Source organism: Nannobrachium achirus (assembly GCF_963921795.1).
Source record: "Nannobrachium achirus genome assembly, chromosome: 18".
NCBI classification, from domain to species: Eukaryota; Metazoa; Chordata; class Actinopteri; order Myctophiformes; family Myctophidae; genus Nannobrachium; species Nannobrachium achirus.
In genome coordinates this window covers 12,166,328-12,238,416 of record NC_137825.1, presented here as the reverse complement: position 1 = coordinate 12,238,416, position 72,089 = coordinate 12,166,328, and the positions used below count along the sequence as shown (strand labels likewise).

Sequence of the window (72,089 nt, the reverse complement as noted above, 5' to 3'; positions counted from 1 at the left end):
TCTTAATGGTTAATATGCATTGTCCCGTCTAAATAAATAAATACATAAATAAATCACTCTCTGATCACCTCAAACCAGGGAAAAGTATACTCTCATGATGCCAATATAGGCCTAAAGACCCCCAGGGTCCTAACACTCAATATGGGGGAACGCCCTTCACAAGTTAATTATGACATTTGTGGACAAATCTTCTCTTATAGAGGCCCCTGGCTTATCTTTTCACATGGGGGTCCGTGGGCTGGTGAGTGTCAATTTGGGGTGTCCTTGACATGAAAAGGTTTAACGTTTGAGAACCACGCTACCACGGATTAGAGAGCGCTCCCCTCTCTCTGCTCCACTAAGACATGGTAGAAATACCCGCTTAATCTCTGCCATCCCACCAACAACAACACTGCCGCTAATCACTCATTGATTAAGATACGATAAGGCCTTAATGAACGCTAAACCAGTGGTTCTCAATTGGGCTAGAGGTTACTAGCCCGCGGACCCCCATTTGAAAAGATAAGCCAGGGGCCTCCATAAGAGAAGATCTTTACGGCTCTAGCAGTGATTCTCTACCATTTCAATTTCAAGGACCCCCAGTTTGCCATGCATTAGGCTACGGACCACCATTTAATGGCATTTCTATCCCTGAGTTAATTTAACTTTGAGAGTGTACAAATGGACCCAAATAAATGGACCCCATGGCATAAGGGTCCATTTGGTTCCCATCTACATTTAGCTGGGGACCCCTAGAACTGAATGGATTGAATGTTTCGATGTTCATATTAACCAGGAAGTATTGTTTTTATAATTGGCACAGTAGTAATAAAACAAAATATTAAATATTAAACAATATTTTTAAGGTGTTTTTAATTTAAATAATTACTTACAGTATACAGGGCAATTATGATGTATAATGTAAACTAGTAGTTCAGCCCAATTACTTGTGTGATCCTTTTAAGTACTGGAGGGGTGATGCAATGCCTTATGGTAGAGCAGGACACAGTCAGGAACACACTGGTGACCTCTAGTGGATCCTGGGGAAAACATAGGGAAAGACTGTACAGGACTGGGAGAGGATCAACTATTTATAGACAATGACACTGGTTCTTACATTTGTGTCAACATGCTTCTTGACAACAATGAAAAAAAGCGTATATGTCTGTGCATTTACATTGACAGCGTTCCAACCAGGGCAGGAATTTCATGGAGGCCATGAAGGCCATGGCCGCCGTTGCCCCTCAGTTTGGCCTTGTGCCCCTCAAACCAATGGCATGACCTGAGGCCACAGTGGCCTTAATGCCCCAGCTGTATCACTTAATCCTCTCTCTCGTTCTTGTCAATATGTAGACTGTAGACACCAGTGTCCTTTGTTGAGATTCTGAAATCTTAACTCCAGTCCCCATCTTTAAACCAATCCAGTGACTTGATTGGTGCAGGGCTGAGCATGGATCAGATTGTAAATACCATAATTTATCTATTTCACTGCAGATTAGGTTATCATCCCTAACAATTGACTAAAATAGTGTTTTATTTGATGGCCTCCCTGCCCTGGCATTTGGCCTTTGTGCCCTCAAAAAATGGACAACACCAAAGGTCTAAAATGACGAAATTCCAGGCCTGGTTCCAACAGTTGCCGAGTCAGTTAACACATGTTTTAACACAGTTTAGTGTTCACCGTTCAACAAGAGACGCAATAAACAACATCTGCAGCTTGTGTTTTTAGTATTCAGGGCTCCATTCATTAAAGATGACGGCCAGAAACACGATGACAGTTGTCACATAGAAAACGATGAAAACGTTGTTGATCCTTGTGGCCATTGTGGTCCAGTAACCAGGCCTGCCTCCATCTTCCTTGGTGCTCTTAAAGAACACGCCCAGGTTCTTCTCCAGATCTCTCAACTCGTCCAGGATCACCTGGAATCCATGAGATTCCCCTTTGAGATCACCGTCCTGAAACACACACACATCTACTTTTTCTTTTGGGCTCCCTAGCATCCCTTCTAACCCAATGTGTGTGTGTCTAAATTACTTTCTGTTTTGTTCTTCTACATTCATGTACACTACACCAGGGGTTTTCAAAGTGGGTGACAGGGAACCTTGGGGTGCCCTGATGCCAGTCCAGGGGTGCCGTGAGATAATTTGATAATATTTGAAATTCATCAATATCACATCATCAATATCAGTTCACCAGTAAAACAGACCTGATTTGCGAGTTTGAGAGTTCATTTTCCATCTATGAAAACTCTCTTCACCAAAAATAGCAGATCTACAAGCTTGTAGATCGGCTATTTCTGGTGAACCTTCCCCCAGAATAGTTATGTTGGTGGTTAAACGTCAAGTTAAACATCAAGGTCAAGTATAACGTTATTTTCTGTCAGTTCTGATGGAAACGGATATTTTACCAATAGGATGTAAGTTTCTTAAAATTAACAGTGTAATTAATTCAGGGGTGCCGTGGATGAAAAGGTTATTTACAGGGGTGCCCGAGTCAAAAAAGTTTGAAAACCCCTGCACTACACATGGTGACATGCACATACTGTACATAATGGTGACGTGCTAACCTCTTTAGCTGCACTCCAAGGCTGATGCGTTGTGTCTTTGTCATCATTATCACCATCATTATCATCAGGGACATTGTAAAAGCATGGAGGACACCACTTGCACCTCTTCTCTGAAATCACACCCAAAGTATATTTGATTATACCACATTGTGAGTCATATGATTCACAATGTTCATGGCCAAGAATTTAGAACACGATTGGAGATTAAGAAATCAAATAAAATGGACAAGAAGACATTATGCTTCAAAACTAAATGAGCCTACTATGGCAGTGTTTCTCAAACGTTTAAATTTCAAGGTCTCCCCTTAACTCTGACAGTGTACAAATGGAACCAAATGAACCCATTAGGGTTCATTTGGTTCCATTTGTACGCTGTGGAGAGTTACAGACTTGTATGGGTCAATTTAGACACCCTTAGAGGAACCCACAGAGTCCGTGTGGACCCTGGAATATTCAGCGATCACACCGCAGCATTGAGTGCCGCGCTGTGAGCTTGTAAATCTGCTATTTTTGAAAAGTCGTGAACATTTGTACAACTCTTTCAATATATGTATTTTTAAAGCTAACATTTGTAACTGAAATTTTGCTTCTGGGGGTCCCTGGAACTAAATATTTTGAGATGGGGTTCCGTGGCCAAATACATATCATTTTGGGGGTCCTTGCATGAAAACGTTTGAGCAACACCACATTTATGGAATCGTGTCAATATATTTAAAGACGCTTTTCCCAAAATAGCAGATCTACAAGCTTGCAGCATGGCACTCGGTGCCGCTCTGTGAGCTTGCATATCTGCTATTTTCTAATAGTTAAAGTAAAATGATGGTTAAAGTAATAATGCGTTCCCGGTCTTAATGGGTTAAGAAGTACTTTTTGGAATACGTCTCACCTCTGTCACTGCTGTAGCCTTTGGTCTTGTCCTCCTTCTCGTTGTGGTCTTTGTCTGTCTCTGTCTTCTGGGGGACAGAAGAGTCTTTCTCCAGCAGATACATCACCAGAAACGTCTCCAACAGACTCAGAAACATCAGAGAAAAGCTTCCCATGCAGTACATGGCTGTTGAGCGGGACAAGCTGATTAATGTGATGTGACGTCTAAATGCTGGACATTATTATCTACTGATAGTGTGTATCTAACTAACATCATATAGTATATACAATCCCTTGTATGACATACATGGAGATCCCTGTCTGTAGAACCAGACTGAAGACAAAAAGTCAAGATATTTTTTTAACTGTATCTTACCATCCACTTGAATGGAGAAAGATATTTGATTTGATTTTTTTTATCTGTTTATCTGGCCCACTGGGAATGGGCCTTAACATTCTGGATGCACTGTAAATCTTGGAGACGAATCTTTGGCAAATTCAATTGAAGGAGCAGTGCTCACAGCTATTATAGAGGCTATGCGCGTGACATCATCATCATACCCGGAAGTTATGCGGGAAAGCCTACTGAGTGGCAAAAAACTACTTTCTGGCCTTGACAGCCATACATCCAAACAGAAAAGTCCTATCTGATTGCATTAAACAACATTAAACTCACTTTGCCAGCCACATTTTCCACTTGATTTGCCATTCACTTTATGCATACCCTCTATAAGAAGTGGTAAACATGGACAAACAAGGATTAGGCTTTGCCGATGTCACTGTACGGTCAACTATTTACATCATGACGGAATATTGACTGTCACAGACCTGATATGTCAAAAATATATATATGTTTGAACTTTTGTCAAAACAAGAAAGAAAGAAAGAAAGAAAGAAAGAAAGAAAGAAAGAAAGAAAGAAAGAAAGAAAGAAAGAAAGAAAAGAAATTAAATGCATCCCCAATCTCCAATAAATATCTTTGTGGGCCAGCCCTAATCCCATGAGTGTTCTACCTATGATGGGCATCCTGTTGGAGGTGGCAGGCAGGATGTCGTTGAGAATGAGTTGTAAAACTGTGACGGCCAGCAACACGGTGACCTTGAAGCCCAGCTTCTCTCCTTCGCCGTCCGAGATCAGGAAAGACGCCATGTCCAGACCCAGGAAGCACAAGACGGGCAACAGGAAGTTGACAATGTAGAGGACGGCCTTCCTCTTCATGGTGATCTAGGAGGAGATGTTAGAACGTATGACAAATGCAACTGTAGCTGTAGTTTAACATTGAAATATAATTAACACCTATATATCGTCGTTGTCGGATGAAAACCTTGTATGTCCAACACCGTTCGTTTTGCATTTACTGACCCTTTTTTTCTCTTCTTTTTTTTACTGACTACTGACTCAGTAGGGGTTCGCACATACTGTAACTTCCGGATACGATAATTTCACGTGCATATAGTACCCTCTATGCCATGGGTTTTCAAAAGTGGGTGACGGGGCACCCTGGGGTGCCGTGATGGCAGTCCAGGGGTGCCGCGAGATAATTTGATAATATTTGGAATTTAATTGACACTTGAAAAAAAGATTTAGTATCATTGTAAACTTGAAGTACAACGTTATTTCCAGTCAGTTCTAACCAAATTGGCTTTTATCTCAACGTTTTCCTTGCAACATAATCACTAAAATATCGTCACTGGCAGAAACCTTGTATCTCCAGGTTTTAAATGTGTACGTCTTTTGGTAAAGCAAAGCCCTGCTTCATTAACGCTGTCACAGCGTTGTGTGCTTGTAGATCGGCTGTTATCGCTACTTTTGTGCGATGACCTTGTATGATGAAGCAGGGCTTTACTTTGCGAAAGAACGTACAAATTTGAAACTTGGAGATACGAGGTTTCCACCCGACAACGACGATGGATCACCTACAGTGTAGACGATCCTATGCTGGTCCTTGTACTCGGTCTTGTTGAGTTTGATGTATGCAAAGTTGTCGAACTCCCACTCGTACTCGGCCCACATCACACTCTGGGTTAAGAATCTGGTGAAGCTTTTGTTAAAGGCTGCTTCGAGCTGCAGTTCCTTGGCTGAGAGAGGGAACGGGAGAAAACACAGAGAGGTAATCCAGATTCCCTGCAGTCATAGGAGTCGCACGCATGCACGCACTCACGCACACACACACACACACACTATTTAAGCTAGAAAAATGATTATAATACATTTAGCCCCATTGTTTCCGGATGAAGACACAAATGTGTCTCCATCAGGAATCAATGGGGCGAAATGTATTGTAATGAAATTATTGTCTAAACAATGCGACAAAACAAATAAAATGTCTTATTGAGCTCAAGTCTCCATGGGCTGAGTAATCGATAGGGAAAAGAAAAAGTCATTTTGGTGGTGAACTACTCCTTTAAACAGGAGTCACTCACCGGGGTAAATGACGGAGGCAAAGGTGAGGTTGCAGGACTGAGAGTCGAAGGGGAACTTGTAGACGTTCATCTTACAGCTGCTGACGACCACTTCATCGTTCTTCACGTAGACCGTCCCGTCATGTTTAATGTGGACATAGGGGCTGACGGCAGACCCACCCTTCTCTAATCTGAAAGACAGGGAGGAATATGTCAGTCCGAGGTCTCATTACTCTGACTAAAGCCCCTATCAGAGTCTGCGGTGAAGAGCCTATCACTGCAAAGTTTAGGTGACAAATGAATCTATCCACCTAAAGTGAGAAAACAAGTGGAGGCCATCATAGTCAGTCACAGTGAAGTCCTAACACTGTGACTGACAGGTCTAGATCGACCAATCAGTGAACGGGGTGATGGGCCGATCTGTCTGATAGTAAAAACAAAGAGATGTGTCGGGGTTCGCGGTGGATAGCTCTTCACCGCGAGTAATGTCGCAATGTTGTAGTTTTATGACTTAAAAAGACTACACCGCGGTGGATAGCTTATCACAGCGGTGCCTATAGTGATAGGGGCTTAAGTGGCTACGCGTGCGGTTAGTGATAGGTTTAGGTTAAGTGAAACACACATGCACCGGACGCGGAGGCGGCGCGTGAAAACATACAGCCCTATTATTTTTAATGAACCAACCCACACCGGCAGCGTTAGACGCGTGCAGGCGCCTCGCCTGGCGCACCGACATGACGCTGTTCTATTTTTCCGGCAGCGCAGCATTCGGCTAGGTCCAGACTACAACTAAACATGATGAACATAATTCAGAGGTTTCGCGGGCCGGGAAGGATCAGAACTTTTTTGTGTTGTAACTTTTTTTCAGTGCCTCAGTGACGTTGGAACACATAAAAAGGTAGACACCTCCTCCGGCTCTTGGACGTCCACATCGCGGGCGCCATTTTGATTGAGGGTAAGCATCCGTGTGACTGTGTGTCATAGAAGGGGACATTTGGTAGGGCCCAACGGGTCTTTTCGTAACCTAGGGTGGTTATAAATAGTAGTTTTGGGAGAGACACAGGAGGTCTTTCTAGTGGTTCTAGGTGTGACAGAGGTGTCGTTTTTGACTCTATACATGACGTCATCTTTTGTGCGTGCGTGCGTGCGTGCAGCATGTCTACAACATCAGGGGTCATCGCCATGCTGGCTTTGTGGTGGCCATCATGTTTGCCATGGACATACAGAATAAGTGCCAAGTGAACAATAACATTTCCAGAAACACCTAAAGAGCTATAGCCTTAAATGACAATTACAGGTCTGTAACTCTGTTTAAAAAAACAAAACGTTTTGTAAAAAACTAAACAATCTAAGATCTGACATGGACACATACATTATTTTTGTCTGTGTAGTGATACGCAGAAGCGGGGATTGAACCCGGGACTCCCACTCGCCAGTCCAACGCACAACCAGTCGTGCTAATAGGGCTGAGCCCGGTTAGCAGGGCTGTTGTCGCTGGTTCATGGCTGGTACTAACTCTGGGGGCTACAATCACCCCCCTGATCTTTGGAGCGCGCCCTCGCGCTTCACACTTCACGCCGTGGACCGCCGCACACGACGTGGACCTGTCCCTCACGCGAGGATACCACGCTCCTCATCCTGCCGACAACGCCAGATTGTAGTGATACGCAGAAGCGGGGATTGAACCCGGGACTCCCACTCGCCAGTCCAACGCACAACCAGTCGTGCTAATAGGGCTGAGCCCGGTTAGCAGGGCTGTTGTCGCTGGTTCATGGCTGGTACTAACTCTGGGGGCTACATCTGCATGTGTGTGTATTCCCACCTCTCATCGATGGTGATGTCAGGTCTCCACAGGTAGTCACTGGGTACAGAAATGTACTCGATTCCACAGAACGAGCAGGGATCCCAGGATATGAACTCATCTGTCCATTTCTGCAGGAAAATGTGTTATATTTAACCTAACAACAGTGGACCCATTTGGAACCCTGTTTTTCTTTTTTCTTTTTTTTCTTTTTTTTTTCTTTTTCACTGAAAAGACATTCACTGCCTGGTATTAATTCATTAATGAATCCTCCTTTGCTAGGGTTTTTCTTCCTCTATTTGAGTAAGTGTTTGCAGCTCTGGATATATCTAATCAGAGAACTCACCATTTCAATCCAGAGGTATGAAATGAATTTCAGGTCTTTCTCAACCTATGAATAAACATACAAGTAACACAGATGAGAACTTCCCAGACAACAATCATAACTCACAAGTGAAAATATCATACACAGATACAGAATGAGCAGATTCAAACAAAAACTCCTGCTACAGGCAACACATAATTCATGTACAAACAAATAAATAGATAATGTCATGGCCTTGGTTACCCGGGCCGGTTGACCACTTTAAAGACTTAATGGCTTTATTGCTATAAGTTTCTCAGAAACAGGGATGTGTTTTTGTTTAACCAATCACAGTGTCAGCCAACGGTCCTGCCCCCTCCGGGCTATGGGATCGATAGAGCTGTCACAATTACAAAATTAAATTGACAATTAATTGTCACACAAATAATTGCGATTGACGATTTAATTGTGTTTCTGGCATTGAAGACTTGGACATGAACATGAATACAAACTTAATTTCTGATGACCATTTAGGCTTCATAATCAAAAACTGCACAGGGCAGATTACTGACATTTAATCATTGTAGGCCTATACTTAAAATGGAAAATAAAATGCGGAAATAGGCTATTTTTCCAAATTTTTCAACATGGAAACAATCATGGAGATTATGCAAAATAGTTGCGATTATCTCAGATAATTGCGATTTGACGATTATGTAATAATTGTGACATGCCAGGTATTTGATGGAACTCTAAGCACTCTTCCACAGATATTAAAAAAAAAACCTCAGGGCTTAATACCCATGCCGGGCTCAATTTAAACCTTTGGCTCTCTCTGCCTCTTTCTTCTGTCTTAAAAACAAAAAGAAAAACAAAACAAAAAATAGAAGAACTGCCTTGAAAACACGCCATTCACTCACCGGGTGTCGCTCTCCATTCCGACATGTCGCCACTCCGAAATTGACTTCTTATTGTCGGAGTGGCGACACTTCCATAGAGGATAGGTTTAGGGTTAGGGATAGGGTTAGTGTCGGAATGGAGACATGTCGGAAAGGAGACATGTCGGAGTGGCGGGGTGTAACCTCACTCGCCAGGTCTAAGATGGCGTTGAGCGCCACATCCAACCACACCACGGTGGGTGTGGTGTGGTCCAGAACGGGCCGGGTTGCTGTGTACAGCTCGTTGTCTTTCTTCATTCCCAGGTGTTGTAGAACATCACGGTAATTACAGGTGTTACGAGCCTGGCCTATAGGGGGTACCAGAGAACATAATAAGCATAATAAGCATTATCAGCATACTGTATACTAATGCCATCATGGATCTCCATGCACACGTATGGGTATAACAGTGACATGGACTACCAGTTACAGATACCGGTATCTCCATAATGGGCATAAAAGGCATAAGGACTGTCCAGGTGCGGGAGACGGCAGTTTAATATAAAACTATACTGTTCCTACGAAACAGTGTGGGCTCGCATGGAACACCATGTATGGGCATAAAGATCTACCCAACAGGCACTCCAACATGGAACACCATATATGGGCATAAAGATCTGCCCGACGGGCACTCCAACATTACCAAGAGTGCTCATCGTAATCGCAGATCCCCTCCTGGCCAAATTGCCATAGCAAATCTCGGAAGGCAGTCATAATAATAATAGCCAATTTGAATGGAATCTGCTAAATCTGACTGATACATCTTGAGCACATGCATGTGACTCCAGAATTTCACCCACTTGTAAAATCTGTGATGTGACAATAAAGCTAATTCTGTTATTCAACACTACTCACCTTCTGGGGGGGCTTGTCTGCGTGGGGATGGTTTGGGTTCTGCTTCTGCAGTCAATGAACACATGAACAACAAATTAAGAGCATTGTAACCACATGCACAATTAGGGAACTTAACATAAGTCCGACATCTCATTACTCCGACATTTGCAGTGCTCAGAACGTGAAGGCACAAGGTTTTTTAAAGTGTACCGTTGGCTGCCTGTGCTTCCTTGCGGAGCTGCTGCTGCACAGCAGCTAAAGCAGAATCACTCTCTTCAATAGTTTGCATCAATGGATTTACACGCTTTTCTTTCTTGCACATGTGATTTATAGGGGAGCATTTAGCAACACGGAGCACAATGGATAAAAACAAAACAAAAACAAAAAAACACATTATGCTCACCTGTCTTATGCCTGTCGATATATGCCAGCAGTGCTGGATGTATACGACATGAGGCCCCTGGGCAAGGGGAAATAAAGAGGAGACTGCACTAAGCTTTCAGAGCAGCTACTTACCATAATAAAACAAAATGTACAGTAACTAAACACAAAATATCACTTTATTTGGATTGAAAATGTCATCATTTATTATTATTATGTATTTATTATTTCTGAGAATGTTGACCTGATTCTATAAGTGTCTTTTGAATCCTTCTAAGGTTTTTGGACAAAACCTATGTTTCTGTGTCAGCAATCTGGCCATGCAGCCATTGTCAAAGAAAAGGTCCTTTTCACATAACTGGAGCTCAGTTAGTCTGTCCTTGAGCGACTACTATGTCAGTGGTTCTCAAACATTTTCATGTGAAGACCCCCAAAATGATATGTGTTTGGCCACGGACCCCCATTTCAAAATATTTAGTTCCAGGGACCCCCCATAAGCAACATTTCTTACATTTGAGTTACAAACGTTCGCTTTAAATATACATAACATTCAAAGGTTTGCACACATTTTCACAACTTAAAAAAAAAATAGCAGATCTACAAGCTCGCAGCGCGGCACTTGGATTTACTCGCTTTTCTTCCTTGCACATGTGATTTATAGGGGAGCATTTAGCAACACAGAGCACAATGGATAAAAAAAACACACACACATTATGCTCACCTGTCTTATGCCTGTCGATATATGCCATTGCGTGGACTTTCCCTGTCTCATTTCTTAGTTTGGGTTCTGCAGTTAATGAACACACAATCAACAAATGAAGAGTGTTGTAACTATGTGCAAAATTAACCAACTGAACCCTAGCGCGTAGCGCGCCTCTTCCGATGAGTATAGTATACATTTGAATAAAATAGCCAATCTGAATTAAGCTTGCACATTGGTTAATTTTCGGCAAAAACATTTCACCCAAAAGATTCGCCCACTTATTTACACCAGTAAACCTGTGATGGGATAATAGTTAATGAACACACGTTAACAACAAATTAAGGGCTGTTGTCTGTTGGTTGGTGCACTGGTAAGATCAGTATGTACTATATGTATGTATGTATGTATGTATGTATGTATGTATGTATGTATGTGTGTGTGTGTGTGTGTGTGTGTGTGTGTGTGTGTGTGTGTGTGTGTGTGTGTAAACATGTAAGTGTAATTATAAGAAGAATAGCATTCATAATTCGAAAGTACCAATATAAAAAAAAAAATCTCCAGAAATGGTAAAGCTCACAACGTGCCACAACGCGACTCCTTTTGGAGATTGTAGATCCTCCAACTTTTGAGCGGTCACACCGTCTCCATAGTATGGCCGTGTGTGTGTGTATGCGCGTGTATCCGTGTATGTGTGTCTGTATGTAGCCTGAGTACCGCCGGGTGACCAGAGAGGTGCTGTTGAGCAGCCTTGAAATGTACAGGCATGCATGCAAGCACGCACGCACGCACGCGCAGTGCATGGTGGCTAATTTTAATTAATGTACTTTTTCTATTCCAGAAATGTAGAGCATTCAAAATAGTAATAATAATAATGTCACATGATGACTCCCGAATTTCAGTTTCACCCACTTACAGCTGTAAACCTGAGATATGGCTGATTCAAAGCTGATGTGCTTATTGAGCGTCTGCTCAATGCCTAAATTGTATGAACTGTTCAACAATTGTACTTACCTTCTACTGGACTGGGTAGTGTCTGGGCCTGGGCTTGCATCCCAGTTGCTTTGGGTTCTGCAGTTAATGAACACACATGAACACCACATGGAGAGTTTAATGCAAAATGAACAACCTGAAGAACCTATGACCCACACACACACACACACACACACACACACACACACACACACACACACACACACACACACACACACACACACACACACACACACACACACACACACACACACACACACACACACACACACACACACACACACACACACACACACACACACACACACACACACTTTAACTCTTTATTTGAATCTACAAATTACAATTCATTAAGAGGGAAACAAATTTAACAGGGTTGATTCATACACACTTAAGGATACACACAATATCTTCTCCTCCACACAGACAAGTTGCCCATAACTGCTGAAACAGAGCTATGTTTAGCCAGTTGTTTGGCCTTGCTCTTTGACATGCCAGCGATTGTTAGGCCACTCGTGGTCAGTTTATGTACATGGCCCAGGCTTCCAAATATGAGTATTGAGAATCTACATCTGTACCCAACAGGGGAAATCTCGCTCTTTCGAACGACCGTCATTTCGACAAAGGAGCGTCGGGAGGGTTAGCGACTCACCCCACGGAGGTTAGGTTTAGGGTAAGGGTTAGAGTTGGGTGTCGAACAGATGACACGTAGTAACAGTGAAGCGCTCCCGTACCCAACAAGGTCTGTAATGATTCTAAGTAATGGTTGGTACTTAGAATGTTTATCTTGGAAAGCCTGGTCCATGTATAGATCAACAACTCAGCCCACCTCCAGAATCAGAACCTCCCGGTGACTGATGTCAACAAAAACATCCAGACAGTGTATTTGGGATGCCAGCAAAGACATCACAACCAAGCCAATCCGGTAACACTCTTGAATGTTTATACATTGCTGCACTAGATGGCATACATTTTCTAACTGCATCGGCCACTACTGTATGTCGACAATGCGGTCGTGGCGAGCAATGTATAAGACACACACGCACGCACGCACAGTCGCACACAAGACAGTTCAAAACAATCCAAACATTTACCTTAACCCATGAAAACAAACACCTCTCCTCCACAGTACTTGGCACCTTCTCAATTAATAGAATTGCCAGCATGTGTGTGTGTGTGTGTGTGTGTGTGTGTGTGTGTGTGTGTGTGTGTGTGTGTGTGTGCGCGCGCGCACGCGCGCGATCTAAAAGCTCACGACATGTCACATTGTGACGCGTAGTGAACTTGTAGATCGGCTATTTTCGTTGAACCTTCCCCCCCAGAATAGGGATGAACTGGGGTTCAAGTGCACGGTTAAACGTCAAGTATAAAAGTTAATTCCAGTCAGTTCTGATGGAAACGGGTATTTCTCTGTGACATAGCCTACCTTATCTCAGGTGGAAAGATGTGCATGTTTACATCGCGTAATATGATGTAAAATTCAAAAAATGTACAGTGTAATTCAGGGGTGCCGTGGATGAAAATGTTTTTTTACAGGGGTGTCAAAAACATAGTTTGAAATCCCCTGATCTATGCTAGAGTTAGCTGAATGGGAGACACGGCCCAGGGCAGGGACGTGCTGGCCATTGGGAAAAGCGGGACAACTCCCGAACGGCCGGTTCATTCCCGGCCGGTCCAGGCCGGCCATTAGGAAAATAAAATAAAATAAAATGCCAGCCTTCGTTCCATTTTGGAGGCTGGGTGGCCAACAAAGTAAATCGTCACTGTCGGGCAGAAACCTCGTATCTCCAAGTTTCAAATGTATAATTTTTTTCACAAAGCAAAGCCCTGCTTCATCATACAAGGCCGTTGCACAAAAGTAGTGAAAACAGCCGATCTACAAGCACACAACGCCTCGCACAGCGAGGCGTTGTGTGCTTGTAGATCGTCTGTTTTCACTAGTTTAAATCATTTTTTAAATGATAAATACAAAAACAAACGGTTTACAAGGTTTCCACCCGACAACGACAAAATATAACTCATGTAATTGGCCCAATGGCTTGTCACTTTTCATGATCTGAAATGGCAAATCTTTGAGTAGCAGCAACGTTTTAGAGAGATCTCTCTCATATAGCACGCAATGAGGGCCTCTCCAACTCTTTTTCCCGGGCTGAATCAGGGGCCCAGCACGTCCCTGGACACGGCCCAGCCCAGGGCTCCTCCTTCTGTATGTTCAGCCTCCTCCTGACAATGTCCTGGCAACCAACACTATCATTAATGGTGACCTTTTCTTTTCCACTGCTGACAGTTCAACATAACACCAGGCTCAATGGTTACAAACAACTATGGCAATCTCCTGCCAACAGTCCCACTTTCCCTCCATGTACGGTTATCCTCTTTGTTTAAAAAAAGAAAAAGGGGAAAAAAAAGAAGGTAAAGACGGACCCACAAAACTTGTGATGGCCTAGAAAATGTCTTTTTAGCTTTTAGTTTCTTGTGCAAAACAAATGTGTGCAATGGATTCTGAATCATGAAAAACGGGAGGCTCTCTCCATTCCGACATGTCGCCACTCCGAAATTGACTTCTTATTGTCGGAGTGGCGACACTCCCATAGGGGTTAGGTTTAGGGTTAGGGTTAGAGATAGGGTTAGTGTCGGAAAGGAGACATGTCGGAGTGGAGAGATGCACCCATGAAAAACAGCTAGTTTGACCCCAGACATGCTACTTAAAGATTACTTTTTTTTCCTTTTCCTTTTTTTTCATGCATTTGGGTCCTTATCCGGAATCAATGGGAGTAAATTCATTCATCATCAAATTATTGTCTTAGGAATATGCGACAGAAAAACCTGTTATTGAAATCAAGTCTCCTTGGCGTGAGTATTGAATAGAGAAAAAAAAAGTAATTTTGTAACTGCATTTCAATCTTTGTGAGCAGGGCCGGACTTACCATTGGGCTAGGGTGGGCACGCGCCCGGGGGCCTCAGGGGAGGGGGGCCTCAAAAAAAAAAAAAAAAAAAAAAAACTTTTTTTTTTTTCAAAAAAAAAAAAACTTTTTAGGACCCCAAAAAATGTAGTAGGCATGATCGCAATCGCGAAATTCCATGTTTAACCCCCATACCAACCCCATCTTTCAAACATGGCAGCCATGTTTGTTTACATTTCAAGAAAACATAATGGCTAGTAGCTCATGAATGCCTGAACGGATTTCCATTCAGATTTTTTTGTTTGAAAGCTGTGAACAGTGTGCACACACGTGGTGCATGATCTAGGCATGGGCGTGCATGATCCGTGCACTATGAATTACATGGAAGTCTATGGAGAGGGAGGCGGTGTGGAACTTGGAAGCCATTTTGAAAAGACCCTGAATGAGTTAATTTAATGATGATATTTTAAAGTATTGCAATCCAAATAAAGTGATATTTGTGTTTAGTTACAGTACATTTTGTTTTATTATTGAGAGCTTCTGCTCTGCTGGCCGCACTGCATATAGCTGCTCTGAAAACTTAGTGCAGTCTAAAGCCCGCCCACTCTATGTATCCGGTACTTTCCACACACATAGGCTACACACATGCACGCAAACTCCAATTCTGTGTGTGTGTGTGTGTGTGTGTGTGTGTGTGTGTGTGTGTGTGTGTGTGTGTGTGTGTGTGTGTGTGTGTGTGTGTGTGTGTGTGTGTGTGTGTGTGTGTGTTTCGCTGCATGCTAAATAAATAGTAACAGCTATCTGCAGCTCCTTGTTAGACTGTTGTGTGGGGAATAAACACCCGAAATTGATATAAAAAGCACCCTAAAACGGGTAAAACCCCCAAAAAATCGCACCCGCCCTATGGGCGGGTGGACACACTTAATTCCTTGCAACACCCTAGATATTGGTCAAATTATGCCTCTGCACACAGTCACATTATGCACGGGCCGGTCCGGAGGTGAGGTCACAGTGTGGTCAGGTGGACCGGAGGTGGAATTTTTGCGCGCACACGAGGGCCTCTTTATTTCCCCTTGCCCAGGGGCCTCATGTCATATAAATCCGGGCCTGTTTGTGAGATGTGATTCTAGACAACTTTACAAACACATTGGTGTCGGTGAAGAAATGTATTAGTAAGGAATGTATACCCAGATGTATTATATATCCCCATGTTGTTTGGACCTTGCTTGCAGCAGCCAGCAGACACATTCTTTCCTACAGTGGTCATGTTCGCATCAGAATCACTGTTCACTTCAGGCATATCAGAATCTCTTATAAGAACACATGTCATCGTTGTCAGGTGGAAACCTCGTATCTCCAAGTTTCATATTTCTATGTTCTTTCGCACAGTAAAGCCCTGCTTCATTGTACAAGGCCGTCGCACAAAAGTAGTGAAAACAGCCGATCTACAAGCAGTGTGCTTAGCAGATCTACAAGCTCACAATGCTTGTAGATTGGCTATTTTCAAACGGCCGAATGTATATTGGCTAGGGCTGAAGTGCGTAATTGCGACCGTCAGGTCGCAGTTACTATCAAAACCTCGACTAGCTGTCCGTCAGTCAGTCCGTCAGTCCGTCAGTCACACGTCACACTTTTCCCCTGCTCATATCTCCGCAACCGTTGCCCTGATCCAAGCCAAATTTTGCACGCACACTCCTTGCCTGCCAAACCACAACCTCACCCATCAATTCTCACATGACCCTCTTCTAGCGCCACCATGAGGCCGGTTCTTGCAAAACACAGCTCCTACAATTTTTGCCCAAAAATCACACAAATCGGTACACAGTATGTCTACACTCATGTCATCAACATGGATCTGTCCCATTTAGCTCCACCTTCAGGCCGATTTTTTAAAACACATTTTTGGACACTGCTCCTACAGATTTTGCCCTAAAATCACGCAAATCGATACACAGTATGTCTACACTCATGTCATCAACATGGATCTGTCCCATTTAGCGCCCCCTTCAGGCCGATTTTTTAAAACACATTTTTGGACACTGCTCCTACCCATTTTGCCCTAAAATCACGCTGCGGCCTGACGGTCGCTTATCTCCCGATTAGGGAGTCTTACTGGTATATGTTTTGTAATAGGGCGGTTTGCACCAAGACCGATTAAATAAAGCTTAGTTTAGGGTTAATCATGGATTTGTTGATCTATAGAGTGATGCAAGTGATGAAAATGCTCTGAAGTCTGTGAAATCAAGATCCAAATAAAGGATTTGGGGTAAACTTGGATATTTTCTAGGTGTTGATTTTAACCAGATTGATAAGGACCTCTAACGTAAACAAGACCGTAAAGGGCTTATTTGGGCTGTTCCTTTTAGGCAGGGTGCCCCAGACGAGATGCGATTTTGCTTGAGATCAGAACTCGGAGCCGGGGGTTTATCGGTGTTCATTTCAAACGACAGCGATCCTCAGTCTTGAATTCGGGCCCGGTATATCCCGCTGTGCCAAGCGAAATATCTGAGACCATTACAAATGAGCCAGATATCCTGGATGACCACCCCTAGCGATCTCGGGCCAGAGTTGATTGGGGAAAAAGTTTTATTTTATTTTTTCTGGCAGTTGATTGAATAAAGAAACAAGGCTCCAGCCTCGGTTCTCAAACTATGTGTCCCGACCCAACGTGGGGTCGCGGAAGGTGCCATGGGCTCGCACATTGACGACCATACTACTGTGTATAACGTCTATTTGCCCTTCAACTATATATATATTGTTTTTTATGAGACACGCATTGTATATGCTCCCAAATCCATTTTATTACCTTCTGTTTGCATATGCAATGAGTCCTGCAGTGCTGCCAATCTGTTGAAGGTGAAAATCATGGAGGTTTTTTAGCGAGGTGAAACGCCATCAAAAGCCACCTCGAAGATGCAGGTTGGAACTCACTTATATGGAGCTCAAATTAATCATTACATCATTGCGCGAAACTAGGCCAGATAAATAATTAGCGCATCAGTTCCAGGTGGTGGTCCGCTCTCAAAGGTGTCCGCTCTCAAAGGGTGTGCATGTTCAATATAGGAAATTGCCCATTACATCAAAGTGAGCCTTTCTCCGCACAAAAAAAGAAAGAGAGGTTTAAACTTGAACTCAGTCTGTGACTGTCCCACCTTAAGCGCCTTCAACCAACACTGTCAGAGTAGCACTTGTATAGGTCGATTTATAGAACCCTTTTAATTTATTAATATATTAGGCTGAGTCGTGAACCTTTTTCATGTAGACTAATATCCATCTTCGCGTTCGTTGATAGCCAAAAAAGCAGATACAAGCTCACAATGCACTGCGTGCCATGGCTGCGTATACAGAGAACAGATCTGTTATTTTGGGAACATAACTATGCTGCGCATTTTGATGACCAAATAATCCTGTGTGCACTGTAATATTACGTGGGAATGATATACCTTTTTGAACAATAGCCTAAATTGCGTGGTGTTAATGAGTTGTGGTCATAGGCTACAACACCAAACAAAACAAGAAAAAAGACCGCACGTAGTAAAAAAGAAAAAAAGAATCCCAAGGAATGTATGTCTCTCTGACTTTGAGTATGATGACATTATATGAATAATAATGTGGCATATAGCATCAACCAGCATTTTAACGGCAACCAGCCAGACATTAAACAGACATGAGCTTAATCAGCTAATAGCAATTATGAATGTCCAAACCTGCGTGCAGTCGCAGAAAAAAAAAAGTTTAACCTCTCGCTTTTTTTTACTGTCCCACCACCTCATCCAAGCATATAGAATAGGGACAGGCCTAGGTTCCTCAATATCATTTAGCTGGGGACCCCCTGGAACTCCCCAAGGACTGGCGGTCCTCTTTGAGGACCAATGAACAAACTGACAGCACGAGAGGCGCAATGATGTGCCCGCAGCCCGCGCGTAAAAGTAAAAAAAAAAAAAGGAATGCAATGGAATGTCTCTGACTTTGAGTATTACATTATATGAATAATGTGGCATAGTAGCATCAACCACCATGATGATAGCCCAATATATTATCTTTTATAAATATAAAAAATATATATTATATATCCCCATGTGTGAAAGGCTTTCGTGAGTTGATAGAATAGGCCTACACTGCATGCCTTGTCGCCAAATGACTGCGCAGAAGAAAAAAAGGGAAAAAAAAGAACGCTATAGGCTATAACGTTTTTGAACAAGTGATTACAACATTTTAGGGAGAAAGTAGGCTAAAGTAAAAAGTAAGTAGGCTAATAATAATAATAAAAGTGTAGGCTATTCTATTGTGAGGTGACAGAATAGCCTACACTCTGCGCAGCATATAATCGCGCTTCATATAATCTGAAGCAATCCCGTGTGCTCATTCAGATGACAATAATTGTAAAGGATTCCTACCCGATGACCCGAGAATATCAAGCTTTTTTGATATTCTCGGGAGAGCTTCCGACGAGTCCCGAGGCCATAAAAATCCCATTAACATAATCCGATCGTGTCGGGGTACCGTACAAACCCAAGACCGAGTCCGGGGCCGACCGAACGATTTTCCCGGGGGATCATCCCGACAATCGGCCCCGGGGAATCGGCCCTGGGCTCGGCCCAGTGTAAAGGGGCCTTAACTGTACTTGTAATGTAGGCCTACTACGTTTTTTTGTTTTGACTATACTTGTACTACTGTTTTTTTTTTTTTTATGAAAATATTCAATCAGTCAATGACATGCAGGATTGTAAGCCCATAGCCCTAGGTCGACACCTTGTGAACAAAAACTAAACTATAGGCCTACTGGTGGTGCTGTCAGAAAATACACAGAGGCAGTCGGTAGCCTCATCTGTTTAACCGTTTGTACGAGACCTGATTTAGGTTTTGCTGTAAGCAAACTGTCACAGTAGTTTACAGAGCCACCTGATGAGCAATGGGTCACAGTTAAGCATGTTCTGAGGTATCTTAAAGGTACACACACAAAGAGCTGCTGCATACATTATGTATATAACTAAATATATTGTATGACTTACCTGTGAAGATGACCAGGAAAATTAAACCAACAAGCATCATAACTGGTGTGACTCAAGACGTGTGTGTGGGGACTGGGTGGGGATGATGAGTAATCAACAGCATCAAGTCCCAGCCCTGCTTCCTCAGAGGAGGGCAGGGCCAAATAGAATAAACATGATTTTATGGATTAATGTTGTATTTCACGGATGATTTATTTTTGACGGCACCTTTTTATTTAGTTTTAGTCATAATCTTTTATTAGTTTTGTTTTAGTTCACCTAATGATTTTATAACCCATTTTTCACCCAGTGCCAATTGCTAAGATGTAATCCTAGGCTCTGCTCTCCCTCTGCCAACCTGGGGAGAACTGAGCTCATGCTTCCTTCCATGCATGAGGAGTGAGCTGGCCGCTTCTAATCACCTGACAGGAGGGAGCTTCCCTGGTTCCTTTCCCCTCCATCAGGCGCCCCGGCTGGCCAGGGGGAGGCATTATAGAGACCAGGATTATTAGGCTGAGTTAAAACAGAGACACCAGTATTACAACATAACAGCCCTCGGCCAGAGGCCTCACAGAATTAAAGATATGGATGCCAAACACATTTCTCAAACTCAACTGCAGTACATTGGAAATCATCATCATCATCATCATCAGTTCAAGAGTTTAACTCAGTCAGACCCCAGAAACAAAAGCCTCCCAGTGCTGCATCTCTCTCCCTCCAAAGATAAGAGATTTTGAAGCTGTCCATCTATATTTTATGTCTACATTTGTTTAACTTATCCGATTATCACATTGAATCAGGGCAACATTGAGTCAAGTCCAACTAAATGTAATAACTGCAATTCCAAGTGCTTGTCAGGGTGGGGGTCCCCAGTTCAAATATGATTCTTTTCAGGGGTCACAGCCTGAAAAGTTTGGTACCATTGAACTAATGAACACTGCTCAGGTGAACTAATTAATGCACAATGCTCAGAGAGACTAATGAACATGCTGAACATTAGTAGCATGTTATACCATTCAATGCTTTATAAACCAACAGTAGTATTTAAACTATGCGATGCTTTATAAACCAACAGAAGTATTTTAAACCACACAAGGTTGAAAGTGCTTAAAGAAAAACTTTGTTTTTTTTTTATGTTGCAATGCAACTTGTAGTTCTGCCATTTTCACTACTTCTTAAACTTTTTTTTATCTATTTATGGAACATTGTTGTAATTGTTTTTAATCAAAAGTGTTTAGGAAACGGAAAAAGGAGATATTTACTCATGACCCAATGTTTGAGAATCAGTGGAAAGGGGTTTTCTGTGTCTTAACATGAAGTGACAAGACAACAATAACGGTTGGATGAGTCATTGCTAAATGCAACAGTTGTGGATGGATGCTACTCAAGAGATTATTCAATCTTTTGTGGCTTCTTTGCTACTCTATAGAGTATGTAACATACTTATACATGTAACAAAACAGCTTACAATCATGTTTTAACGTGGGATGAACAACCATTTGAATGCAATCCATTTGAATGCATTTATTTTTAAATGAGCGTTTGTTAAGAGATTAGGCCTACAGTATACATGCACTCTTGGCATTGGTGCCACACACTCCAGTATGCACTCTTGGCATTGGTGCCACACACTCCTATTGCATCTAGTAGGTGACCTGACTATTTAAATTGTATGATCTTTAAATAAAACTTTAATATTCGTTCTGTTGTAAGACTGAACATGCTGTTTTGGAATGATGAGTCTGAACATATAAAATATACAATTTGGCTAAGAAAGTAAAAGAAACACAGTAAGACACTAATGTTAGTTATACATAGTGGAGACATAAATGCTATTCTGACTGACACATGCATACTGCGTGTGGACCTCAACAGTCAAAAAAGTCTGGAAAAGCCACTTCACAGCACAACTATAGAATCTGATTCGAAGCAGGGTCACAAACGGCAAAAACTCCACACATTACTGTTAGCTTTGGTTATCATTTGAGCGAGTTAGCTTTTTGTTTAGAATACACATCCATGGAAAGGGTTAATTAGGCTCTAAAGGGTGGGTCTAAAGGTCAGCTTAGTGCTGAATTTAAAAGTTGATTGAACAGACGTGCATTTCCTCCTCTCTCCACCTGGGGGCAGCAACGACTAGGCTGCAGCTCTGAAAACACAAGCTTATGGTTAGAATGACAGAGAAAACATTTAGAATCAAGATGTGTAGGTTTAACAGTCTAATAAATGTGTGTATTAGTTTTAACACTCTTATAAATGTGTATTAGTTTTAACAGTCTTATAAATGTGTGTAATATATAGTTATGGTTGAAACATACTAATTCTACCTCTCATAGAACATGACAGACAAGCAGGACGACCAATGAATGAGCCAGGACTGATTGATTGACATTTACAGACTGATGGACAGCAGGACAGGCTACACTAAAGGACTTTGAATGACAGATTGACAGGCAGGAATTATTAGATCAAATGAACATTCAATCTCATCTCATACTGAGGATTTTACATCTCCTTTGCTGAATAGAAATAATGATCTTTTTACACACTTCTCATGTTAGTAAATAAATAACTGCTTCACAACAACAGTGCTGCTGTAACTAAGGCAACGGCTTACGTCCAGTAGATTAACAAGAAATTCCACATTCCATTGATACTTTCATATTTCCTGCTATAGGTTAGGACTTGACTGGCTTGAGTTTTCTGCTGTCTGGAATACTTTCTAGTTCAAGAGGCTGACTTGGACAACAATGCAGTTCATTGTAAAAGTCTTCAAATAGTGAATTTGAATAAGCAGCCGTTTTATAAACATAATAACATGTGTTTGTGGAAGTGTGTGAAGAGTGTAAACATCGTCACCTTAGTTGGTGGTGGTCGGCACCAGGATACGACCTGATAGAAGAAAAACTATATTAAAGGCATATAAAGAGGTGACAGACAGACAGACAGACAGACAGACAGACAGACAGACAGACAGACAGACAGACAGACAGACTTTCAATCAAGTATTAAAGGGACAGTTCATGTCCAAAATGACTTTTTTTTCCTATCGATTACCCACCCCATTTCTTTTTTCTTTTTCTTTTTTTCGCATTCCAAAGCTAATAATATCAGGAGACTCTTTGTGTCTCCATAGGGAACCACTTCTGGTCATCAAATCATTGTCTTTGGATATTCAAGTCTGTATAGAGCGTACGCGTGAAATCATCGTACCCGGAAATTATGCAGGAATGAGTTCTGCGGGAACGTCTACTGAGTGGCAAAAAAAGTTATCAGGAGTCATGAGGAGTCAGTAGGAGTTTCCCAACGAGTGCTTGAGTGACGCTGAGTGGCATATGATGCAAATAATCGATAGATAGAAAAAAGAGTGTGTTTTGGGTGAACTATCCCTTTAACTCTGATCCAGAGGTAGTTCAGTGCTGTGGGTTTTCAGCTTCATCTAATGACCTCAGTCTAATTAAACTCAACCTAGCATTACATCAAGATATAACCTTGTTTATTCCACTGGTAGCCATCAAGTAGGCCTAATTAAAGGTGTGAATTAAACATGTAAATCACCTCTTTTCTTCCACTGGAAGTAGATGAATCCAGTCAGGAACAAGACCAGACCCAAAACCAGACCTGATGCTCCGATGGCCAACTTGTTCTTCACCTGCTCTGGCATGGAGTCATCTGATAATATAATAAAATATGATTACAATGCACATAAACAGCACAGCACAGCACAGCACAGCACAGCACAGCACAGCACAGCACAGCAGCCCACAGATGGGCCTTGTATATTTTGTGATGACCATTGCACACCTATGGTACTGTAATTTCCGATGCATGCAGGGGAAAATATTATACCCTAAGAATATATATCTAGTTTTAACCACATTCAACCTGTCATCCCTTAATTTAAGCATATCATTATACTAGGCAATTGTCTTTTTAAATGTAATTATCTCCAAGCATTTAACAGTGAAAACAGCTGATCTATAAGATCACAACACATCACATTAGATTAAGTAGATTAACTGACCCCAGTGGGCAAATATGGGCGCGGTCAGGCTGGGGTGTTCCACCATGCATGAGATCTGCTCTCCTGATCTGTGACACACACACACACACACACACACACACACACACACACACACACACACACACACACACACACACACACACACACACACACACACACACACACACACACACACACACACACACACACACACACACACACACGACCAGTGTGCTTTTAAAGACATTTGATTATTTCAGCTGTGAGAAGTAATGAGCCTTGTTATTATGTTTAATGAACATGATCAACAGCATTTATCCTGAACGCGTGCGCTTGTACTGTAGCTTCGCCAACTTGTGGCTTATAGCTAAAAACAGCTTGTTTTTGTAATGTGAATAGTTCCAGAGTTGTTTATGTAATCTGATTAGTTCCAGAGTTGTTTATGTAATCTGAATAGTTTATGTAATCTGAATAGTTCCAGGGTTTGGTGCATGGCAGTGGTAGAAAGTAACTAATTACATTTACTCCTACTATAATTTTGAGGTAGGCCTATTTTTTCTTTACTGGAGTATTTTCAGTATGTATATTTAATGCTTTTACTTACTCCACTACATCTCAAAGGCAAATATTGCACTTTTACTCCTATACAATTATTTTACTTATACTTACTAGATTTGTATTATTACAAAACACACTAACCACTTCAGCCAGGCAGTGAATGCTGGACTCTGAAGCCAACCCTGCAGAAGTCTCTAGACGGGTGCTACACCAGAATGTTGCGTGCAGTACTTAACATCAGCAAGAATGCACATGTTACCAACAAGAGCCTGTATATGGCAATACCAAGGGTTAGCGAGAAAATTGCTGCCAGAAGAATGAGACTAGCAGGACACTGCCAAAGACATCAGGAGCTTCCTGCCAGCAAACTGGTGCTGTGGGAACCACATGGGCACCAGTCACGAGGACGTCCCACAATAACATTCGTGGATGTACTCAAGAAAGACGTAGGAGCACAAAGCACCAACGAGCTGGCCAGATGTATGGAGAACCGGGATGACTGGAAGCGACGATGGAAGGCTCGTCTGAGGACGACCTATATATATATATATATATATATATATATATATGGGTGGGTGACGTGACGTAGCGTTTTCGCTGTCCTCGGTGTCAAACATGTATAAATAAAAAATATATTTGTCAAAAACCTTCTGAATATTGTGCAGGACATTAAGCTTTATGTGAACTTACTCAAGATTAAAACATTTCATTCCTCATTTCTTCAGAATCTTCAACCAAACATGGTAAATGTCATCTGGTGTGACTGTCCCGACCTTGTTTCTCAAAGTGGGAACTTGAATAAAACTAAGAAAAAGAATTGCTAAAATTCATTTAAAAATGAATTTAGGCAAAAAAAAATGTCTATTTGTGAGCCTATATCTTTTCAAAGTCCAAGCATAATGTTTTCAGTCATTTCTGATCAAAAAGATTTTGTCCCCCAAACCAAAATCATCTGGTGTGACACTAGTTTGGAAAAATTAAACAGGCAATAATTTGGACACCTACTGGGCTAGAGAGGTCCTTCTTCTGTAAGGCTATTCAGCACTCCCAGCACAACTGCAAGACAGGTGTCTGAGGTGAGGTATGATTTTAACATTTTCATGAAATGCCATCTTGTTGAAACTTTGACAAGTGTGGCACTTCTGGATGTCATCTGGTGTGACACCTTTTTCATTAATAAAGCAAAAGTTATTTGAAACTTTGGTCATAATTACATGTAAATCTAGGTTGTTTTGTTATAGCTAGCATGTTGTTAGCATGCTAATGTGTACCTGGTAGCCTCAAGGTAGTCCTAAATGCAGAAAACGTCATCTGGTGTGACACTTCGTCATCTGGTGTGACATATCTGCTTGTCACGCCAGATGACTTGATTGTCACACCAGATGATATATACTGTATTTTCCTACAGACATAACAATAAATAACAAGTCCCATGTTTCTTTTGTCCATTTAAAACATTTTAACATGTTTAAAACAACGTTTTAAACATTTTTACATAATTTAAAGCCATACTGTGTAAGATGCCCAACTAGTGGTCATTAGCCCTATAGCAAACCGCGGTCGCGTCCGCGTCTTTCGGACGTTTTTCGTACCTTCAGACCCCCGCGTCTGCCTCCACCTCGCTGAGATCTATCTTTTAAGGGGTCCCTTGTTCCTGTGCGTTCAGTAATTCCAGAGATACGGACTCCTTCACCCTGCCTGGTAGGCGAAATTACCTAGAGAAGGGATGGTACAAACGGGCGACAACAAATATGGCTGCCATAGCGACCCCACTTCAAGATGCGCTGTGATTGGCCGGCAGTTGTATAACCCTCGCTGTGATTGGCCGGTAGTGTGATGACGCAATTTTGGCGCGAGATCCGGTCCACGGCAAGGATCTCAGTTTACATACAGAGAAGGCTTTACAGGCTGAAATTCACGGCGCGGATCTTCTAAAACTTTTGTGATTTAATAGTTAGGAGAATTTTAAGATTTGTTTTATAAAAAAAGTTACATAGTACAACTTTAATTTAGCTTCATTCGGTGATACAGCAAATTCATCAGACAGAGCAGAAACCCCTTCACAGAAACCTAAACCTTATATTGTGGTAACACTTTATAATAACTATCCGTTATAAGCAGTTAATATAAGACACTTGACAACAGAAAATGGGTGGTACAGAAAATGTGATTTTATTATTTCCAAAATACACAAACATACTGTATAGTGATGAATGAATGGATATGGAGGAAGGGCGAATTAATCAATGAGAACTATGCATGTAAACTAAACACAGAGATTCAGGCGTTTCATTTTGGTGGCAATAGGCAGCAGGCAACAGTGCATACCGGAGTTGCCTACTCAGTCAGTGGCTCCCAGTGCTATGCCACCATTTCACAGTCCTTACGCCATGATGAGCGTGCTGTGTGGGCACACATCAAGCCAGTTATTGATGATTTCCGAGGAAAACAAGACAATGCAATTGACACCCTGCATGTCCTCAGTGATGGGCCAGCAACCCAGTACCGGAATCGCACAAACTGCTTCCTCATGAGCAGCATTCCTTATACATGGGGATTCAAGAGGGTCACCTGGAACTTTTCAGAGCGTTCCCATGGAAAGGGCGCACCTGATGGTGTGGGAGGGGTGCTGAAGCGTAAGGCAGACATGTATGTCCTCGGAGGCAGTGACCTACAAACACCGAGGGATCTGTGTGAGTATTTACAGAAGTCCTCTGAAAAAGTCACTGTCATGTGGATCGAAGAAGAGAAGATATCCAACATGGATGAAATGGTCCCTCCATCAGTGCGTCCAGTGACTGGCATCAGCACTACGCACCAGGTTCTTTCTATCTTCCCGGGAAAGATAGTTTACAGAGACCTGAGTTGTTTCTGCCAGTTTCCTCAGATCTGCACCTGTCACAACCCACGTAAATTACAGTTCGACCAAGTCTCCAGGGCTGAGGAGGTGCCAGGTGACAAGACAAGTGATGAGTAAGTATAACTAAATCATTCTCTTTGCCAATTTTATGATACCTGTAATTGTACCTGTTTAATGACAATAAAGTAACTTATGTCATCCATTCATTCCTTTTCTTCCTTAACTAAGTGGTGGCCCATCTGCGGAACTGCCCCCTTCCCAGGTCAGCTGCAGGCCCAAAACAGCTTCCGGAGCTCAGTGAGTATAACATACTTGGCAAACTTGAGGACTTGCTAGTAATTACATTTTACTACTAAAAACAATCTACCTGACAAATAAATTACATTTAAATGTCTCCTCCTGAAGGTCTTCTACTCAGGTGCTGGACACAAGTGCATCTATTGGAGAGGCCCAAGCTGAGGATTCAGACACCTCCTCAGATGAATACACACAAGGACAGTTTGTCATAATCAAATATGAGGGAAAGCCATATGTGGGGCAGATTGTTACCATTAATAAGGAGGGGCTAGAGATAAACTGCATGAATCAACTTGGAAAAATGAAAAATGGTTTTGTCTGGCCAAAGGGGCGAGACTGCATTTTCTACAAAGAGCAGGAAGTTGTCTGTGGCATAGCAGAACCGCAACAGGGCAAACGGTTTGCTACCCTCACCAAATGTGACTGGCTGATGTACAATACAGTCTAAATGTCTATACCCTCACCAAATGTGACTGGCTGATGTACAATGCAGTCTAAATGTCTATTCTAATCTAATCTAATACTTTTGTACTTTCACTCACTGGACTGGACAATGAGGTAAGGTAGGACCCGAGACAAACATAGCGAAAATAGCTGATCTACAAGCTCTCAACGCATTGTGCTGCGAGAGCTTGTAGATCAGCTATTTTCGGAGTTGCACAACCCAGCACTCTTTAGCTAGTGGAGATGTGGTGTAACGACATGATTCGTAAATAAATGTGTTCAACTCAAAATGCTGTGTTCAAGTTCAGGAGACTTCGGAAAAAAGTAATACACCTGAATGCTGAGTTGTTTCCAATAATTGGTGTTAATAAAATGTTGCCTTGGCTCCCAGTGTGGCTATGCACCTTATTGTCTCTTTAAGATCCTTCTGCCGTGGGCCGGCAGAAGACTTAGGTGTGCGTAGCATTCCTGTGCACATCCTCATCATCCATCTACTACTACAATTCTTTGTTATCCTATGTTAAGGCCCAACAATACTATCCTGTTCAGAAATATTAAGGCCATGTTATTTAATGTTAAAGCAATTTTACTGTTGCTGTTTTTCCTGGGTAATTGTTTAATCAATCAGTAAAGTTCAGTACTCACTAATAGGTAGGTTAAAACACAGTTTGCTTTGACACATGAAGATATGGTCATCTGGTGTGACACTAAGTCATCTGGTGTGACATTCCAAATAGTGAGAAATCATACCTTTATTAATGATGAAACCGAAACAATGTGTATGGTTTACATAGAAAATAGTATCAGGAAGAGTCACAAATATTTGTGTAATTTTAAAGAAAGTTTTTGTCAGAATAAAATTAAAATATGTTGAAAGATCGACAACATGGGCCTCACACAGAGTGATGATTATGAAAAAAATATACAGATTCAATTAATTTTCACAAAACTATAGTGGATCACAGGTTAGTTATGATAAAGGACTTTGATAAAGTGAGTAACTTAAGAAAGGTGTACTCCATTTTCATTTTATGAACAATTATTGTCATGTCACACCAGATGACGGTTTTAGGCACAAGTACAACAAACTGCTCAATAAAGTCTGATTCCAATAAAATATCTAAAAACAAAATGTGTTTCCATAAAGTTGAGAGTGAGTAGAACAAAAGTAAATAATTTTTATGCCTGCTATTTAAAGTTTTTTTAAAAACATGTTTTTTGGGGCGTCACGTCACTGACCCATATATATATATATATATATATATATATATACAGTGTTGGGTATCGTTACATTTTGAAGTAACTTGTTAAGTTACTTTAGTCGTTACTGACTTGAAAAACAAATCCGTTAAGTTACTCCGCTACCCAATGACAATTGTAACTTAACGAGCTACCGTTACCGCTACCGACCATTAAAACCCACCTGCGTGGAAGTTTGGTAAACATAAAGACAAAATTGCAGCCTCCTTTTAGCTCATGCGTCCTCTTCAAAAGACCAACGCTCCCCAGCGTTAAACTGTACAGTACCTCTGTGCCGTGGCGTTGTTATGGAGGCTCTATACCGGAGTTAAATGGCCGGGTCCGAATCAATGTGAAACATTGTGAGCTTGTAGATCGGCTCCTTTTTTCTACAATATTTTCTTTTACTTTTGGTAATAAGTATATTTTGATATTTTGAACCAAAGGCCTTTCCCAGATGCCCTAAGGCAGTGGTTCTCAAAGTGGGGACCGGACCCTCCAGGGGTCCTTGTGGGAGTTCCAGGGGGTCCCCAGCTAAATGTTAGTTAGGACGCAAATGTAAAAAGTCATTCGATGCTTTTAACAAAAATAATGATCGATTAAAAGGCAACAATTGAATTGATTAATGTATTAGGTGTTTACCTGGGTGTGCACTCCAGGTAGGAGTGGTACTGGTAGTACCAGTAGAGGTGTGTATTTCTATGTATAGGTGTCTATTATGTGTGTACCTGGGTGTGTACTCCAGGTAGGAGTGGTACTGGTAGTACCAGTAGAGGTGTGTATTTCTATGTATAGGTGTCTATTAGGTGTGTACCTGGGTGTGTACTCCAGGTAGGAGTGGTACTGATAGTACCAGTCTCCATCAGGCAGCAAATCAGTATCGGACACACCAGAGGTGATTTCTTCTTCTCCTCTCAGCCAGGTCACCAGGATGGCCTTCGGGTAGAACTCATAGCTGCTGCATTTCAACATGTGAGTGTGTTTACCACCACCAGGGGGTGTCTCTGAGGCCAGTGTCACGTCAGGCTCCACTGCAGGAACAAGATTATTATTATTATTAGTAGTAGTAGTAGTAGTAGTAGTAGTAGTAGTAGTAGTAGTAGTAGTAGTAGTAGTAGTAGTAGTAGTAGTAGTAGTACTGTAGTAGTAGTAGTATTTGAGAAAGTTTCAAGTATTCAACACAGACCTTATAGTTTTTTGTTTGGTTGTTTGTCCATGTAGTGTGGGGATTAAGGGGAGCAAATGCTAATTTCGTGCAATTTTGACTTAAAGCGCAAAATTTTGCACAGATGTAGCCCAGGGCTTGCTCTAATGATTTAGCTAGGGCGCCCGAGTCTGCGACCTTCGGGGTCACCACAGCGGCCAAATCAAGTTGGGCTCCCATTGACTTTCTATACAGGAGGAAAATACCCAGAAAAAGATTTTTTTTCTGGGTATTTAAGGAGGATCTGAGGGGTCTAACTAGGGGTTTGTCATGATGCTGAATCCATTGCAGGCATTTGTTTTGCACAAAAAACATTCTGTGGGCTAGAAATGGCTTCAGAAAACAATACACGTATGGGTGAGTATTCATGTTAGTCGGAGGCCTTAGGGTTTTTTTTCTCGTGCTAATCAGTCTAAAAGTGCAAAATTTTGCACAGATGCAGGGCATGCTCTAATGATTTAGCTAGGGCGCCCGAGTCGGCGACCTTCGGGGTCACCACAGCACCCACAGAACTCTGAAAAGTGATGACTCATCACTTTTCATCACTAAAGTCGATGGGAGCCCAACTTGATTTGGCCGCTGTGGCGACCCCGAATGTCGCAGACTCGGGCGCCCTAGCTAAATCATTAGAGCATGCCCTGAGCTACATCTGTGCAAAATTTTGCACTTTTAGGCTGATTAGCACGAGAAAAAAAAACCCTAAGGTGTCCGACTAACATGAATACTCACCCATACGTGTATTGTTTTCTGAGGCCATTTCTAGCCCACTGAATGTTTTTTGTGCAAAACAAATGCCTGAAATGGATTCAGCATCATGACAAACCCCTAGTTAGACCCCTCAGATCCTCCTTAAATACCCAGAAAAAAAATATTCTGGGTATTTTCCTCCTGTATCGAAAGTCAATGGGAGCCCAACTTGATTTGGCCGCTGTGGCGACCCCGAAGATCGCAGACTCGGGCACCCTAGCTAAATCATTAGAGCAAGCCCTGGGCTACATCTGTGCAAAACTTTGCGCTTTAAGTCAAAATTGCACGAAATTAGCATTTGCTCTCCTTAAATCCCCACACTAAAGGTTTTGTAAAGTGTCCTTGGGTTCATGAAAGGCGCTATATAAATTCAAGCTATTATCATTTTATCATCATCATCATCATCATCATCATCCTCACACCAACACTATCAAAAGTACATTTCAGTACAAGAGGCTCAATTTAAAGTTCACTTTAAAATGATTATTACGTTTTTTTTTATCCATTAGAAGATCAATGCATTATTTTAAATTTTTTGGTGATGATGAGTGTTGAGTGCTGTCCTGAGATCAGCTCACCAGTCTTCTCCAAAGCTCTAGGGTAGTCGCTCTCAGCGTTGTGTTTGCAGTATCTTGCTGCCTCTGCTCTCATTGCAGGCAGGTATCCAGGTAGTTTATTAAAGGAGGCTGCTACCTTCATACCATACTCAGTGTAGCCGACAAACTGCCCCACCCTGCTGTCAAACCTGGTGATCTCTTGTTTATTGTAATACTGTGATTTGATGTACTGTATGTCCTTCACGTCAGTGGAGTTGAACACACACTCATTGACCTGTAAGTTGAGGAATCCATCTGGAAATAGAAAAGTAGAAATATCACAAATCTGTCAACACAGACATATTGGATCTCATTCACTAATTGTACACACAGATTTTAAACAAATATGCACAACTGAGTCTGATTAATTAAATTGTATTTGTCCATGTTTTTTGGCGACAAGTACTCTGAAACTCACGTCTGCTTTGGGGTAGCCTGCGTATATCTGTTATTTGAATGCCTTATTCTTTGTGCAACATGAATTATAATAGTGTTAAACCTCAAATAAAATGTTGTCATAACATATACAAGAAATGCATAATATGTCTGTGATAATACCCAACAGCCAGTTGTGGGTCAGGCACCAAAATGGTTTGTGGCGGCCCTGGTTCAGTTCTACTCCTGTAAAGTCTGACGTGAATCACATGTCAGACTTTACTTTAACAAGCATACACTAAAATCAACAAAATGTGAGACATTTACAAAAACAATAAAGTTTACCTGCTCCATGGAAAGAGATGAAACACAGTGAAACACAGAGCCAGAGATTAGTAGAAGTCATGATGAGTTGTGATGTTTCAGAGTTTAGTTGAAGTGTTGATGAGTTGAGATGTTTCAGAGTTTAGTTGAAGTGTTGATGAGTTGAGATGTTTCAGAGTTTAGTTGAAGTGTTGATGAGTTGAGATGTTTCAGAGGTTAGAAGAAGTGTTGATGAGTTCAGGTGTTTCAGAGTTTAGTTGAAGTTGTGTCGATGAGTTCTGATGTGGAACTGAACACTGACTCACTTCTCTAACATCAATGGTCTACAAAAACCAATGAAAAAACACCATTCACTCTCATCACTTGTTACCAGGTAGACGTCAAACCAAAACTACACCAGATTGTGACTTGTAATGGAAAGAAGTCTTGTAAATGACTATGTTGAACTCTAACCCAAAGACTAAGGCTGGGGAACAATAATTAAAGGACAAGAGATCATTAATCAACTATACCATCTTAGCTGGGGCCAAACTGGTCAAAAAACATAAATTTGGTGCAGTTGGTGAAGAGTTTCTGATTTTTGGTATGGTGTTAGGTATGGCTTTCTGGGAGAGGGGACAACAGTACCCTTTGCCTTTTCAAAAAATTCAAAAATATTGTTTTAAAAAAATCTGTCAAACGATGATGTCACCGGTGGAAGGATTTGACAGCTCTCCTATGAGACCCAGACTGAGTAGAAAAGAATTGTGCTATTTTATTATGAACATTAGTGAGGACCTATTATATGAAGACAGGTTGAAAAGTGGTGAAGTCCTCCTTTAAGTACAATTTTAGGTATTTGTACTTTACTTGAGTATTTACAATTTCCAATACCTTTTCTACTTCACTACATCTCGGTTCCAAATATTGTACTTTTACTCCACTACAATTATTTTAAAACTTTAGTTACTTTGCAGATCATAAATCATTATCTACAGACAGAGAGAGAGAGAGAGAGAGAGAGAGAGAGAGAGAGAGAGAGAGAGAGAGAGAGCGTGTCATGTGGTCGTTAATGCGTGCGTGTTTGAGTAAAATAAGCCTAAACAAAAACAAAATCAGGCATATACCTGCACACGGAGGGGGGAAACAGGTGTTTCTGGTTCATGTTACGCTGCGGATATTACATGAAGTTGAATAAGTGGGTTGGGGCATGGTGGTGCAGTCGGTAGCCCTGTCGCCTCACAGCTAGAAGGTCCCAGGTTCCATTCCATACCCTATGGGGTTGGCAAAAGGGCCTTTCTGTGTGGAGTTTGCATGTTCTCCCCATTGCCCCTATGTAATAGGTACCTTCACAAAAAACATGCAGTAAGCTGGTCTCACTGCCTCCCACAGGATTACATTAGACAATTGACACTGGGTGAAGAAAAACTTACAGAAATGGTACGATAAAAATGTTTGAGTAAAAATAAATAAATGCAAATGTTGCCCACCATGCCCACATGCCCACTGTCTTTTACGGTGCCTATTTGGTCACCAAAATGCGTACTTTGTAGCCTCTATTGCGGCTTCGTGCCTCATTGTTTATGTGCCCAAAAGAACAGATCTGAAAGCTGTCGACACGCCATGACAAGGTGCATTGATAGTTTGTATGTTAGTTTTTTTGGGGGGTATAGACGACGCAATGTTACATGTCGTAACATGTAGTTGGGTTACAGTATTGTAACCATTAGCTGTTATCTTATTTCATTTAGAGACTTCAGAATTAACCATTTACCATTTATTGCAATTATATTGCATCGAGTTTGGTGGTGGTGTGACTTATTATTATTATTACCCCTAGAAGCTCGGGCGGCCGAGCGTCTATAGTCTGCGACCTGCCAACTCGGGAACGATGTAAATAGGGAATGAATGCCCCAACCTTTAATGCAAACCACATTATACCCGTTGTCATACGACCTGTTTTGACCATCTGTTTGCCTGTGTCCATTTATGCCCATATATGGAGATATCTGTTTGTCTGCGTCCATGTAATGCCCTTATATGGAGATCCCTTCAATGCAAACCTCATTTATCTATTTGTCTGTGTCCATTTATACCCATATATGGAGATATATTTCTGTCTGCATCCATTTTATGCCCATATATATATCTCTGTATCTGTCTGTCTTCATCTTGAGCAGTATACGCAGCCTGCTTGCTTTGCCACCCGTGGGGAATGATGCCCCTCCTGTTGTTAGGCAATATCCTTCATACCCGTTGTTCGGTTACGTCATACTGATGACATTCAATACGTAACCATGGCATTTTTTGTTGACTCATGTGGCGTACGTGATGTCAGAGTGATGTCACAATGAGTCAGCGCTTGTGCCGGTTTCCTCCGAAACAGCCTGATGTCAACAATCAGCTCTGCATATGGTGATTGCGAACGTTTTGCGCCGGTTCGGGAAAACCGCGCGTTGTCGGGTCGAGGCCGGGCACGGCACTCCGCGCCGCGTGCGTGCCGAATCTGAAGCCGGTGGGACAAACGGTTCTCTAGATACGCGGATTACATCAACGCATACATGCACGCAGAGATTTGTCGCATTTATTGTAAGATTATTATTATTATTATTATTATTATTATTAGTTTACACAGATATTTCTCCTCCCCCTGCAGCAGTGTTGTCTTCAGTTTCTTTCTGTTCATTCACACTCCAGCAGGTACTAAGTAGCACGAATGCTCTGTACACCTATAAGAGACACATAAAAGTAATATGTCCCAAAGAAGGAAGTGAAATTAAAACCTATAAAAAGTAAAAATGTGTTAAAATAGACGGTAGTACTGGCCGCTGGTATACAACGCTGATGCATGTCGACGCATGCACACAAATAAATAATGTTATAGTGCCACCAGCTGGTCAACTTTTGCATAACACATTTTTGGAACAAATGCCTCAAATCACACATGCAGCGTCCGATTGCCGTGAAAGGCCGAAGAACACATGGCACCCTTTTCACATTAGCCTAATATAGCACCACCAGGAGGCCAAAAAACCTACCTGACCTGCCGGAGACCTGTTCTCGGAAGAACACTGCTTCTAGTTTTTCATTTGATTTATTTTCCCACTTTTCTTGCTTTTTTCTGCTGCTTTTTTCCGTTCCTACTTTTTCCTGGCTTGGCCACTTTATCGCTGCTTGCAGCTATATTTCTATTTTGATTTAATTGTCCATACCGTTAAGTTCATGTAATAACACTGCTTGTCTGCATTGTAGTTTGATTGCCATTTTACTGCCTGCGAGCTTGACATTTTGTACTATTATAGCCATTGTTTTTTGGCCTGAAGCGAGCCCACACTTGTTTCGAAGGAACAATATTTGAATATTTTCTAGTTAGAATTATTTTTATTGCATTTTGTTACAAATGCATGTTTGATAACATCTCTGAGATGCATGTAAAAATAATCATCCTAGCCTTGAAATTCCTGCAGGAGAGAGCCCAGGTGTCAGGAGTGATTTCCTTGTGTCAGATTTCCTCTGTGTCACATGACTTGGAAAGCATGGTGTGTGCACCTTGGATATTATTGGCCATCAAACACCTCAACCAAATGGTAGAGATGGCTGAATGAGGTCGAGTCAATTTCAGCATTGTTTTCAATGAGAAATAGTGACTTAAAATGTGCTCTACCATTTTGGTTGAGTTAGTCACATAATTATTGAGCCATAGGTAAAAGAATATATTATTATCGAGCGATGCTAGCGATAATATTGTGCATCACTAAAATGAACACCTTATTAGCAACTTGAGTATTTGTGAGTTTTAGTTGCATTGGTTTCCTTTGATGAGGAAGAAGGTTCCGATGGCAACCCCCAGCATCCCCAGGGTCAGCCCCACCCCACAGAACACATCTGGACCCATGCTGGGTGGAGCTGGAAGGTCATGGTCCACATCTGGAGAGAGAGAGAAACACACACACACACACACACACACACACACACACACACACACACACACACACACACACACACACACACACACACACACACACACACACACACACACACACACACACACACACACATTTAAATACACATAAAGACACATACACACACACACATATATATATATACATATACATACATTTATACAGTATATATATATATATATATATATATATATATATATATATATATATATATATACACAGTATATATATGTTACAGTTAGTTTGGGTAACTCAGTTAGATTGGGGTAGGAGCGCTTGTTTTTGTTCACCTGGATGTGAAAGAAGCTCATTTCCCAGTGGTAGAGCATTTGACTGCATTAGTCCCACGCTGGTGAATGCTAACCTGGTGAATGCTACTATGCCTAAACCTAACCCTTACCCTAAACCTAACCCTAAACCTAAACCTAAACCTAACCCTTACCCTTACCCTTACCCTAAACCTAACCCCAAACCTAAACCTAAACCTAACCCTAACCCCAAACCTAACCCTAACCTCAGTAAAAGTATGCCTAAACCTAACCCTAATCCTAACCCTAACCTCAGTCAAATTATTCCTAGTTCCCCGAAGGAGGCGCTGCCTGCTCCACCTTGTGCAAAAAAACGAGCGCTCCTGTTCTCAATCTAACTGAATCTCAAACTAACTGTGACATATGTATATAATAGTCTATATACACACACACATATATATATATATATATATATATATATATATATATATATATATATATATATATATATATATATATATATATATATATATATATATAGTACTAAAACATACAGAAAGACAGACAGACAGACAGACGGCAGGAGGTTGAGATGGTTCGGACATGTGCAGAAGAGAGATGAGGGAGAAGACACTGGGAGAAGGAAGCTGAAGATGGAGCTGCCAAGCAAGAGCAGAAAAGAGGACATGCAGGTGACAGAGAGGACATGGAGTAAGAAATAACAGCCCTGCTAATCCCATTAGGGATTATATTTTATTTATGGACATGGTTTATTTATAACATTTGTTTTATTACATGTATACCAGGACAGTGTTTATTTATAGAAAGTGTTTTATTAAACATATCAGGACACAGTGTTCTTACCCCACATCCTGGTCTCAGGTGCAGGCAGTGACTGGTGGTTGACTGTACAGCTGTAGATGTCTCCCTGCTCTGGTGTGAACTTCACACTGGAGAACTGGTAGAAGGTTCCATCATCTTTGAGGTATGGGACGGTGGTGGTGATGTCAGAGGTCAGGTTGAGGTTGTTCCTGGTCCATGTGATGGTCACTGGTGCAGGATAGAAACCAGTCACATGACAGATGAGAACGTTGGCCACTCCCTGTTGAACCTTGCGTTTGGTGTAGATCATGGTGTCCGGAGCATCTGAAGACACATTAAATATAAAGACACAGACATTATGTACCTCATCGAGCAGACCCAGGGGTCAGCAGCCCCACGCCTGATCGGGGCCCCTCTTTATTTCATGAATCTGTTATTAGTTGTCATTAAAAAAAACATCCATGCCTTGGTCATCCCATAAATCATGTTTTCTTTTTGTTTTAAGTGAAATATCTCTTTAATACTATCTCATCTGAGATGCAATACTTGATATGTTGATGACATCATCAAACCTCTCTCTCTCTCTCGATATGTTGATGACATCATCAAACCTCTCTCTCTCTCTCTCTCATACATATTTAAATGTTCATTGATGTCGACAGTTAGTATTTCTGTACCTTGTTCCACAGGTGGGTTCTTCAAACCGGTGCGAGTGTGGTCCAGGTTGTATTTGCAGGTCTCCTGTTCACCCAAAACTATTTGATACATGTCTGATGGGTAGGTGATTGGATCTACAAACGTAGGCTGAGGCTCCACCCCTTTCTTCTGGTTGAAGTCAGCGTACCACACCACTTCACCATCCAGTCCATACATGAACTCTTTATCTATGTTTTTATCGGAGTCTGAACAGCCGTTGACATTAATTTCCTTGTGTAAGACTGGAAGGAAAACAAAGATGACATTAAATTAAACTTCTTCAAAGTGACAGACACATGACATGGTCCAGCCAACAAATATTATACACTCAATAAAAATACAAAGTTTATATAATATAAATCTTTTTATCTAGCAGAAACGCATACAAATGTAACTATTCTGAAACAAATAATTACAAATATATATATATATATATATATATATATATATATATATATATATATATATAATTGTGGGCTCACCTGAAAGGCGAGCACACTTTAGATATTGTCATTATTAATCTATCAAGCATACTATATCAAGTTCTCCTCAAAACTTGGGCACCTTTCTACTCCTATACTTAGACAGAAAATGAAAATAAAAACATCAATGTGTTCAGCTTACTGTGGCGACGTGTGCTATTATTTTATGGTGGCGCTGTAGGAAGCCTTCGAAAGTGCGAACTTTGAACAGGTAGAGCTCATGCTCTGTTTGAGGTACAGCCATGAAACCTGTATACACGTATGCGTCTCCTCATGCCGAACAACTTTTACGTTACTTTTTGCGTTACGCGCACAAAACTTTTTTCACATGAACTTTGGACCAATACGGTCAAACTGTCTAGTCGGATTTCTTTTAAAGGTATATTCAGTGATTGTATTTCATTCAAATAAAAATATAATTGGTACATTTTCCATTCATTCTCCTCACTAGAATGTGTGCTGACCATATAAGAACTTCCACCATGGCCCGTGTTGCGAGCATAGCTAGATTCCGTTTTCAGAGGTCGCCAGCCAGTCCTCGACCAATCAGGGTAGAGTATGGCCATAGTTATGTTATGATGTTTAGTTATGTTGGTCAAAATAAAGGTTTTGAGAACCACAGTCGCTCTGAATTAAGAACGTCTGCTAAATGCCTAGATTGTAAACTACTGCACGCATAAAATGCCACAGTCTCGTAGTAAATCAGTATCATACATATCCTGAAGCTGGAGACGTAGGCCTAAAAAAATAAAGTGCTTAAGTGCTTAATATTCAGTGATTGGGTCTAATGATCAAAACGAGAACATTATAATGGTGTAGAAAATCTATAAAAAACTAAACATTTCCACACTGTGACAAGATGACCCCCGGCCACTTTCATTATCACTGAATACACCTTTAAAGTGAAACATTATTTTTTAATAATTCAATGAATATTGCGGTTGTATGCAAATTATTCTTCTGCCTCTAAATCATACATGCAAAGTTACACGTTCATGGCATTGGCAAAGATGTAGAGGGTTAGTCAAAGTATCACTGAAACCAATTTCATTCCAATCGGCCAAAGGGGGGGCGCTATACAAAGCGTTTGAAAATTCAAACTTCAAACGGGCATAAGTCATGACTAGTTTCGTTTGAAGACATGCAACTTGCTTACACGCGTGCTTTGACTCAAGCGGAAGACATCTGTGTCTTTGTTAAGTAAGCTCCGCCCTTAGATTTTCCGCCATTTTGAGCAGTTTGTAAAACGCTTAAACCCGCTTTTATTCTGGAATTTTCACGTCACGTGCACACAACTTTTGTGACATAAACTTTGGACCGATATCTAAAGATCTGTCAGATCGGATTTGTTTTAAATTGAAACATGCTTTTTTAATAATTCAATGAATATTGCGGTTTCATGCAAATTATTCTTCTGCCTCTAAAACATACATGCAAAGTCAAATTTTCATGATGAAATACTGTAGAGGGTTAGTCCAAATATCATTAAAACCAATCTTACCCCAATTGGCCAAAGGGGGGCGCTATATCATTTTGAGCAGTTTGTGAAATGCATAAAACCGTTTTTATTCTGGGATCTTTTTGCAATTTGCATGAAACATTCTACACACAATCTAAGGACCTTTATCTAACATGTCGATGAAGTGCACACAAAAAAATTATATAATAATAATATTAAATATAGCTGCAAGCAGCGATAAAGTGGCCAAAAACACCTCAAATCATGAACACAGCCTGCGATGTGCGTGAAATCTTGGAAGGACATTCCCACTAAGTCAAGGAACAGATGCCACCCTTCTCACATTGACCTGTTATAGCGCCACCAGCGGGTCAACTTTTGCATAACACATTTTTGGAACAAAATGCCTCAAATCATGCATGCAGCGTCCAATTGCGTCAGTAACATCAAAGAGAGCACTGGCTGCGATCTTGACATTTTGTACCTTTATAGCCATTGTTTTTTGGCTTGAAGCGAGCCCACAATTGTTTCGAAGGAACAATATTTTCTAGTTTACAGTTATTTCCGTGGACTTAAGGGGAAGACCACCCATTTTCAATATTGAACTGTGTCACCAAGATGACATCACACCAGTGTGATTTACAATACAAACCCACGTCAGGTCGCGAGTTACTATGAAAAGCTCCACCGGCTGTCTGTCCGTCCGTCACACTTTTTCCTCTACTCTATCTCTGGCACCGTTGGCCCTATCGATCCCAAACTTTGCAAACACACACTCCTTGGATGGCAAGTCACAACCTCCTGCCCTGATTTCTCACATGCCCCTCTTCTAGCGCCACCATCAGGATGATTTTTGCAAAACACACCTTTGGACACTGCTTGTACAGATTAGTAACAAAGCGGTACACAGTATCTCTAAAGTCATGTCATCAACATGGATCTGTCCCATTTCCCATATATCCCTCCTGATTGGCTACAATTGCCTTCTTAAGTTTGTGTATGCGACGTGACGGTCGCTTATCTTCTGATTGGGGAGTCTAAAGGCCACTTTTAACCGCACAGATGCGTCCACGATTCGGCGGCGGAAGGCGGCGGATAGCGTCTGTTGCCGAACGGGAGCTCATCGTCAGGTTTTCGGCAGCGGGTCGGGAACGTTATCGACCGAAAACTGGAAAACTGGACTTGCTCAGTTTTGTTCAGTCGCCCCTGGCCATCGGTAAGATTGAGGGAGTTGTACAATAGTTTGCTACTGCTCCAAAACCAAGCCAAAACAAGCCAGAGGTATTTTCCCGTCGCATATTTTTACTAAATACCATATTCTCAATCTCAACTCTCAATTCCTATTCCAATCGGATCCAAAGCAAAGCTAGTAGTAGGCTAGTAATAGTCCATCAAGTGCCCGTGCTGTTGTTTTCTTTTTTTCCTCCTCTGCACGGAGAACACAGAGTGACTCCGGCCGGGTTAGGGTTGCCAGATTCTGTGAGTGAAATAAGCGACCAGGTCTATGAAAATAAGCCCAAAAGCAGCGACCAGTTTCACCTCTGATTACTCTATTACATTAGTTATTTTATAAAATAATGTTGAAAGCAAGGCCAAATAGGCAACTACACTTCAGAAACAAGCCCAAACAAAAGCAACCCACAACTAGCAACATTATAGGAAAACAGGATCAACGTTGCTTATAAGGAGCAGACCTGGCACCACTGCCATACAGTAACTACAGTCGGCGTCGTCTGAAAAAAATAAAATAAAAAATAAGTGCTTAGTTTTTTGCAGTTCTTTGCAGTCTGTGTACAGTCAGAAGGAGTCTCCTGTAGGCTGTTTGGTGTGGAGACACCTTAAAAGGAACTACGGATAAGGACGGCCAGGCTAGCAAAGTGTTAATGACATAGTTCAATATTGAAAATGGGTGGTCTTCCCCGTTAAAATCATGGTTTTATTTGATGGTCTTACTGCCCTGGCATGTGGCCTTGTGCCCACACATTCTATACCAGAAAGGCCAAGTGACCTTAAAATGTCATTAATGCAACGCCTGGGTCAATGCCTGATGGCCCCCTTGGGCCCTATCTGTGGCATGTGCCTGGTAGATATATCATAACAATACAATTATAAACGTATAATTGCGACCGTAGGTCGCATTTACTATCAAAAGCTCCAGGGGCTGTCTGTCAGTCCGTCAGTCCGTCAGTCAGTCAGTCACACTTTTGCCCTGCTCATATCTCCACAACCGTTGCCCCGATCCATGCCAAAATTTCCACACAAACTCCTTGCCTGCCAAACTACAACCTCCAAGGATCCCCGGAGTTCCAGGGACCCCCAGGTCCCTGGGGGACCCCCAGGTGTAAAAACATTACCACATACACGTCACACTTTCCCCCTACTCATATCTCGGCCACCGTTGCCCCGATCCATGCCAAAATTTCCACACAAACTCCTTGCCTGCCAAACTACAACCTCCAAGGACCCCCGGAGTTCCAGGGACCCCCAGGTCCCTGGGGGACCCCCAGGTGTAAAAAAATACCAAATGTGCAAAAATGACCAAATGACCACCCCCACGGGGCTGCTCACGGGGAATTCCCGGGGACCACCCACTCCTGGTACTCCAGAACGGATGCAAAAGTGGTGGCGCCCCCAGTGGAGGACCCCCTCCACTGCAGCTCACATAAAATGCCCTAACTCGGCCTAGGAGCGTCCGGGAGAGCCGGGGCCGGTACCTATTCGTCCGCCAAGGCAACGCGGAGACCCCACCCCTCATTTCTCACATGGCCCTCTTCTAGCGAGACCTACGATCGCTTATCTCCCGATTAGGGAGTCTTACTGGTATAGTTCTATAATAACATAACTTTGATGTACTCACCACCTGGGATGGCTTTGACATGAAGCACACAGGAGAGGATGAGGAGGGTGGCTGTAATCTTCATCATCACTGATACAAACAAAGCTGAACTGAACTGATCACAATAAACAGTGTTTACTTCAACAGAACTTCTGGTGACTGAGGAAAGGAGGACGGAAGACTTGTTCTGATTTAGAGCCAATCAGATTACAGATACAGTGTTGTGTCATCTGTCTCCATGTAGACGACATTCTGAATTGTTGCAACTAAGTATACAGTTAATAGATACCACATATTGTATCAAATTAAACTCTTTCATTGATTTCATAGATAGCTTCATAGACTTGTGTAGCATTGCGTTGGATTCATGTTAATGTGTATTCTCAGTTAACCAGTTGACCAGTTAGTATACTTAGAAAACTTGTACTTGGCCTGCTCTTTTTTCCCACTACACCAAACCTCTTTGCCAAAAATAGCAGATCTACAAGCTAGCTCACAACACAGCATGATGCACTGTGAGCTTCAGAGCTATTGTTCCCCTCAGAAAAGGTTGCTAAAAAGGCAGTTCCTATCACACAAACATTTTCCGGCCCCCCTGTAGTAACTCTGAGGACCCCCTAGGGGTCCCAGACCCCTTGTTGAAGACCCCCGCTCTGAAGGTAAGGTTTCAATTTGCGTTGTCATAATAATGTTCTCATTTTACACACACACACACACACACACACACACACACACACACACACACACACACACACACACACACACACACACACACACACACACACACACACACACACACACACGCTAATGTTACAGACAGACAGACAGACAGACAGACAGACAGACAGACAGACAGACAGACATTACCCAACCCATAGAGCAGGGTCTCTAAAGCAATTTCAAAGTGGAAATAAACTACATCTTAAAATAAAATCATACATTATTGGCCTTAGATATGAACATTTAGCAGAAAATTAAGTTTAAGCAGTGAATTTTGCTGATTATGTTATCAATGAAAATGAATGATATAATTGCGACCGCTAGGTCACAGTTACTTGTTGCGACCGCTAGGTCACAGTTACTTACACTTATTGCGACCGTTAGGTCACAGTTGAGCCCTTTGCACACAGGACAGTTGCGTTTTTTTCCTAATTCAAATCCCCCTTTCCATCGATGTTCTTCTTTGTTTATTATTTAGCCTTTTCTAGCCTTTTTACTAGTTATCTAGTAATTATCTCCATAAAGATGATGTAGTATTTGTTCTATTGTGTAAAGCGACTTTTAGTGACATGAAAAGCACTAGATAAATTGGATGTAATATTTTCTCCACTAGGCCGAAAAGCATGGAAGAGACAGTTTTGCACCCTGTCCGTCCGTCCGTCCGTCCGTCCGTCCGTCCGTCCGTCCGTCTGTGTGTCCACCCGCCTGTTACCAGCTAATCTCCGGCACCGTTGGCCCAGGCACGGCCAAACTGTGCCACAGACTCCTTGGATGCCAATTCAGAACCTCTGCCCCACATTTTTCACATGGGCCTGTTCTAGCACCACCATGAGGCAGATTTGAGTAAAACACATTTTTTTGGCAGTACTAATCACGCAAATCGGTAGATAGTATATACCTATAACTCGATCAATGTAAGTATGCAAACTTCCTACCTGCATTTTTCACATCTGCCTTTTATAGTGCCACCAGGAGTCCAACTTAGGTAAAACACATTTTTGGATATTAGCCTACTCCTTCAGATCCAAATGTCACACAAATCATTACACAGTATCTAGTCATGTGATCAAAACGGATCTGTCCGATATCTCATATTCCATCCTGATTGGCTTCCAAAGTAAAATGTTATTGTGAAAATCAGAGAGCACTGTTTCTGCACAAACGTCGTCACCTCACAGTAGCAGCTGGACGCACACATCACACAACCACAACCATAAACAAAGTAACACAGAGTCACGGATGCTCTTCACTGCTGCGTGAATTGCCTTAGCCCATGTTCTCTTAGCAATCCAGGGTGGTTTAAAAGGCTATCTAAAAGAAGTAAGAGTGGCAGCCAACCTAGTGCTTTTATAGGCCAATAATAATTGTATGGCGCATATATAGGCCTACTGTGTTATATGCATACACTGAGGACGGCGTGCTGGGCGTTGCCATTTGGAAGCACACACACATAATTACTTTACTGCATGTGATGGGCAGGGCGGGTCTGGTTTGGATTTTCAAATAATCACAGGTTGCGGGTCGGACTGCGGTTCTGATTGGGGAATTTGAGGAGCCCGTTTCTACTACCGCGACGTGAGGCGGGACTACGGCTGCTATGACGTAATCGCCGTAGTGGTCTTAACCTGAAGCAAAATTACATTATAACTATACTGCATTTCGTTTGGAGAAAGAGGTTGAAGAGATGAAGATATGACAGAAGACATTGACAGAGACCTGGCTATACATGATGTACTGTAACTGTCTAACTACATCATTTATGCAGGCCTTGATGCAGTGTAGGATGAAGGTAGACGTCAACACAAAAATATGGCTTACTGTCATTTAAATGAAATAACAATACATACAGTATATCCTGCCATCTGACCCATGGCTGAGACAAACAAGGAAGCAGAAAAGAGGTAGCTGTTGAAATGTGACAATACGGTTAGTGAGCAGAGAGCCTGAGGATAAGCTGCAACCTCTGCTTTGCATTTACCTACTGGAAGGTTTTACACCACTGATAGAGAAATGATACTTCACTGTTCTTTCAAAGCATTCATCTTCATCTTCCTCTTGTTGTCATTATACCATACCTGACCAAGGGTCAGATCGGGGAGGTATTCAACAATGTTATCAAATATTGCATGCTTTCCTAATATTGTGCAGCCTTACTGGAAACTCAACACCCCCCCCCCCCCCCCCCCCCTTTTTTTTGTTTTCAAGATTTTTTTAAAAAAGGAAAAAAAAAAATAGCAGATGTACAAAAAATGTGCAGATGCACAATAATGCACAATCTCTGTAAAGCGCCTTGGATAAAAGCACTGTATAAATGCACCATTTACTCTCTCTGTGTGGCCCCTGTCTGAGAGACTGCTTCCACCTGTTAATAATGACACCGTCAGTCGTGTCAGAGTATTTCACATGTGCTGTGCTAAATTGTGCTCAGTTAAACTGAGTGAAGCTGCTGGATTAGTGGCATCTGTTCATTTGCTGCCATTTGCTCTGTTCTTGCTCGGGTTTCTGTTTTTTGACTTTTGCCCTTTGTTTTCCTCAGTAAAGTTTTCACTCAGTCAACTGACATTCAGAAAGTTAATGTAGCAGACGACACTGCAGGTAATCATGGCATGCAGCTGCAATTATTTGGAAGGTCATACATTTAAGTATCATTTCGGCTGTTTTGATCTTGTGTAGGCTATACGGTGTGTGTGTGTGTGTGTGTGTGTGTGTGTGTGTGTGTGTGTGTGTGTGTGTGTGTGTGTGTGTGTGTGTGTGTGTGTGTGTGTGTGTGTGTGTGTGTGTTTGCTATCCCCAACATGCCTGGCACTTTGGCTGACTGGTCTGCGCACATGCCTGAGATATCGGGGTCCCGGGTTTGCCTCCCGGTCGAGACGCTACATTGGTGGCAGCGGTACAAATAGGTACTGGCTGAGTTTTACGTCAGTTCCTCTGCGTTGTAGACGCTATGCCTGGTAGTCGACGACTGTCCCCCCATGAGTCGCGCTCGGACCCCCCGGTTTCAAAGTCGAGCTTAGCTCCTGGTCGGCGCACATGGTCGCGCTTCCAGGTAGAGGGGACGACTGTAGGCTATACAGTGTGTGCGTTGGCTCTCGCCACCGTGCCTGGCACTTTGGCTGACTGGTCAGCGCACATGCCTGAGATATCGGGGTCCCGGGTTCGCCTCCCGGTCGTGACGCTACACTAGCACCAAAAAGATGACTCAAATTAATGAGCACTGCGTTATCAAGCCATCAAGTTGCTTACCAGGAAGCGTTGTAGTCTCATGTTAGGCCATGACCCTGCTTCACAAGCATCATTTAATCCTCATGCTGAGACTCAGGTGTCAGAGCCATAGACTGTAGAAAAATATGGACGAAGCGAAGCCATTGGTTTCTATGCAGCGCAAATGGCCCTTTTCCACCCCTTGAAATGGGTGTCGCCATCATAGAAATAAATAGAATTGTAATGCCACCAGAGATGCTATTGGCTGCCAACGGTCACGTGCAACGCAAGGATACTCGGGAGAATGTGTTGAGGTCTGCCGAAAATATAGCAGACGAAGAAGAAAATGTGGACCGCCCACAAGCCAGCCAGCGAAAAACAAATCCAGTATGGCTGACACAGACGGACCGCAGTGACAGTAAATGTCCGAAAAACTTTTTGATTTTACCACGGAGATTTGTGCACTGAACGTTTGGACTGCAGCCGCTGCTAACCTGACCGGACCGTCTAGGACTCTGTACCCCGCATTGGAAGCCTTGTTGAGGACTCTACTTTTGAAAGTGCCTGTGCAGTTCCGCAGGGTCTTATAATAATCCAGTTGTCCACTAGACTTTTCACAAAGCAAAGAGGTATTCGTCCAGAGAAATATGCATGGGTATTCATATTTATTAACAGGGATTTGTGATGTTTATAGGACTGAAGTTGCACTAATAGTTACTTTTCATTCACACCTCTTAACAAAAGCTGTCGACAATGTCAATGTGACACCTATGTTAACAATGCGATTAATGTAGGAATGGATGCAATATGCATATGAATTGTCCATTGTGACTACAGTCTATGATTGTGACATGCTAAGTAGGCTACAGTAGCGAGAAGCTGGATTAATGAATTGATTCGTGAACTAATTATTGAGCTGACATTATGCAGTATCGTGGGTTAATTATTCCTACATATTAAAGAGGTTATTTCAATCAGCGATCGTTAACGTAAATGCTCTTGATTCATGTCATTTTTTGTTTGATTGAGGTATTTACAGTAGTAGCCTACATCATTCAGCCTATCCTCCTATTTGATTCAGTCAATTTCATTCTGGTTTATATTTTGGAAATAAAATGTGAGATCAACCAATGCCTATTTGTGTGCGTTCCTATGCTAATTTGTGTGAAATTTGTATGTGTGAATGTAAGTGCTAACTTTGTTTGTTCTATTAACAATTATACTGTAGCCTCAGTGTCGTTTTCAAATGTTTTAATTAATACCATTTGGCGAGGCGCTAAATGTTGAGTGTTTCTTTTGTTTAGTTTTGTATTCTATTATAGGCTATACCACTTTATATACGAGTGGTTACTTGGGGGAAATACATTATTATACTAGCCGTTTTAAACCTACAAAAAGCCAGATAATTGCCATAACATCACGTCGCCGAAGCCTGCTATGACCAACTTCAAATTCCAAAAGAGCTCCCGACCAAGATCTCCCATAGGCCTACTCAGCTGGCTCCAACAACAGGATGAGGTATGCCAAGGGATACAGGATAGCAGGACATGCAATTTATGTAAAAAGTGCTGTTTTCAGTTTCCAAAATGTTACATGAAATATTTGATAAATGGTCTGAAGTAGGCCTAATGTAAAGTAAGTCTGTGGTAGGCATACATGACAAATTATCAAGAATGCCATATGCCAATGTTAAAGACGAGTTCATAAAATAATATAGGCTTCGATTGGCCTAGAACATAGGCTATTTTGGCTGAGTGGCGGCAGTGGCCACTGATAATAATCTGTAGGCTCATGTCGATCACGGATTGATGTGGCATGCCATACTTGCACAAATCATGACGAGAAAAAAATAAAGACGCATTGTTTTGGTGGCATTATATATAGGCTCTCATAAGTTGTTACACAATCGGGCAGGTATAGCCTTCATAATAAATAAATACCAAGTCGTATGGCTGATATGCCTATTAACAAAAACTATGTTTTAACATTTATAGCCTATAATTATACAGAATAGCCTACAGTATATGTGTGTTTATTTATGTCCTCGCTCATTTTAATAGCTCTGGATTAAGAGCGTCTGCCTATATTGTACAGTGTAACCTGGGTTTGTATAATAGTTTTATATTGTAAAAATGTTTATACGCCGTTGTACAAAGAAACCCGACCTACAAGCTAACAGTGCGTCGCATTACGACCGACGCTGATGAGCTGATGTGGGCAAAGGCTGATCTGGGATCAGCCGCGCCCCTGCAACTTTATCATCTATTTTAAAATAAATTGACCAAATTTCGACAAAACGCATAAGATGGTGATTGAAAGGCAATTTTTAACTAGCGATAGAAACCATAAAGTATTCATGAAAATGTTAATTAAGGCTAGAACACGAAAGGGGAAAATGAATGGGATCCAATGGTGAACAATTCTTTTTGCAATCGGCCGGGGGGGAAAACAGCGCAACTAGCGGCCAATCATAGGAAGTTTTACTTCCGTATTGGAGTCATTTTAAATCGGCAGAACTATGCCCCTGGTCAGAGCAGAATCAGCAGTAATAAGACTAAGGTCACCAAGGCTACAATATAATTTAGACATCATGTTATGTAGACACTAGGATGCCAGGTCATCATTGACCTGACATCCTATAGTGTGTCTGGTTTAGTGCACTGTTTCCCAAAAAGTGGGTCGGGAGTCGGGACCCATTTGTGGGTCACGGACCAATTTTTATGGGTCACGACTCGAGTAAAAATCCTATTTTCTTTTCCAACAAAAAATCTAATATATATTTCAAGAGATGGAAAAGATTACAAAAAAATTAATAAATCAATATGTAACTAAAGACCTACATTAACTATGAGGGAGAGGATGCAACCCAAGTTATTAATAACCATGGTTTATCTTTTTCATTGTTATTATTATTACTTAAGAGAAATACATTAGTAAAGTGAGCAATTACTCCTTCCACCACTGCTGCTGGCTACTGTCAGTCACCCAAGTCCTTACTTTGGTCAAATGGCACCCTCTGCTGGTTGAAATGTTTTAGGCGCTCATTCCAATCCAGCACACATGAATTCACTATGAATGTTTTAGCAGGGATGTGTGACACCACACACACACACACACACACACACACACACACACACACACACACACACACACACACACACACACACACACACACACATTCTCCCAAAACGTAACTTATGGGCCCATGGTTCAGGAAGGTCACCCACGGGGACCACCCTTTCCAGTGCCCGTACAACTCCAAAAAAAATCAGCAACAGTCAGCAACATTCAGATATTACAAAAATCGATTTAAATTAGCAAAATTCCACAATTTTTTTCCTGAGTAGTCTGGGTTGTCACTCTCGGGTACCATCTCCTCAATAGTCACTTTTTAGACCCAATGTTACACACCTCTCTTACATTGTCACTCATGAGTTCCAGTTAACACACCTCTCTTACGTTGTCACTCATGAGTTCCAGTTAACACACCTCTCTTACGTTGTCACTCATGAGTTCCAGTTAACACACCTCTCTTACGTTGTCACTCATGAGTTCCTGTAATGTTCATTGAGTGAAAAGAGATGGCAAAAGGCAAGACAGGCAAAATCATAACCTCAGCTCAACCTGGGTCACCTGAGTGAGGGGTATGATGTTCGACAGATCCGAAACCCTGATGACCTTGGGATACATCACTGAGGATACGTCCCAGTTGCATGCATGAAATGTATTTTTAGTTATGAATATTATGTGTGCATTAAAATAAAATCAAATAAGCATGATAACAGTAAACAGTTTTATTTTTTTTAGACAGGTCACAATGGGCCAGCAGGGCAGTGCATGAGATCCGAACTGATCTCTTTTTAAACCAGTGGTTTACAACTTTTATACCGTACATCTAGATCAGGGTTCCCCAATAGGCGGCCCACGGGCCATTTGCGGCCCGCGGGGAGCAGCAACAACACTAGTATATCGTAGTTGTCAGTTGGAAACCTCGTATCTCCAAATGTGTACGTTCTTTCGCAAAGTAAAGCCCTGCTTCATCATTCAAGGCTGTCTCACAAAAGTAGTGAAAACAGCAGATCTTCAAGCACACAACGCCTCGCGGTGCGAGGTGTTGTGTGCTTGTAGATTGGCTGTTTTCACTAGTTTAAATCATTTTTAAAATGATAAATGCAAAACGAACGGTTTTGGACATACAATATTTTCACCTGACAATGACGATATCTGAACTGTCAGTGGAGTAGCGGGAACGCCACCGTCGTCCCCTGCAATGCTGTGGCCCTCGGCTTGGTACCCTAGACATGATTTCGACCCTTGGGGAAAACTAATTGGGGAACCCTGATCTAGATCCATGTTGCATCATTTGTGCAATCTGACGAGCTTTAGCCTCTCAGATCCAGAACATAGAAGTTAACAGTTAAAGGGATATTCTACTTTCAACAGGGAAACAGCTTATGGGCTCCACATACATTTTAACTTCAAACTCCATTTTAACCATGATAGATTCAATAAAAACACCCATTATTGTTTCTGGTGACTCATATTACCCTCCTAATATGTGAGGAGGGTAATATGTTCCATAACTTGTTTCACTTATTTTTTATAATTATTTGGGAAAATGGAAAATAATTAAATACAAAAAATAATTATTAAAAATAAATGAAAAAAGTTATTGAAAAAACATGGCCTGCTCACATATTAGGAGGGTAGTATGAGTCACCAGAAAAACATAATGGGTGTTTTTAATGAATCTATCATGGTTAAAATTAAGTTTGAAGTTACAATGGGTGTGTTGAATCAAGCAAATTAAAAACTGTTCCGGGTGTTCATAAAAGCCTGATTAGACAATAAAATGACCAAAGGTTTTTTGAAAGTGGAATATCCCTTTAAATGTTATCAAATCAGTTTAGGGGGATGCCACTCATTTTCAACATTTTACTAGGCCTGTGTCATTAATATATGTTGTGTGGGAATAAAAAAAAAAAAAAAAAGTCTTCCCATTCTGTGTTGCCTAGAACAAACATTATGTACATCTCAGTGACATCACAGATATGTAGTTCTAGGCAGCACAGAATGGGTGGACTTTTATTATTTCCACAACAAGTATAATGTATATTAATGACACATGACACAGTAAAATGTTGAACATGTGTAGTATTCCTCCTTTAAGAGTAAACACAAAAACTTTTTTTTTAAATGTGTGAACACACAAACAAAAACAGTCTGCGACTCTGCCATAGACAATATGAAATTTGGGGTGGGGGGGGGGGGGGGGGGGGGTTGAGCATTGTAGGGAGGATTTGGATGGACATCTGAGGGTGGGTGGGAATGGGGGGGGGGATACTACAGCAGCCCTAGCTTATTGAAAAGCATTCCTTTTGATTGCTGCGATTTTGTTCTTAACAAAATACTTAACAGCCTTCCAGTCACGCCCTTTCAGTGTCTCTGGATTTGCATTGATGCAGGCCATGCAATGATGTTTCTGTGGAACTTCCATTTTCTTTAGGAACAGACCCAGGTTCCTCTCCACAGCAGAAGCTTCTTCTTTTGTCCATGGCCTCTTTACAACAATTTTGCGGCGCCGGCGGCCTAGGTGAAAAAGAGAAACATTTTAAGGCTTATTTATAATGGCGATGCAACGTCTGAATAATGGGCTGTCGTAATAACGCTGCAGACCATAAATATATTAAACCTCAAGTCGAATGCAACCATTCAAATTTCATTTAAAAATCATGGTTAAATTCCAAATTTATTTTCTAATTGAGTAAAAGACCGTTGCCACATTTCAAATGACAAAACTAATCACTTTTGTGGCGCTTTGAAGGTTAGTTGGGGTCACTTCAAAGCTGCCAAACAGTGATTAATTCCTGCAGAAGCCAGTAGGTGTTAGGATGCATGATGACCGCAAGTTCAGCAATATGTTATGTACCTCCTACAGTGCCTCAAAGTAATCATAGTGTTACAGGTACGCTCATTTAGGCATATACAAAGGGACAAGTAGAGTACAGATGGTGTGTCTGTCTGTCTGTCTGTCTGTCTGTCTGTCTGTCTGTCTGTCTGTCTGTCTGTCTGTCTGTCTCTGTCTGTCTGCCAGTAAAGTACAATGTCCCAAAAGACTATACAATGGTTTCAAGGCTCAAGAAAGAAACAGTGTTATATTTGATTTCTCCACATTGTGAACAGCTACAATGTCAAAAAGTTGGATCATGCAGAACACCGCTGCCAACCAGGAGCATGTTCAAATCATAAATATTAGATTATGAACCCATTTAGGACAGGAACCCCTTTTGGGTTTCTTGTTGCCATGTACAGCATAGTAGCCTACATAGCAATTTTTTCTCAACCTTTAAATTTCATGGTATGCCCTTAACTCTGACAATGTAAAAATGGACCTGTCATTGTTCATTATGTTCCATTTGCACACTGTCACAGTTACAGAGTTGTATGGGTCAATTTAGACCCCCCTGAAAACTTAGTTCAGGAATTAGATGTCATTTTTAGAATCAGCCTCAGTCCTAAATGGTTTAAAACAGGCTGTAAAACTGTAACCTAATTTGATCAAGACTGTCATTTGCTCACCTTGTTTGGAAGAAGATGGAGCACTTGTTGACACCTCCTCATCGCTCGATCTGGTTCCTAAAAAAAACAGTTATAAGAACACAATCACTGCCAGTGGTCATTGTGGTGGTTCCAGGCAGTCCCCATTGATCAAGACTGTCATTTGCTCACCTTGTTTGGAAGAAGATGGAGCACTTGTTGACACCTCCGCATCACTCGATCTGGTCCCTAAAAACAGTTATAAGAACACAATAACTGCCAGTGGTCATTGCAGTGGTTCTAGGTGGTACCCAGCTAAATGGATAGTTGGTTAACAAATTGACACTTATAGATCTGTAAATCTGAGTGAAATATGAAATCATATTACACTCCAATATGATCTTGTTATGTCAGTGTTTGTCATCTACTGACCTTTTTTGGAAGAAGTAGATGCCTCCTCCACATCACATGGTCTGGTCACATCATGTGGTCTGGTCTCTGAAAACTCAACATTGCATTGTCCGTTCCCTAAACAGTAATAAGAAAACAATACATTTACCTCCAGCCACAGTAAAGGTTAATGCTGAGATCAAATCTAACTGTATGCAGTTTTTATGTTTAATACTGTATATTACAACCTGTATTATGTACAATATACTGTAGGTGTAACTTTTAAGATTTCATTAATTGCCCAAAATAACCATTGACGGTGTGAAACCCTACCAGACGCTATACAAAGATTTGTATTTGGCACTTCTGCGTTTTAGTATCAAGTGAAGAATGGCAGGAAAGAGGGAGAGAGAGAAGAGGAGAGACATGCAGCAAAGGTAGTCATGAGTGGGACTGGAACACGCAACATGCTGTCAGGCCAAAGCCTATATGTGGCATTTGCCTGGACTACTTGGCCAGCAGGCCAGACTCTATGTTGAGAAACACCACTTCAAATGGGGAGAATAAACCTCGACTTTGTGCTCTTCATGTTGCTCATTGTGGTATGATTGTGTTCCTTTACCGGAATACCGGTTACAGAACCATTTCAAGCCTACACATGTTGCCTGTGAATACTGAAAATGTTACTGCAATGTACTTACCCAACATATCCTCACTCTCTTCGTCTTCGTCGTCACTGTTATCCATCATTGGTACAGTGTCTGTAGAATTCACACAAAAGAATGTTAGAGAAACATTAGCCACATCTATAAGCACACAATGTGTGGCACACATAGTGAGCTTGTAGATCGGCTATTTTCACTACCTCTCAAACATTTTCTAATGGAAAATCTTGGATTTATGCTTTTTGGGGAATGATTTAACCATTAAATTGATTAAAGTAGAAAAAGTTGTAAGCAGTAAAATCATCATTCATGAATCAATATACAATCAGGTCATGTGGTACCTGTAGGAGAGATCTGCATTTGTTGCAAGTCCATCCCAGCAAAGTCCCCTATCCGCCCCTGCTCGAAAGCCATAAGAATCTTGCTGACCTTGGCGATTTGGAGGGTGTCCATGTCCAGCCTATAGAAATCCCTATGTATATCTATTTTATGGCCCATGTATCTTGACAACTGCTCAAGGTCATTCTCTTTGAGGTTGAGTACATTAGAAAGAGTTGCACATTGTTTACGCAGAGATGTTGAACAGACGATATCGGGATTTTCAGCACCACACTCATTGGCAAATCTTCTAAGACAGTCGCATCCTCTTAGCGCGGTTAAGGCCCCTGGCAGCGCAAACAAGTGAACATTGCCTTCCCTCACATCACATTCCTTTCTCTTCTTGCACATTAACTCAAGTGCTTCTTCATTAGCTGGATTAAGTAGGACAGGAACATTCCTGTCTCTCTTTCCTGGAAGTTCAACTCTGGTGAAATGAGAGAACAACATCATCTCTCGGTCTGATAGGCAATGTTTAAGCTCTTCAAGGGGCACCGACTTCTTTCTTGCTTGGAAGTAAGACATTTTCATATTTGAAACTTCACCCTCCCTTCGACGGTTGAACATGATGACACTTGCCAAAGTAACCTCAGCGAGCTCTCTCCAGTTACCGGGTGAGGCCTCTGCTTTCAAGTTAATAAAGTGTTGGTTTTGCAACTTATTTAAATGTGCATGAAGAGCTTTGACATCCCTTGTTAATGGCAGGAGCTTCGGAGCATTGAATCTGGCCTCCTTAAGGTCCCTCAAGGCAGGACCTGACACATATTCATGCCATCTTGATAAAGACACATCTACAAAACTCTGGAACTGCTGTGCTGCCTCAGTATCCTGTCTAATGAGAGCTTCTGATTTTAAGAACAGAGCAAGTTTATTCAATGTTTGGCCAAGTTTAAGCGAAAGACTTGGTGTTTCCGTCTTACTCGTTGTGATGTTGAAACCGGTTACTTTTCGTACAGCTTCGATGGTCACCATGAAATTTGCAGGATTCACCAGATCTAGGACTGTCTCCAGAGCCGTCTCATTTCTTGCTGTCTTTATCAGTCTCGCGAAATCCCTCAGCCTCTGTCTGACATGTTTGGTTGTTTCTGACATTTTCGTCATTGACTTATTTATCAAATGGTTAGCAAAATCTCTGATTACTGGCTCACGTTTGATGATTTCTGTGATATCATCAGGACGCATGATAGAAACCATTTTCTTGAATTTCTCTGAACTGCCTGTAATAGTTGGGTCTGCAAACGAGCTGGCGGACAGCACTCTGTTTTTGCCACATCTGGTCTTGTTTGCCTTTTCTTCTGGTGTCTGGAAACTGCACTTTAGAGCGTGTTTCCACAGCAGTTTTCTTTTTATCAGCGCCAAGCAGTTCTTGCAATGAACAAACGCTTTCCCCGTGACATCTTTAATGGGTCTCTTCCTAGCAATGAGGCACCCTTCTCCACTCTTAAGCACAGATGCATTGTGTAGGAAGTTGCCAGTGTTTCTTAAGAGTTCCAATTGTCTTTTTCTTTCCTTTGAATTCTTAGGAAAGCTTAAGGCCTTGGCAACAGCCACCTCCTTACTGTGACGACGTTCCAGATGTCTTGCATATTTAAGAACACAAGTTTCACAGAAGTGGCAGTACTGCTTTTTGTTGTATATTCTTTTTCCATCAAGGTTTTTGGAGACTGCCAAAACAGACACTGTTGGTACATCATCTGGTGGAACGTCATCTTCTGTACCAGGTGGACTCTCTGATGCCAAAACAGACACTGTAGGTACATCATCTGGTGGAACGTCATCTTCTGTACCAGGTGGACTCTCTGATGGTAAAACAGACACTGGTGTAGCGCCATCTTCCGTACCAGGTGAACGTTTTGATGTTGACGTGCATCGCAGTACACTGTCTTTTCTAATGCTCTTACCCAAACTTTTCAGAGTTGTGGTGCTCTTTCCTCGAGCATTCGGCTCTGGAATCCGATCTGTCAGGTCATCTGAGCCACTTTCTCTTTCACTGCCATCATCGGAGCTCTCAACATAATGAGCTGGTGGGCGGTATACTTCCCCGCTACCTGTGCTGCTCTCATCATCGGAGCTCTCAACATCACTTTGAGGTGGTAGGTGGAATTCTTTCACGCTATGTGCGGAGTCATCATCGGAGCTCTCAACATCACTTTGAGGTGGTAGGTGGAATTCTTTCACGCTATGTGCGGAGTCATCATTGGAGCTCTCAACATCACTTTGAGGTGGTAGGTGGAATTCTTTCACGCTATGTGCGGAGTCATCATCGGAGCTCTCAACATCACTTTGAGGTGGTAGGTGGAATTCTTTCACGCTATGTGCGGAGTCATCATGGGAGCTCTCAACATCACTTTGAGGTGGTAGGTGGAATTCTTTCATGCTATGTGCGGAGTCATCATGGGAGGTCTCGTCATCAAGTTGAGGTGGTGGGTGGAATTCTTCTCTGCTATATTCTTCATCCGACAAGACCGACATCCCTACAGACGGTGCAGCGGAGCTTTCGGCAGGAGCCTGAGGATCCAGGAACACATCCAACGAGTCACTATCCTGAATAGAATATAGAAAATATAATTGGTCTGGTGGACAGTAACTAAATACATTTACTTGAGTAGTGTACTTAAGTCGATTTTGAGTATCTGTAATTTTCTTGAGTGTCTTTAAAAGCATCTACTTTTGAACACCTTTTTTTTTACAGTAAGTACTTCAGTACTTTACCAGTTAAAAGTTTCCCAGCGAGGTGGCTCCAATTAGCCCTTCGCTAAATCCCACCCCAAACAGCGATTGTCCAATGCCAATCCAAATAGTTTATCAGCTCTTGCTATGCAGGTTGGGGAGGAACTTAGCAAAGCCCCCCCCCCCCCTTGTAAAAAAGCAGATCTACAAGCTCATAGTGTGGCACTTGATGCCGCGCTATGAGCTTGTAGATCTGCTATATCTCAACAGCTAAAGTGTGACATAATGCTTAAAACCCCAAAAGCGGTTCCTGTTCTGAAAGGCTTAAGCGTACCTTGATGCTGGACTTTGCACGTGTAGAGTTTCTGGGAGGTGGCCGTGCAGGGTATATGGGAGGTGGGTGTACATCTACTGGCACCTGCAAAAGGTCACAATAGAAAAACAAAATGTGTTCAACTCAGTGTTCACCTCGTTCTACTAGCAAGTGTAGACAGAAACAACTGGATTTTAAATACCTTGAGGTCGGTGTCTTCTGGCACGGTGATTGTTCCAGGTTTAGGCACAGCTGTTCTAGCTGGTTTTGGCTCCAAACGTTGTCTCTTTGTTGGAGGTAACACCTGTGCATTTGTACGACACTGGAAAAGAAAAGTAAATCATGTTTTAGCTGGAAATTCCATCTTTAGACCTGTAGGGTCATTTTAGCCGCACTAAGAGCTTGTAAATCTGCTATATCTCAAAAGCCAAAGTGTAAGCGGTTCCTGTTCTGAAAGGCTTAAGCGTACCTTGATGCTGGACTTTGCACGTGCAGAGTTTCTGGGAGGTGGCCGTGCAGGGTTTATGGGAGGTGGGTGTACATCTACTGGCACCTGCAGAAGGTCACAATAGAAAAACAAAATGTGTTCAACTCAGTGTTCACCTCGTTCTACTAACAAGTGTAGACAGAAACAACTGGATTCTAAATACCTTGAGGTCGGAGTCTTCTGGCACGGTGATAGTTCCAGGTTTAGGCACAGCTGTTCTAGCTGGTTTTGGCTCCAAACGTTGGCTCTTTGTTGGAGGTAACACCTGTGCATTTGTACGACACTGGAAAAGAAAAGAAAATCATGTTTTAGCTGGAAATTCCATCTTTAGACCTGTAGGGTCATTTTAGCCGCACTAAGAGCTTGTAGATCTGCTATATCTCAAAAGCCAAAGTGTAAGCGGTTCCTGTTCTGAAAGGCTTAAGCGTACCTTGATGCTGGACTTTGCACGTGCAGAGTTTCTGGGAGGTGGCCGTGCAGGGTATATGGGAGGTGGGTGTACATCTACTTGCACCTGCAGAAGGTCACAATAGAAAAACAAAATGTGTTCAACTCAGTGTTCACCTCGTGCTACTAACAAGTGTAGACAGAAACAACTGGATTCCAAATACCTTGAGGTCGGTGTCTTCTGGCAAGGTGATTGTTCCAGGTTTAGGCATAGCTGTTCTAGCTGGTTTTGGCTCCAAACGTTGGCTCTTTGTTGGAGGTAACGCCTGTGCATTTGTACGACACTGGAAAAGAAAAGTAAATCATGTTTTAGCTGGAAATTCCATCTTTAGACCTGTAGGGTCATTTTAGCCGCACTAAGAGCTTGTAAATCTGCTATATCTCAAAAGCCAAAGTGTAAGCGGTTCCTGTTCTGAAAGGCTTAAGCGTACCTTGATGCTGGACTTTGCACGTGCAGAGTTTCTGGGAGGTGGCCGTGCAGGGTTTATGGGAGGTGGGTGTACATCTACTTGCACCTGCAAAAGGTCACAATAGAAAAACAAAATGTGTTCAACTCAGTGTTCACCTCGTTCTACTAGCAAGTGTAGACAGAAACAACTGGATTTTAAATACCTTGAGGTCGGTGTCTTCTGGCACGGTGATTGTTCCAGGTTTAGGCACAGCTGTTCTAGCTGGTTTTGGCTCCAAACGTTGTCTCTTTGTTGGAGGTAACACCTGTGCATTTGTACGACACTGGAAAAGAAAAGTAAATCATGTTTTAGCTGGAAATTCCATCTTTAGACCTGTAGGGTCATTTTAGCCGCACTAAGAGCTTGTAGATCTGCTATATCTCAAAAGCCAAAGTGTAAGTGGTTCCTGTTCTGAAAGGCTTAAGCGTACCTTGATGCTGGACTTTGCACGTGCAGAGTTTCTGGGAGGTGGGTGTACATCTACTGGCACCTGCAGAAGGTCACAATAGAAAATGTGTTCAACTCAGTGTTCACCTCATTCTACTAACAAGTGTAGACAGAAACAACTGGATTCCAAATACCTTGAGGTCGGTGTCTTCTGGCACAGTGATTGTTCCAGGTTTAGGCACAGCTGTTCTAGCTGGTTTTGGCTCCAAACGGTGTCTCTTTGGTAGAGGTAATGCCTGTGCATTTGGACGACACTGGAAAAGAAAAAGTAAATCATGTTTTAGCTGGATATTCCATCTTTAGACCCGTAGGGTCATTTAGATACTCTCAAGAGGTAAAATCAGTGTGAGGATTTTAAAATTACCTTGAGGGCAGACTCTGCTGGTGCTTTGCTTCCATAAAATAATTGTCCTTCCATCTGCAGATTGTCAGAATAGAAAAAAAATGATCAACTAATGCCACCACCAAATGTAGGCTTACACAATACACATTGTACACTGGCAGTACATTGCAATTTAAATTAAGATTAGCCATGGTACACAGCATCTGGGAAACTCTCCAACAGTCACATGGAGCATTGGAAAAAATGTTCCAAACCAAGGACATGCAGAGAGTGTTAGAGAGGCAGCGGCTGACATCCCATTAAGAGGGCACCTTTTGGACAAAAGACGAGCTGTACGGCTGAGAGATTTGGTATATAGTCTTTTTATTGGCCTAAAATATTGTCTACTGTATACATACCTTCATGAATCCACTTGTCGACTGGCTGTGGGGATTGGCAATTTTTTTATAGGGGTTTCTTGTGACCCTCCCATTATAATCCTATGACAGGCAAAAATGTCAATCTTTCCTTTTGCTTTAAGTAGCATGTAATGTAACATGTCAAACATGTCTGTTTTTAGCCCAAGGAGTGTTTTTTGTTCAAAACTAATGCTTGGAATGGATACACAATCATGAAAACTCCCTAGTTTGACATGTCACATGCTACTTAAAGCAAAGGAAAGTTTGACATTTTTGCCTGCCTTAAGGATTATAATGGGGGGGTCACAAGAAACCCCTATAAAAAAATGCCCAATACCCACAGCAAGTGGATTCACGAAGGTATGTATATAGACAATATTTTAGGCCAATAGAAAAGACTATATACTCAATTTCCCACTTTAAATAAAAGAGGCCTGTCGGCCTAAATAGAGAAAATAGCAGATCTAAAAGCTCTCATGGTGCTGCGACACGTTGAGAGCTTCTAGATCTGCTCTTTAAGGGGGGCAACCCAGCACTCGTCATCTACTAGAGATGTGGTGTAACAACATGGATTTCTAAACACATTTGTTCAACACAAAATGCTGCATTCGAGTTCAGGGATGCTGAATGCTGCATTTTTTCCCTTTATTTCATCCTTCATCAAATTCTAATGCAGAATTTTAAAACTTCTTTTGTAGCCTTGAATTAGAAAAGGCTTTATCAAGTATTCCAGTACTACTCAAACCTCCCTAGAATAATAGTTATGGTGAAAACAACTAGGCCTTCCAATTAATTATTATTATTAATATTATTATTACCCCAATACATCTATAACATTTTTTGTAGTGACAATAACCTAAGTAAGTAAGTTGAGAGGTTTTAAGACGGTCAATAAACTGTTTCTTAACAGCTCTATATCAAATTATTCAACATAAACCTGTTTTTTACTCAAAACCAGAAACATTGTGACTGATAGGGACTAACTATCAAACACTATCAATCATCATACCCTTGACACCCGACTCCATTTAGTCAACCCCAAATTCATTCTAATCCTTACAAAGCTTGCTGGACAAGTCAAATGGCAAAACAGACAGAAAACATCCTCACCTCTCAGCCCAGCACTAGTGTGTCAGTGAGTGATCTGCTGCTCAGTGCCCATCCCCCACCTGTGCCTCAAGCTAATCAACTAAAGGACCTTCAGCTGTGGCAACCCCCCCCCCCCCCCCCCTCCTCCCCTCTCCCTCTCCCTTCGTTCACAACTCAACAAACAAATCTGTTTCTAACTCCACTCCAAGCCTTACCCAAATCAAACACGGATCAATGTTATTTCATACAATGTTTTCACTTGCAAATGAGTGATACAGGGCTGTATCATTGATATATTAATGTGAATAAACTACTTTCTGGGAGGGAGTTCCAGGGGGTCCACATGCAGCTTATTTGAAACCAAATTATGGGTTTGCAACCTTTGTACATTCTCAGAGTTAAATTAACATTGATTTATATAAATAGGGTGCTCAGAGACAGAAATGCCATTAAATGGGACTCCATAGACTAATGCATGTCAAACTGGGGGGTCCTTGAAAGTAAAGAATCACTGCTAGAGCTGTAAAAAGCTTATTTTATGGGGGTCCCTGGCAGATCTTTTCAAATGGGGCTAATTATTGTCAATTTGGGGGTCCTTGACATGAAAAAGTTTGGGATCACTGGATTAGACAATTTATTTCATACATAAAAAAATCTAGAAGAGTGAAACTAAAGCTTCAAAAACATTCTATTGGCTCAATGAACTCATTTTATGACAAAGATAAGCATTCTTACCTTACTTTATGAAGAAATGTGTCTGAAAGTCCAAATACATTGTCTGGAAGAAGAAAACATTAAACTGTCCCAGTCTGTCTGGCTTGTTTTTCCTTTCAGTTTTGATTCCAGCTCATCAACGAATTGACAAGCTAGAGCTAACACGTGATTGGTTCAAAGCTCTGTTTGAGGCGGGCCTGTGTGTGTGAGTGTGTGTAACTGTACTAGCATTGTCCGGTCTCCGGGGGGCAGGCACGAGCACAAACTCATACACTCGCCACACACTCTGGTGGCACCATTGGCCACTTTTGAAACCCTACCTAAAAATTTCACCAGAGCATTGTGGGAGTGTCTAGACTGGATTTCAATGAAAAAAACATGTGGGGTCCGATTTTCGGACCCCATGAGTCAAACGGGGCCCACATTATGACTGGGCTAACTCCTTTTGGGCCCCATGAGTTACGTTTTGGGAGAACACACACACACACACACACACACACACACACACACACACACACACACACACACACACACACACACACACACACACACACACACACACACACACACACACACACACACACACACACACACACACACACACACACACACACACACGCGTCCTTGAAATACAATTCAAGCATTTAGCAGACACTCTTAACTGGTTAACCCAGAGTAGCTAAGCAGATTAATGGGTGATTTCAAAAGAATCGTTCACTTTGTGATGCAAGCATGAAACTTGGTACATATACACTTCGAATCCCACTCTTTTCAAAAATAGCGGTAGCCAAGCAAAATTTCAAGATGGCGGCCCCCGAAATCCAAGATGTCTGTCCAAAAATGTTGTTTTTCCTTTATAACTCAAATTGCATTGATTTTAAGACCCATAAATGTATTGATGTTGAATATAAAGATGGGCATTGCGAATGTTTTGGTACCAAGTACATGTCTGTATCTATTACTGATCTTGAGATACAGCATATAGTCGGAGTAGATTAATAGCTAATTTCATAAGAATCGTTCACTTTGTGATGCAAGCATGACATTTGCCACAAATGCTCTCTAAGGGACCCTCTTATGGAAAAGGGCGCTGGCCACTCAAAATTCCAAGATGGCGACCGTTTTCTTCAAGATGGCCGCCACCTTAGCGGAGCAGATAGTGATATGATCTATCAGGACGTCATACAAGCATGAAAAGTGCCATGAACCGTATCCATACCTCACTCAGACACATGAAATGTGAAGATGTTCCCAAGATGTTCCCAAGATGTGTGTTTTACCAAATAGTTTTAATCGCATTTGCAACTGCACAGTGCTGTGCAGACAAAACCCAATTTGAAACATTTGCACCTTCCGCTGCAGCCTGATTTGCAGCCACATTTGGTGAGTTCTTGGCAACTCTCTGCAAGTGGTGAATTGGCTGTCCAGAAGATCAGCCATTCTTCACCAAACCTCTTCCATCCCCTGTCAGCTGAACTCTCTGATTCTGGCTGACGCTGGGTGGACTGACCCCATATGCAGCTTGCCTGATACGCAGCACGTTTAGTGTGTTGAAGCAGAGCTGCTCTTGTTGGAGGTTCGGGCAAACATGTCCAGTCTAGCTTCATTCACACTAACAGCTGTGCTTGATCGACCATACATAAGGACCACAAACCGCTCCAGTGTCTTCAGGTCAACTTCATTAAGTTCAATGGGATATTGGCTGAGTTTGGTGAAGATGGGAGAAACCTCTGAGCAAATATCCCATGTTTGCCAGGCAGACTTTTTGCCTTTATTGCGTATCGAAACCAGTAAAGGCATGAAAGAACAGTATGCCTTTTGTCTTTTCTGGTCCAATACAGCGGTACAGTTCATGTACACCAATCCACCTTAGACTCTGACCATGACCAAATGCAACCCACAGCTGCTGGAGACCAAGGACCTGAAGTGAGGGAAAGATTCTTAATCCTATGACGAGAATGTCAGTATCATTTGATCAGGATGGCTTTGCTACCCTCCTCTGTGGCATGCCTGGCATGTACAAAGATCTGTGTATCAGCTACTTCATGGAAACATTTGTTTAGACTAACCAGACTGGTTTCAGAGGTGCTCAAGACATCTGGTCCCTTGGTTACAACAACCATGTTTGGCACAGTCATTTGTGCAATCTTGTCAGCCAGAAAGTGGAAGAGGTCTGTCTTGTTATCATTATGTCTGAGAAGATTGTGCCAATTTGAAGGAACTTTATTTTTGTTTGTCACTTGGTGTCGACCTCCCTGGCCTCGTTTGGATCTTGTTTCCATTTTGAGGCTTGATGGACTGTACACATCAAAGACAATGTGTGTACTCTTATATTTCATGGCATAAGCATGTATTGTGGGTAGAACACCAAGCTCGGCATCAGCCAGAATCACAGAGTCCAGCTGACTGGGGATGGAAGAGGTTTGGTGAAGAATGGCTGATCTTCTGGGCAGCCAATTCACCAGTTGCAGAGAGTTGCCAAGAACTCAACAAATGTGGCTGCAAATCTGGGTGCAGCGGAAGGTGCAAATGTTTCAAATTGGGTTTTGTCTGCACAGCACTGTGCAGTTGCAAATGCGATTAAAACTATTTGGCAAAACACACATCTTGGGAACATCTTGGAAACATCTTCACATTTCATGTGTCTGAGTGAGGTATGGATACGGTTCATGGCACTTTTCATGCTTGTATGACGTCCTGATAGATCATATCACTATCTGCTCCGCTAAGGTGGCGGCCAATGCCGGCCATCTTGAAGAAAACGGTCGCCATCTTGGAATTTTGAGTGGCCAGCGCCCTTTTCCATAAGAGGGTCCCTTAGAGAGCATGTGTGGCAAATGTCATGCTTGCATCACAAAGTGAACGATTCTTATTAAATTAGCTATTAATCTACTCCAACTATATGCTGTATCTCAATATCCGTAATAGATACAGACATGTATTTGGTACCGAAACATCCGCAATGCCCATCTTTATATTCAACTTCAATACATTTATGGGTCTTAAAATCAATGCAGTTTGAGTTATAAAGGAAAAACAACATTTTTGGACGGACATCTTGGATTTCGGGGGCCGCCATCTTGAAATTTTGCTTGGCTACCGCTATTTTTGGAAAGAGTGGGATTCGAAGTGTATATGTACCAAGTTTCATGCTTGCATCACAAAGTGAACGATTCCCTCATTAATCTGCTTAGCTAGAGTGACAATAAGCAAGGACAGCTCAAGGTAATTCTTCACATCCAGAGCAATAGTAAGCTAGGACAGGGTTTCCCAAAGTGGGTACCGTGGCACCCTAGGGTGCTGTGATGCCATTCCAGGGGTGCCTCAGAATACGTTTATAACAGCCCCTGAACTGTAGTGCAGAATAAGGCCACGCAGCATACTGAAATCACGTAGAGTTGTTTTATTTGCCCCACGGGACCACGTGAAAACTGTAAATGTAATCACATAACAAACACACATATTCTTAAACATGAAATTATAAACATGAAATATTTTTAACATCGATGTCCTTGTCTTTTTAAATGTCCGTTTTTAGTGTTCTTTTTAATGTCCGTCAACCATGAAATGAATGAATGGAATGTCCAGATCACCATGAACTTCAAGGTCACATAAACATACAAATGAAATTAAACCAGGACAGACAAACAAGCAGGTGGGTAACATACCGTGTTCGCCTTCTGCCAGAACACATTCAGGAGTGTTAGTTCTTCTTTTATTATTTTAAATTATTATAGAGAGACCCCCTCGCGGGACAGACTCCCTTCCTCTTCTGCAAACAGAGCAGTTCTGACAAACCCAGAGGCCGACAGGTGAAATAAGTAAGCATTGATTGAGTAAGCAGTGATTAGAGCACCTGGCCTGCACCCCACAGACCAGTGCACCTACAGATGGCACTATTTCACAGACAGTTACCCATAAAATAAACAACAATGAATAACACATCAGAACCTTATTCAAAAGTTAAATAAAAATACCAAAACTCAACAGCCTTACAGCGACCGTTACAACGTTGATAACATTTGGAATTCATCAATATCACTACATCAATATCACTTCACTGTGCTTAGTAAAACAGACCTGATTTGCACTGTATGCCTACTTGAATTATGTTTCCATCTACGGCCAACTCTCGTCACCATCCAAAAATAATAATTGTCTCAGTTATCAAAATAAACGGACCAAAAACCAAAACAATGCTCATAAACAACAAAAGCACAAATCCCATAACCATGGGGGACCAGACCATGGAAGAGGTTGACACATTTACATCAGTAACTGGGAAGTGTTTTAGCTGTGGACGGTGGGACAGAGGAGGATGTGAAGGCAAGAATATGGAAAGCAAGAATCACATTCAACATATTAAATAAGATGTGGAAAACCAAAAACATCTCACTCAATACCAAACTCAACTTCTTCAACTCCAATGTCAAATTCATACTGCTGTAAGGATGTGAAACCTGGAGGACCACCAATAACATCACCAATAAACTGCAGACATTCATCAACCACTGCCTAAGATTCATCCTAAGGATCTTCTAGCCCAGTATTTCTCAAATGGTGGTATGTATACCCCTAGGGGCACGCAGGGGTACTGCAGGGAGTGAGGAAAAACTCAAAATGGGAATGTTTTTTACTGTTATGACAGTTTGTGTGAACCTGCTCATCTGAACATTTCTAAACCAAATTACATCAATTACTTGACTAGTAGTAACTGTTATTAAATAGAAAGCAATGCTTATTTTACATTATGCTGTTTTATTTTGAACATATTGGCATTGGAAATGGACTTTTGGTGTCAATTCTACTGTAGTCAGGGGCTTGGCTTCGGAAATCAGTGTAAGGGGGTACTGCAGCCCAAAAAGATTGAGAACCACAGTTTTAGCCAAACTGCATTAACATCATCAACCTGAGGGAATGCACCAAACAAGAACCAACAGAGGTACAGCTGTTGAGGAGAAAGTGGAGCTGGGATTGGTCACACACTGAGGAAAAGCTCGTAAATAACCAAACAGGCTCTAAGGTGGAACCCACAAGGCAAGCGGAGCAGAGGGTGAGACAAAAACACCTGGAGAAGAAGCACAGAGTAAGAAGTGAAAGAGAAAATGGCTCAAGACAGACCAGGGTGGAAAGCATTCATCAATGCTCTACTACGTTCTGAACGGAATATAAAGGCCCAAGAAAAACAAAAACATTTCAGATGACTAAAATGTGACTAAAACTAAATATAATTATATTCAAAAGACTATGACTAAAGCTAAATAAAATAAAAAATACTGTCAAAATGAACACTGCACCACAGTAGCCTATAAAAAAAATGGGTGAAATAAAAGAGCTGAAGTTTTCTGTGACTTTGCTCCAGATGTGGAGCATAACATAAACACATTCATGTTGCTTCTCCATGAATAGTTCAATGCTTTATAAACCAACAGTCTATGTTAAACCTTGCAATGCCTTATATGAACCTATAAGGCTGTCAAATTAATATTTGAATATCGAATATTCCCACGAATATGGAAGAAAAAACTCCGGCCACACTCTGTTGTAGCCTACTACTGAAACATAACTCTGGCCAGTGGCCACACACGGTTGTACTCTTATAGCTACTGGAATTCTATAACTCTCTCACCCTGCTCTCTCCTCACACACACTGTGATGCTGTTAGCTTGATAGCTTCACCCTCTGAGTCTGTGAGTAACAAACAAACTGTTGCAGAAAAGATATCTGTCTGCTAATTTGCCAACTTTCTCTTGCTATGAAGGAAGGAACTCACCATCATATCGTTGTCTCCACGGCATTTCCAGGCTAAGAAAATGTTAATCCATGTCAGGGAAAGTAAACATGCAGACTTTAATGAATGTAGCGTTATATTGAAAAATGTGACTTATAGAATATTGTTACCTCAGGAGGAGCTGTTATAGGCTACACAATGTACACATGGTCACATATGTCTGCATGACACACTACTCTTGACATGCATCTTCTATCTACACCTCTTTCTGCTGAATGAGTACAGAGTGACAGCATGCGCGCTGCTTAGATCCAATAAAAATATATATTTTGTATATTTTTATAAGTTGATAATATTTTTGTAGTATTCTCCCTGTAAAATAATAATAATAATAAGGGTAATAAGGGTAATAATAATAATAATCGAATATATTCGTAGCCAATTTCTAAGACCAATATTCAAATTTAATTTCGGAGGAATGTTGACAGCTCTATAAACCTATGTTAAACCACGCAATGCTTTATAAACCAACAGTTGTATGTTAAATCACGCCGGTCCAAACTAGGGATGCCCGGTTGACAGTGGTCAAATGATATATATAATATTTTGTAATTCCAGTACAGAACACATTGGTTTCAAATATGACCATTAGATGAGAACACATTGGGTTATTGATTTATTGAGTAAATAATCCATGGAAGATGTACCATCATGGTAAAACCAAATTGCAAATTGCAACACTAGATTTTATTTTTTACTTTTTTAACCCAGCGTAGACATATATGAGCTACTTTCTATCAAGAAATTCAGTTCAGGTGATAATTTCTTTTCACTCGTGGGAAGTCACTCAACGGTCCTGTGTACCACCTGGTTCCAAATGTCACATAGCCTAATGCAGGAGGCAGCGGCAACTGGTGTTATAGAAGACGAGCGCTTCCGAAGTTCAACACTTAGAAAAAAAAAACATTTATTTATTTATTAACAGATACAACTCATAAATGTCTACGCTGGGTTTTTCTGAAACAAACACTTTGCAGATAGAAAGAGGAGTCTTTCCATACAGCCCCAATTTTGGTGAGTTTGACGTCGTCTAATACAATCTGATAGCATAAAACAGTTTTGATGCATTGGCTGCCTATGGGAGGCATTGCAACCCTAGATTCAACCGATTTAAAAACAATCTTGCAATTTGCAGCTAGGTAAAACCATATTACCGGAATGTATTTCATTACATTACATTTTCTTTCCTCCATTAGTTTCATTACAGTCACAAAAATCAGTTAAACCAAGTAATTCAAACACAAATCTAATCTAAAGCTAAACTTAAAATCACTTTTGATTAAATATAGTTGCTGTCAGGTTGAAACCTCATATCTTCATGTTTCAACTGTTTATCTTTTATGATTTTCTTTTCATAAATGATTCTTCTCTTTGTCTTACAAAATAATTGCAACAAAACAAGCCAAAATTGATATAAGCTCATGACGTGTCACAATGCATAGTGTTTTGAGCTTGTAGATTGGCTAATAGCCTGTGACTACTAAATAATATCATTGGATCCATTGGAACACATGGTTCTTTTTTTTTTCTTTTTTTTTTTTTACATCTCCTGAAAAGTAACAGTTTTGGACATATGAGGTTTCCACTGGACAGAGACAAAATATGTGAACCAATGTAGCAAATAAATGGTCTTTGGAAAGGTTTGGACTTTAAATGTGTTGTTTGTTTCATAGAAGTTGATGATAGGGACGTGCAGAACATGTTAGAGAGGCAGGGTCTGAAAGTTTTAAAAGGGCATTTTGGTGAAAATATAAAAAAATAGCAGACCTCCAAACTCACAACACGTTGCAGCACGATAAGTTGTGAGCTTGGAGGTCTAACCCAATACTTGTGGTACTGTACAGTAGCCTACTGTACTTCTGAAAACTGAAATTCAGGGAAAACATTTATTCAACAAATAAATAATGGAGGATTTTTGCGATCTAAATATAATTTAAATTATGCATTTATGAAACAATATGAATACACAATAATTTAAATGTGTGCTCTGGTTTGAGGTATTTATGTTTTTATTCCAGTTCAAATTAAAATATCCTCAATAATTCTACCAGGTTCCTTCCAGGAACACGTTTAAACACCGTTTACACCAACAGCTACTTTCACTGTTGTTTTACACTTATTAATCAATAAGGTAGGTGAGGCTAGACAAGCCTAGTGTTTCTCTCTAAGCCCTGTTAGGACACCTGGACAATGCTGCTGTAGCAGCATGTAAAAAGACTGTAAATGTATGTTTTCCCCTCCGTCCGTCCGTGCGTCCGTGCGTCCGTCTGTGCGTGCGTCCTCGCAGTTTGTGAACAGCTAATCTCAGTCACCGTTGGCCCGATCGCTGCCAAACTGAGCACACACACTCCCTGGATGCCAATCTAGAACCTCTGCCCCACATTTTTCAAATCGGCCTCATGGTGGCGCTATAACAGGCCGATTTGTGTGGCCTGGTTGTTACCAGCTAATCTCCGGCGCCGTTGGCCCGATCGCTGCCAAACTGAGCACACACACTCCCTGGATGCTAATTCAGAACCTCTGCCCCACATTTTTTAAATCAGCCTCATGGTGGCGCTATAACAGGCCGATTTGTGTGGCCTGGTGGAGACCTGTGTTTATGTAATGTGTCCGATATCTGAAATGAAACCAAAATTAACTGAGGATTCTATTGTGATCAGTTATTATCTCTGGCCAGAGTTCAGTGCATTTAACCCTAACTTTAATCTCTGCTAAATAATAGATCATTCAATCTAAATTGATATTAATGCATTACTTTGTTTACGCAACTGTTTCAGTTCTCACTCACTTTTAGGTGAATGAATATTTGAATATTCAGAATCTGTGTTGAATTGATGTTTTTCTGTGTGATGACCATTTAGTTGCTGTGCTGGCTCACATATTGTACATTAAATAATAAAATGATTGCATGTTATAATGATTGCAACTCATAAACTCTCACACATGATAAATGATTACATATAAATGATTTATGGTCAATTAAAAGATAAGACCCTTTCACAGACATGGCTGACTATGGCAGAGTACTTCCACTAAAATTTAGATGTTTTTACTGTTAATGATTGTGTCTAGACCAGCCCTGGAATGAGGTGCCAACCGCTGATACCAAGTCTGCTTATTTACTGACTTTTGGCTTCTTTTGTTTTTGTTACGGGTAAAAATTGAGAACCGTGGCTTGCTTTAAAAAAGCAATGGCTTCTTTGGCAAATCTAACCAGACAACATTTCTATCATGTATACGGTAGGCTATAATATAATTCTAACCAGCCAACATTTCTATCATGTATACGGTAGGCTATAATATACAGTAATTCCCCGTAGGTTTGTGGAGGAGTGAGAATCACATTGAGAGACAACATCTGGTCTGGTGTCTCTACTTATTTAACCCTGGCACAAGCATGTGTGTAATGTTATAATAAAATAACCAAAACATAAATTATTATACATAGTAATTTTACTGATTTACGCATCCAATCTTTTTTGTTTGTTTGTTACTTTAGAAATAAGCCATATCGTTGGGCTTGTTTTGGCTTATTTTTTTAGGGAAAATTTGGCTTATTTCTCTCGCAAGATTTGGCTTTGTTTTTGGCTAGAATTTGGAGGTGGTGGTTTGGCTTATTTCTCTCACGAGAGATGGCAACACAGGTGCTACCTCATACCAATACAAGAATGCTCACCGCAAAACACACTCGCCTTAACCTCAGTAAAACTATGTCTAAACCTAAACCTATTCCTCAACGGTTTAACCTAACCTTATTCTTAACCTCACCAAAACAGTGCCAAAACCTAACCCTATTCCTAACCTTAACCTCAGTAAAACTATGTCTAAACCTCAACATATTTCTAACCTTCTCAGTAAAACAAATACAATAATACAAGAACCGCGGCCGCCACACCAAGCGTTTTTTGTTTGTTTTTGTTTTGTTTTTTTTAGCTCTACGAGACCCAAACTAGTGATAATAGTAGATCTACAAGCACACAACACGTAGCCACTGCAAAGCACAACTATAGAATTTGATTCAATGAAGGGTCAAGTTGCAATGCAACATTTAGGTCTTTTAATGTAGGAAACGGAAAAAAAATAGATATTTACTTGTGGCCCATGAAAATGTAAGGGTTCCAAGTTCCGACCCCTGGTTTAGGAACCAGCAGAAAAGGGTTTTCTGTGTCTTAACATGAAGTGACAAGACAACAATGACGGTTGGATGATCATTGCTAAATGTAACGGTTGTGGATGGATTCTACTCTAGAGATTATTCAACA

At 41.5% G+C, this 72,089-nt stretch overlaps 1 protein-coding gene across 1 annotated transcript; it reads right to left on the bottom strand.

Annotated features, from left to right (window-relative positions):
• Window positions 1-36,079: 36,079 nt before the first annotated feature.
• Window positions 36,080-60,150, bottom strand: LOC308302879 (uncharacterized protein; the record flags this gene model as incomplete). Its single annotated transcript, XM_080747197.1, has 19 exons — window positions 59,857-60,150; window positions 59,627-59,746; window positions 59,476-59,535; window positions 59,209-59,328; window positions 59,028-59,111; window positions 58,761-58,880; window positions 58,580-58,663; window positions 58,313-58,432; window positions 58,132-58,215; window positions 57,865-57,984; window positions 57,684-57,767; window positions 54,643-57,223; window positions 54,338-54,397; window positions 53,439-53,495; window positions 53,289-53,345; window positions 52,140-52,298; window positions 37,993-38,253; window positions 37,358-37,639; window positions 36,080-36,189 (listed from the first exon to the last, which is right to left on the bottom strand). Exons 1-19 carry the CDS (start codon window positions 59,908-59,910, stop codon window positions 36,080-36,082), a joined length of 4,617 nt encoding a protein of 1,538 aa, XP_080603323.1. The 5' UTR covers window positions 59,911-60,150.
• Window positions 60,151-72,089: the final 11,939 nt, after the last annotated feature.